At 41.8% G+C, this 72,089-nt stretch overlaps 1 protein-coding gene across 2 annotated transcripts; it reads right to left on the bottom strand.

Moving 5' to 3' along the window:
* Positions 1-45,177: 45,177 nt before the first annotated feature.
* hlx1 (H2.0-like homeo box 1 (Drosophila)) lies at positions 45,178-48,915 on the bottom strand. 2 transcript variants are annotated; one of them, XM_078405782.1, is made up of 4 exons: positions 48,345-48,915; positions 47,699-47,863; positions 46,873-47,060; positions 45,178-46,158 (listed from the first exon to the last, which is right to left on the bottom strand). In XM_078405782.1, exons 1-4 carry the CDS (start codon positions 48,808-48,810, stop codon positions 45,835-45,837), a joined length of 1,143 nt encoding a protein of 380 aa, XP_078261908.1. In that variant the 5' UTR covers positions 48,811-48,915; the 3' UTR covers positions 45,178-45,834. The 2 variants fall into 2 exon arrangements, with proteins under 2 accessions (XP_078261908.1, XP_078261909.1); XM_078405783.1 differs by having other exon boundaries at positions 46,873-47,057; positions 47,765-47,863.
* Between the last annotated feature and the right edge of the window lie 23,174 nt (positions 48,916-72,089).

Below are 72,089 nucleotides of genomic sequence, written 5' to 3'. Positions count from 1 at the left end.
AGTTTGGTCCGGATGTGGGGGGATAGGAGATTGGCAGCGGCAGAGCGGAGGGTGCAGGTGGGAGTGTGCCTGTGGAGGAGGTCGGTCAGGTAGGATGGGGCCAGGTTATGGAGGGCTTTGTAGGTTATGAGGAGGATTTTGTACTGGATTCTCTGGGGGATGGGGAGCCAGTGGAGTTTATAAAGTACGGGGGTGATATGGTCACGGATCGAGGTGTGTGTGAGTAGACGGGCAGCGGAGTTTTGAATGTATTGAAGTTTATTGATGATTTTTGAGGTTGCGCCATAGAGGAGGCTGTTGCAGTAGTCCAGACGGGAGGTGATGAAGGCGTGGATGAGGGTTTCTGCAGCTGTGGAGGAGAGGGATGGACGGAGACGGGCAATGTTTTTGAGGTGGAAGAAGGCTGTCTTTGTGATGTGTTTGATGTGTTTGTCGAAGGAAAGGGTTTGATCAAGGATGATTCCAAGGTTCCAGATGTGAGGTGAGGTGGATACTGGGAGACCATCAATGTTGAGGATGAAGTTTTGGGTGGATTTGGTGAGCGTTTTTGGACAGGAACTTCTTTAGTCAGAGGGTAGTTAATCGGTGGAATTCTTTGCCACAGAGAGCTGTGGAGGCCAAGTCAGTGGATATTTTTAAGGCACTTATAGTCAAATTCTTGATTAGAATGAGTGTCAGGGTTATGGGGAGAAGGCAGGAAAATGGGATTAGGAGGCAGAGATCAGCCATGATTGAATGGCGGAGTAGACTCGATGGGCCGAATGGCCTAATTCTACTATAACTTGTGAGCTTGTGAACTTGTGAACTTGTGAACTTCCTCTCCAAACATTCCCTGATTCTGCCACCATACGTCTACATCAGGGGTGATTTACAGTGATCAATAAACCTACCAACCAGCCGTACGCCATTGCGATGTAAAGGGAAATGGAGCACCCAGGGAAATCCATGTAGTCACAAGAAGAATGTGCAAATTCCACACAGACTGACAGAAAAGAACCAGAAAGGCCAGTTGTGCAGGAAGGAACTGCAGATTCTGGTTTATACTGAAGATAGACACAAAGTGCTGGAGAAACTCAGCGGGTCAGGCACCATCTCTGGAGAAAGGAAACGTGTGACGTTTCAGGTCGCAACAGTCTAGAGAAGGTGTCTCGACCCAAATCATCACCTGTACCTTTTTTCCAGAGAAGATGCCTGACCCGTTAAGTTGGTCTTGCATTTTGTGTCTATCTTTAGAAAAAGCCAGTTGTCATTCCTTAGCAGGACTCCCAAAAAATTATTTACTTACTTTTCAGAATATTTTAATATTATGTGAGGCTCTTTATGTTTTTTTTCTCAATGAAGTGATAAAGTCTTGCATATGGATAATTCTCTCTTCTTTCGTCTGTTTTAGTTCTCTCTCTCCCCGTAAACACTCTCACATGGTAGACAGGCCAAAACTATCAACTGTGTGAACCTACTAGAGTGCCCATATCATCAACTTCCCTTCCAAGAAAAGCCACAATGAAGGGGAAACCAGAGCCCTTGTTGAACAGGAAGAACAGTTTTGCTTTCTTCATGAAAACCTGAAAACCACCATGAGTAAAATTCACAATTATAATCTAGGTATTTACAATAGGTAAACGTTCCAATTTTGGCTGAAACAAGGTGATCTGGCTCATAGTCACAGTCACAGTCATGCAAGCTAAGTATGGTGCTAATGCAGTGGTAAAATCGTTGGAATGGTAACCTAGAAGTTTAGTAACCTAGAAGCCAACAGGAACCTGAATTCGAATCTACATCCAGCTATATAATTTCAAATCAGTTAATATTCTAGATTTTTTTTTTGGCAATGAAATCCATCTGATTCTATAACGTCCGGGAACAAAATTGTCCCTATTCGCTCTTCTACCTTCTGGGGAAAGATCCAGGAGTTTGAAAGTCTGGGCGTCCAGACCTAAGAACAGCTTCTTCCCCACTGGTATCTGACTCCTGAAATCAATAACCTCTTTCAAAACCACTTCCCGGAGGTGCTGCTTCATACTCTTAATTCCACCTCATTCTGTCATTCTGCTACTGTACTTTAATATTCTGTGGAATCAATTGGTTTTGCGCTACAATCTTGCCGCCACCCTGCTGTTTTACACTTGCTGTTGTGCTTATCATTACTGCATGTATATTGTTTATTCTGTGAGCTTCATGCGAACAAGGAATTTATTTGCATCATGGTGTACATGACAATAAGCTAATCTGTAAAATGTATCTGTGAACTGCTTTTCCATGACTGTTCCTCTGCTTGACAACTGTAGTATAATTCAACACCAGGTTAACAAATAAATAGTTTAAATTCTCACCTGCTTGGCAGGTCTAGAAAGCCAGACTGTATAGTATAACTCAGAATTCACAACATTAGCCACACATAAGTCTGAAGAAGGGTCTCGACCGAAAACACCTATCCATGTTTTCCAGAGATGCTGCCAACCTGCTGAGTTACTCCAGCACTTTTTGTACTTTGTTTGTATTAAACAGCATCAGCAGATCTTTGCTTTTACAAAGCAACTTAAGTGTGCACTTGCTGACCACATTATTTCACCCTGTTACGGACATTCCCTCTGCTACGCCCACTGTGTTCTCCCCATGTTCCCTGCCTCTCAGGCTAACTTGAGTTCTCTATTTTTTCATTTCTTCATCCTGAAACTGTAACTGTTTCTATTTCCAAATATACTGCTTGATTTACTGAATTTCCCAGCATTTTATGTTTTGATTTCAAATTCCCAGCATCTGTAGGGTTTTCCTAAATTGTCATATCACTATGCAGTTCCTTGAGTGTTTGGATATTGTGGGCCTTTATTCTCCTTAGATGTATCTTGCTTTAAAAAAACAAGCTTTATACTTCTATTGGACTATTGTGGACTTAAATATTGTATTCTTGCACCCCTTTTTGACTTTATTCTTGTTACATATTTATATCCCTTATCCCTCACGTTATCCATTTTAAGTCCAATGACTAAGCAAACTCATTCAAGATAATTTGTTGGGAAGATGACTGATCTATGTGGAACAAATATACATATGAGACAATGTGAAGCCAAAGGAAAGAATATAGGTGAAAGGGGACAGCGGAAGGCAAGAGGGGGAAATGGGTGCATATCCAGGTGGGATACAGGGAAGAATGGGGGAAAAGGTGGGGGGGGGGTGTTATTTGTGGGTTCTTTACCTAAAATTGGTGAATCCTCTGGCTTCACATTTCAAGCATCTTTGCCACTTATCTCCGTATCTCACTACCTTCGTCATTTTATCTCTAGCCTTTGTCCAATCATCTTCCAACCAAAACCCCCCTCACCTGTCTCTTGCCAGGCATTGTCTTACCCCCACCACTCTTTCCTCCCCTACCAAGTTAGTCTGAAGAAATGTCTTCATGTTTTAAGTGTTTAGTTTTGTTTAGTTACGAGATACAGCATGGAAACATGCCCTTCAGCCCACCAAGTCCACACCAACCATCAATATCCCGTTCACACTAGTTCTATGTTATCCCACTTTGTCATCCACTTCCTACACACCAGGGACAATTTTACAGAGGCCTATTAACCTGCAAACCCGCACGTCTTTGAGAAGTTGCCTTCCTCTTGCCTTCTGCTGTCCCCTTTCACCTATATTCTTTCCTTTGGCTTCACATTGTCTCATATGTATATTTGTTCCACTTAGATCAGTCATCTTCCCTACAAATTATCTTGAATCAGTTTGCTTAGCCATTGGACTTAAAATGGATAACATGAGGGATAAGGGATATAAATATGTGACAAGAATAAAGTCAAAAATTGGTGCAAGAATACCAATTCCACAATAGTCTACTGGGAGCACCCAGAGAGAGAACGTGCAAACTCCACACAGCTAGCACCTGAGTTCAGGATCGAACTCAGGTCTCTGGCGCTGTGAGGCAGCAGCTCTACCACTCTGCTACCCTCCCCTTGACAATGTTAGCACATTTTGCACAGAAAGTCAGATATCTGTGCTCTAATGCAATATGCATCCATAACATTTTCATCAGCCTCCCATGGCATTGCTCGTGATAAAATGCTGACTTTTAAGGACAGGAGTGTTACAGAGTGTTATCGAACATACAGATGTAACCCTTAAGGCTGAAAGGTGTAATTGCTCTGCTTTCTTGTAGAGTTCACATTGAGGCCAGCTAGCAGATAAGAACTGAGGCTTTGTTTGATTGGCAGGGCAATGAGGACGGTAGATGCATTGTGAAGCAATGTATTCCTGGAGAGAGGCAGCTGAAATATTTTTGCTTAGCAGGAATAACAGAGTGATCCAGATCAACAGAAAAAGAAATGCATACAAATTTAATCACCATAATATTTGTAGAAGTACGGCTTAGTATTCCTGCATGCACAATGAGTTGGAAGTTGTGCAATGTTTATAATATGACATAATTTACCAGGCTCTGCAAAGCTACTGAGGAATTGAAGCCAAGGTTCAGTAATCATTGAGACAGATGTGTGAAATGAATAACTTCATACGTAAGTAAAAGGTGGACCTTACATAACACTTTATGAAAAAGAGTTTCAGGATAATCTGATGGGACACAATAAGCATTTGTTTTTATGTATGTATTAGAGGTATGATTAAGGGTGCCTGGAACAGGTCTTTGCATACCTTTTCCATGAAGTTCTGTATCAACAATATGAATCTTTTCCCTTAATGTATTACAGATCTTTGGAATGCAACGCCAAATATCATTAAAATGAAACAGTGGTCTGAGTCAGACTGTCTGAGCTGACCCACCAATTATGACTCCATAAGAAAATGTTCACAAAGTTATGTCAATGGCTTATTTTCATTCAAGCTTCCTTAATGAAGATATTTGAATAAGTAAGATTGAATATCCTCAAGCAAAAAAAGTGGAATAAAAACAATTAGGCTTTATTGTAAAACAGTACAAATGCTAATGCAAGACTGACAATAGACAATAAACAATAGACAATAGACAATAGGTGCAGGAGTAGGCCATTCGGCCCTTCGAGCCAGCACCGCCATTCAATGTGATCATGGCTGACCATGACTGTTGGAATTAAGGCAATAATTTTGATTATGCTAAATCTATTTTTTAAAATAAATTCTTCTACTTCCTCCGGGATATGATTCCATAAATATATACAATCCCTGATGCCTCACACACATGAGTATAGTTGAGATAGTGTGCTGGAAATTCATCTTGTTTCTCACATCAATTAAGCTAAATAGTTCACAGAACCTTTCATGGATAATTCGAGCAATACCGTCCTATTCCCAGAATAAAGTTTTACCTGATTGGGTTCAGTGGTAAATGATACACTCAGGAATAGCCCACAGTCAGTCATATGCTTCTCATTTCACTTTTCCAAAATGGGTCACTCATCAGTGATTACTCCGGCTGATTTATCAAGCGACCATATACCAGTTTTGTAATGTAACAACGATTGGTTTGTGTGGCTCAATGTCAGACCAAGATCTTTTCATTACAATAGCCTGTATGAATGCACTTAAATGCGCTTGGACAGCTTACAACCCAACGGTATGAAAATTGGTTTCTTGAACGTCAAGCATCCATCGCTTTCCCTCTCTCTCCGTCCCTCACCCATCCTAGTTCTCCGACTAGTTCCACTGACCTCCTGATTAAATTTATTGATTTTATGCCTTGTTGTCACTTCCCCTCAGCTAACTATGTACCAATCTACATTTTGCTTGATCAGCGTCACCTTTGATTTGTGTTTTCACACCTTACCCTTCCATATCTCTATGTTACCCTCTCCCCTGACTCTCAGTCTGAAGAAGGGTCTCGACCCGAAACGTCACCCATTCCTTCTCTCCAGAGATGCTGCCTGACCTGCTGAATTACTCCAGCATTTTGTGTCTATGTACATTTAAAATAAGCTTGTGAACATATCTATTTCACACTCAGAAAACTTTAGCACCTAATTAAGGTACTACATAATGAATGTTTTTAATATCAACTTGTAAATTTAAACGGCACTCTTGATAGTTTTCATGAGCAGATCCAGGGGAGACATCACTGCAAATGTAGCAACTTATATGTTTGATTTACAATCTGTAATATTTTCAAAAGAGTGTGAAAGAAAGCAGTGAGTTTGCCAATAAACCTTCGGAGTATTATTTAGCGTATAATTCCCTGAATGTAAGATATTTATGAAAATTTGGTACTGATATGTATTGTGTCCTTATATTAAATGAAGCATGGCATCTTTTCTCAATATTTTTAACAATTGCCTTAATCATTTATCATCCAATTAGCTCCCAGCATTAACTCCCAATATTTTATAACAACCACACTTTACACAGGCCAACGTACACGTGCATTATGTAGAAACAAAGAACTGCCGATGCTGGTAAAAGAACACAAAAGAACACAAAGTGCTGGAGTAGACCCACTGAGTTACTCCACCACTTTGTGTCCTTCTACACATACATTGGTGTGCTTAGTTTTGGCGGCACGGTGGCGCAGCGGTAGAGTTGCTGCCTTACAGCGAATACAGCGCCGGAGACTCAGGTTCGATCCTGACTACGGGCGCCGTCTGTACGGAGTTTGTACGTTCTCCCCGTGATCTCGGTTTTCTCCGAGATCTTCGGTTTCCTCCCACACTCCAAAGACGTACAGGTATGTAGGTTAATTGACTGGGTAAATGTAAAAATTGTCCGTAGTGTGTGTAGGATAGTGTTAATGTGCGGGGATCGCTGGGTGGCGCGGACTCGGTGGGCCGAAGGGCCTGTTTCCGCACTGTATCTCTAAAAAATCTAAAATCATCCAGTGCAGTAGACTCTGCCTGAATTAAGTGTCAGGGAGGAATCAACAATGAAATAGAAGCAGTGGGGGGTAATTTTAACTAGACCCACCTGTGCCGGAGAAAAGGAATAGGTGACGTTTCGAATAAGGGTCTCCACCTGAAACTTCACCTATTCCTTTTCTCCAGAGATGCTGTCTGACCCACCGAGTTACTCTAGCTTTTTGTGTCTATCGTCCGTTTAAACCAGCATCTGCAGTTTCCCCTACACCACCTGTACCAGAGATAAACATAAAATGGTGGAGTAACTCAGTGGGCCAGGCAGCATTTCTGGAGAAAAAAAATAGGTGACGTTTCGGGTCGCATCAAGCTTTGAAGTGTTGTTAGGCACAAATTCTGTAAGACAAATATTGTAACAGATAGCACATTACAACAAAGCACTGTAAGCCTCAGTAACAATTGGCTATAAGATTAGCTTTTGATACCAAATGTAGCATTTGTTAGGATTCAATCCATGACGCTGGGGTGATTTGCTTTTGGATGCGGGAAGGATGTGGGAGGCAGAGAAGGGTTTGAAGATATGCAGGTTCACATATCTTCTATATGCCCTACAGAACTGTGCCTTCTGCTGGAGAGAAAACAAAGTAATCTTGGTCTCCGAACCCATAGAGAAAGCCATGGTCTGCTTCCTTTCCTTATGGCCAGAACGTGCTACAAATGTAATGAGCTATGAAAATAGAGAAAAGGAATAATTAATAACAAGCCAAATGTTAGCAGACATCGCACAAACAGGGAAAATGGTTTCCCTTTCTTCTTTAATCACATCTGTAGATAGTCACATGAGCCCCTCTGTGTAAAGTTCACTATAATTACAGGATATGTTAAATTTTCTTCACAGCCTCTGCTAATGGCTGTTATGTGACCATAACGCTCAGTGCAGCACCTCGCTCTGCTCTGCCACCAGCGGTAATGGAAACCAGATGTTGTTTGAGCTAATAAGGATCAATTGAGCACTCACTGGACTCTGGCAGAACAAATTGTTTACTTTGAGAAGACGTGTAGAACAACGATAAGGTTGTATGGGTGTGCTTGGATGCTCCCGACTATGAGATAAATGACCGCTATTCTTTAAACCTAAAACGAGGAAGCGGAGAAACAAAGGAAAACCAACCACAATGAGATACAGAAAGTGCTGGTTCTGAGTCTTCACCACCCATTTCACTACTTGAAGTTGAAGTCACACCCAAATTTCCAAAAGATCGCAATTGTTTGGATGTTATAACACTGCGGCCAAAATAGTTCCCTCAACTTTAGAATGTCCCATTGCTCAATTGCTAATTTCATGAAACACTTTTTTTGACAAAGAATGGAAGCAGGAGTTCTCAAAAGCATTACGAGTGTCAGTTTACTAACAGCTAGCTAAATATATTTTCCGTGCTTATTTCACTTTTTTTTTCAAAAGAAATAGACATACTGCCTGTAGAGGTGGAAAGAAATTATATCTCTGACACAAAATTAATTGTGTATTTGCCTTTAAAAAAACATTAAAACAATCCAAATCAAGCCAAGGTAAACGATTCTGTGGGGACAGTGCATCCATGCAAGTTAAAAGATAAACAGATCACGCATACCTTTAATGTTTTTATTAAAGTATACTGTCAGAGCAGTTGGTACGTAACTAACATAATGCCTATATTTAAGAAGGGAGACGAAACATCTTCAGGGAGCTGCAGATTTTATAAAAACAAAAACAAGGGCGGCACTGTGGCGCAGCGGTAAAGTTGCTGCCTTACAGCGAATGCAGCGCCGGAGACTCAGGTTCGATCCCGACTATGGGCGGCGTCTGTACGGAGTTTGTACGTTCTCCCCGTGACCTGCGTGGGTTTTCTCCGAGATCTTTGGTTTCCTCCCACACTCCAAAGACGTACAGGTATGTAGGTTAATTGACTGGGTAACTGTAAAAATTGTCCCTAGTGTGTGTAGGATAGTGTTAATGTGCGGGGATGCCTGGGCGGCGCGGACTCGGTGGGCCGAAGGGCCTGTTTCCGCGCTGTATCTCTAAAAAGATTGTTTTAAAAAAAATTCCAGCTGGGCTTATGTAAAAGTAAGACTGACTCCCATTGCTGTAATTTCACTTCCCCCTCGGTATTTTCCTCAGATTTCTGAGCAGGATCTGAAAGGTATCTGCTGTATCTAATGGGTTGATCATTTCTAAGGATAAAACAGTACTGTTGCAATGTTTAATTAGATTGAGATGCTTTAACAAGCAGGAACCATCAGTAACTGTGGATTTTTAAGAGGGCATGAAAACACCTACTTGAGTACAGTAGAATTCAGAACCAAAATTCTCAGTTTCTTCCTCTTAGGTCTCGCCATCATAAAGGGGAGAGACTGGCAGCTTTTTCTTGCCATTAACTCCGGACATGGTGTCCAATGCAGTCAAGTGCTACTTCTGCTCCTCAATGTGTAGCTTCTCAATACAGAAAGAAGGTGAGAGACTCTCCCACAGTTGCCACACTGCACTGAGAAGAAACAGTAGCTTTTTTAAACCTATACCGCACATTTGTAACTACCTTGCCCACATTGTGTTGAACATAATCTACAATTTACCAGAGCTCAAGCATCATTTTTTAACGAATGCACCATTATTCTGCTTCCTTGTATTTACACAGTTTTGTTAATTGCCTGCAGCTATTTCCGCTGCCTTTAAGAAATGCTTGCGCACATGTTTCATGCTTTGCATTGTGTGCGATTACAAATTAAAAACCTTCACACTATTTAATAACTGCTTAAAGGATAAAATTCACACCAGATTACAACAAAAGACGAGGCAACCTTTAACCCATATTGAGAGAAATGGTAAGATTCAGGTCAAGGTGCAGCCTGGACCTTTGAAGAGAGAGAAAGGACATTGCAAATGCTTTTCCTAATTAGTCACCTTGCCAAGAGAACAATATCTGGATGTAGATATGGGTCTGTACAGCGGTTTTTGACAAGCATACAAAGTTTCCCAGGAAGCAGAAGACACAGGGGATGGATCTCAGGAGAGAAGGAATGGGTGACGTCTTCAGACTTCAGACTGAAGAAGGGTCTCAACCCAAAACGTCACCCATTCCTTCTCTCCTGAGATGCTGCCTGACCTGCTGAGTTACTCCAGCATTTTGTGAATAAATGCCTTCGATTTGTACCAGCATCTGCAGTTATTTTCTTATACTACACAGAGGATGGAGATGGCTCTACAGTAGCATGCATCTTGTGTTGATTCAGTGTGTACAAGCCCTTTGAATGTCCTTATCATTGGGCGGGTGAAGGGTAAAAGTTACTCACGTGACTCCTCTGAATATTGGGGCCCATACTCTCACTGATTCAACTCTTCCAATGTTTGTTCATACGTATACGATATGTATACGATATATGCAATGGTCATTGCATTAATGCATCCTCCTTTTTGGCACCGCAAGACAAACCACAACAAGAAACAGAAACAGAGCAACACAGAGAATAGGTTCTCTACTTCCTGGCACCCCAGCCACTAATCAGCTTCTGCCACCATTCATGCCATTCCTTTTACGTGCCAATTAAAGAACAAAAATGTTCAGAATGTCCGTGAGATCTGATGTACAGGCCTTTTGAAGTCAGAAGGAACTGGAGTGGAAGGATAAAGTTACATGAAGACATAGGAACTGCGGATGCTGGAATCTTTAGCACGGAGTAACTTAACTGTAGATGGGTGGTGTTTCAGGTTGGGACCTTTCTTCAGACTGATTATCATATCATATCATATATATACAGCCGGAAACAGGCCTTTTCGGCCCTCCAAGTCCGTGCCGCCCAGTGATCCCCGTATATTAACACTATCCTACACCCACTAGGGACAATTTTTTTAAACATTTTACCCAGCCAATTAACCTACATACCTGTACGTCTTTGGAGTGTGGGAGGAAACCGAAGATCTCGGAGTAAACCCACGCAGGTCACGGGGAGAACGTACAAACTCCTTACAGTGCAGCACCCGTAGTCAGGATCGAACCTGAGTCTCCGGCGCTGCATTCGCTGTAAAGCAGCAACTCTACCGCTGCGCTACCGTGCCGCCCTTTGTAGTGGGGGGGGGGAGAAAACTGGAAAAGAGGTGGGCTAGAGCAAACCCTGGCAAATAACAGGTGAATATGGAGGGGAGGGGGGGAGGAGCAGTTGACTCGCAGGTGGGTGGAGTACATTGTAATGGTGAAGTAAAGTTACAGTTGCTAATGTTTCAGTGGTAAGGGAAGCATGCACTTTACTGAACCTCAGTGTCCAAATTTCAGGAGCTTGCACTTGGCCATTTAATCTAGGCTGCCACATCAGTACTATACCAAAGGAATGCTATGCCATCAGGAGTATCATCACCTGGAAGAGACGTTAAATTGTTCCTAAGTTTGTAAGTTCTAGGATCAAAATTAGCCCATTCAGCCCATCAAGTCTACTCCGCCATTCAATCATGGCCGATCTAACTTTCCCTCTCAACCCCATACTCCTGCCTTCACCCCTAAACACCTTTACACCTAATCAAGAATCTGTCAATTTCCGCCTTAAAAATATCCATTGACTTGGCCCCCACAGCTGTCTGTGATAATGAATTTCACAGATTCACCACCCTCTTACTAAAGAAATTCCTTCACATCTCCTTTCTAAAGGTACATCCTTTTATTCTGAGGCTATGGCCTCTGGTCCTAGACTCTCCCTCTAGTGGAAACATCCTCTCCACATTCACTCCATCCAGGCCTTTCACTATTCGGTAAGCTTCAATGAGGTCCCCCCTCATCCTTCTAAACTCCAGCGAGTACACGCTAATCAGATGCAAATTAAGATTCCATCAAAAGATCCCATGAAGAGCAGGGAATAGCTGTACTCTGAAAATGTCTATCGGTCAGCCACAATGTGCATCAGAACATTCAGTCATGTGAAAGGACCTTCTACTCCATGGTATAAATCTTTTGATTTACCCTAAATCTGGAAAACCAGATCAAAGGTTCACAGATTTTCAATATAAATTATATTTAGTACCACTCAACCTATCCTACACTGGATTAAAAGCATTGCACTAGAAATGTGACCCATTAAAAATGTTCCACATTAGATGAATCACCATTGTGAAATCCCTCTTATCACATGCTATTGTGCGCTTTCTGAGCCTCTAAATATTTTATATTCTAAGGGGAAGAACAGTAATTTGATTATTTTTAAATTCAATGAAAAATTGATTGATTACCATAAACCAATGGTTTTGTATGGACTTGTAATGGTTCTGAGTGTGGACTTTCCATCCTGATTAAAATTGTTATTTTTGTGAGAAAACCATTTTCATTAATATAATTATGTTAATATAACTACATTAAATTTTCTTCATTTAAATGTATTAAATAACTTCCATCAATTTTTTTGTTGTTGTGATATTCCACACAATTAAGTTGTCCCATTATGTAGGTTTGTCACTTATGTTGTGTTCAGTTACAGACAAATGGTATTGATCAGATATCTGAGAGAGGATGATAATTAAATATAATTAAGAAATTGTGGGCTTATCTTGCACTCAGACAAACTGCATCCGAAGAAAAAAAAACTCTACTCATTGCCCTTCAAGGGAGTTTACTTTCAATTTAAAACCATTTTAAAGAGTTTGTAATTTTATTCATGAAGGAAGTTTGTGGGCATTTCTTATGGTTGAATCAAAGCTAACAAACTAAACATTATTGCGAGATAATGTTGAGCACATTGACAAAGCCCTCATTTTTTTGTACCTGTCCACTCACTCAAAACAATTGGCCCTGTGTGTCTTTTAGCTTATCACACAGTGTCATTCAAAACTAAGGTTCTATTAGCAAAACAAAATTTATTATTGCTATTTATTTAATGTATAGTCTTCACTTCATTTTCTAGTCCTTGCTTATAAAAAGAGAACTGTTTCAGTAATACACTGTCATGAAAGGTAATAATATTGCCATGAAGTTTCAAGCACATCTGAATTATTCAGCAATGATTAATTACAGTTACTTATACTTGCTTGTTTTCTTTTTCTATTTAAAGAAATAATTATTTTTTGTGTAAAAAGTAATGTATTGGAAGGATATTTCACTGTCAACTCTAATCGGCTTGAAATGTATGAACTGTGTAACTTTACACATTAAAATAATTAAAGGCAACAACAAGATGCAAAGAAAGAAAATGTTTATATCTTCAAGTTTTTGGTGCTATAAAATCAGGAAGAGAACGGAATATATCAGTATTGTGCAAAAGAAAAAGTTCTGCCTTGGTCCATAAAAAAACAGCTGGGACCCACCCTACCTCCCCATTAAATGTAATGGGGAAATGCAAATGTCTAATGACTCCAGCTGCATATCTTCAAAGGGATCAACCAGGACTTGTAGGAATTCTGCAAGGAATCTCCTGTCTGGCGATGCATGGACTTTAGCATGTCTGCACTGTTGTCAACCCAGACCTAGGGCCCAATCATCTATTGTTTGTACTTTTCAATCACTTTTATTTGTCTTAGAGCACGAACAAGGCAAATAGGCATGACACTTTGTTTATTCAATAGCTTTCACTGCAAAGTATTTAAAAATCGTGGTAACCTCTTGTCAGTTGTTCCAATACACGATGATCAGTGGTGACACTATGTTGTAGGCTCTCCTCCACAAGTTAACGTGTTTATATACTGTCAGGGATGCCTGACAGATTTTAACCCTGTAAAACAAGCGGTGATAATGAAGCTCACATCAGATAAGTGACAATAATAAATGGCTGTGATTTGTTTTGTGCTGATGAGGCTTGTTGGTGGTCTAGCACCATAAGTCTGCCCAAAAAACGATAGGCATTTTACGACTTTCTTACTTCCTTTAAAAAGAAATGCGACTGCGATTGCTACTTTTGAAGCCAAAATGAGTGAACAAAAGCAACACTTCAAAAATGTTACACTTACACTAAAACAAACATTAAACTTTCTAATTGCTTTGACTAAATAACACCAATGACCGCACTTTAAATCTGATCCTTTGCCCTGGAACCACAGTGGGACAATATAGGGATATCAATGGAAGGCGTCTCTTTTCGATTACTTATTTCAATGAACATTAATTAATACTTAAAAGAAATTGTCAGCAAGGGAGCTCCACAAAGCAAATTAAATTTTCTGGAGCCATTTATATGTAACGGACACCTGATTTATAAGGATCACTGCACGTTTATTGCTCTTCACAGTGGAACGAGGATAATTTGCGATGAGCAATTCAACTGGCGGAATGGCCAAACCAGTAAACTGAGAATGTTTTTCAGAATCAGCACACTGACTTGCAGAACATATTTGTATTGCAGCAGACCCAATAGTTTGATTGATGAGGAGATTGCACCACAGGACACCTTAAAACATAATTTAAACATTGTCTAACGGTATAGAAACAAGCCCTTTGGCCCATTGAATCTATGCTGGCCTTCATTAAAATAATCCTACTATATTCTCCTCGTATTCCCATCAATTCCCCCCCTTCCCCCCCACCCCATCCCAGATTTTTCCATTCATATTAGGAACAATTTTCATTGGCCAATTAGCCTGCCACCCGTGTCTGCCAGATACTTATAAGGTCATAGGGTCATAAGGAATAGGGGTAGAGTTACGCCATTTGGCCCATCAAGTCTACTCTGCCATTCAATCATGGTTGATCTATCTCTCCCTCCTAACCCCATTCTCCTGCCTTCTCTCCATAATCTCTGACACCCGTACTAATCAAGAATCTATCTATCTCTGCCTTAAAAATATCCACTGACTTGGCCTCTACAGCCTTCTTGATTTAGATTTAGATTTAGAGATACAGCGCGGAAACAGGCCCTTCGGCCCATCAGGACCGCGCCGCCCAGCGATCCCCGCACATTAACACTATCCTACACACACTAGGGACAATTTATTTTTAACATTTGCCCAACCAATTAACCTACATACCTGTACGTCTTTGGAGTGTGGGAGGAAACCGAAGATCTCGGAGAAAACCCACGCAGGTCGCGGGGAGAACGTACAAACTCCGTACAGACGGCGCCCGTAGTCAGGATCGAACCCGAGTCTCCGGCGCTGCATTCGCTGTAAGGCAGCAACTCTACCGCTGTGCCACCGTGCCGCTACGAATTTTGCAGCAAAGAATTCCACAGATTCACCACCCAGACGCTGCCAGACCTGCTGAGTTACTTCATCACTTTGTGTTCTACACAAGCTACCAGAATCTGCAGTTCCTTGTGTCTAGCCTGCCTACCTGCAAATCTTTGGGATGTAGAAGGAAACTGGAATACCCAGAGGCAATGCAATGAGCCACAGGAAGAAATTTCAAATAAAATTTCACACCAGAAATCAGTTTGAATCCGGGTCACTGGAAATATGAGGCAGTACCTCTACCTAGTTGTACCACTGTGCTGCCCAAGTAGTTATATTTGGCAGTATAAAGATCTCACCACATCACTGCACATGCTTGTTAATGTGGCATACACCATTTCTTTCAAAACCAAGCAAACAAACCAAATTGTAAAATAAAGATTATACTTGAATGCTTATTATTCAAAGGTGCAATGGTGCTTTATTGTGACATATGCACTGCACAGTGAAATTCTTTTTCCATAGATGATACGTGCCCGAGTCGCCATATTTTGGCGCCCTTTACAAAAAGTCCAAAGTGTGGTCCACGCACTCGATGGACTGGAGCGGCTCATGACCCAGGATAACCCCCAGGCTGCTGCAAGGTCTCCTCCATCGCCATTGACCATCTCGGCCCGTGAACCAACGTCCCTCTCCTCGCCCGACCACATTGGTGTCCCGGGGATGTCTCCTACAGCTGACCTTGGAGATGCTGGAGGCAATATCTTGGTCCATCTCCTACCAGCCCACTCCTTGCGTTCGTCTTCACCAGCAGCTCCATCCACCCCCTCAACTCGCTGGTCTTCAGGGCCGAGCTCGGCAGCTTCCTCTGCAGACAGGCACAGACATTTGGTACAGACATTGTGGGCCAAAGGGCCAGTTCTAGAGCTACACCATTCTATGTAGAAACAGGAGACTGCAGATGCTAATTTACATAAAAAGATACAAAGTGCTGGAGTAACCAAACCAGTCAGGCAGCATCTCTGGAGAACATGGAGAGGTGACGTATTGGGTCGGGACATTTCCGATGTAGAATCCTGAAGTGTCTGAGGAAAGGTCCTGACCACAAACATCACAGATCTTTGTTGAAACATCAAACATCATAGATCAAGCAGCATCTCAAGCTCCAGAGATGCTGCTTGACCCGCTGAGTTATTCCAGCGCTTTGTGTCCTGTACTGTTCTGTGTTGTATGAATGAGGAGTTAGTAGATTTCCACACCCACCCTCAAACTACTGACATCCGCAAGTCCTAACACTCCCACTCTCAACTGCTACCTCCTACCGATAGCTACCCGACAATCCCACTCCCATTTTCATCTGAGTGTTCTCCAGAGAACTGGCACCTCATCCAACCACAATCGTTGAAGTGGCCTCAGTCCAATAATGCCAGGTGTTTCCTTAATCCAAAGGTTTTCTGATTTACATCAACACTAACAATGTATGTAGTTCACACGCTGCTATTTTGTCAGCAAGCTCTGACTACAGCATCAGGATTAAACTCACATGTAAAACTAACTACCTGGGTGTAGCATAGTTATGACAAAAGTTACCCAGTCCTTTGTTTCTGTTTTAAAACAAAGGATTGTTCAGATCAGGATCTCATGTCAAATTGCACAAGTCAAGTAAAATATAGAGGATGTACAAAGGTTATGAGATTAAAAAAAGAAACAAAGAAACAATAAGAAAATACCATTACATTTTTTAAGCTTTAAAATAAAATGTATTATCTGTGGGATGAATAATCCATTTTTTTCAGTTTTAGGTCGCTAACATTGAGTGACATGGCCAAAGTCATAAATCATATTATAAACAGGAGTCTTAACACATTGAAACACAAGAGACTGCAGATGCTGGAATCTCGAACAAAAAAAAATCAAACTGCTGGAGGAACTCCATGGGTCAGACAGCATCTTTGGAGGGAAATGGATTTCGATGGTAATCTTTTCAGTCCAACCGAGGTGAAAAATGTAGTGTGATCATGCATCCAACAATTTTCCATGGAGTGCAATTCATGGCATGACTCATCCTTGGCACAAATCCCTGGCATTTTCATGCTCTGTTGGTGTCAGGTGCAACGAACTGATTCAACAATTTCTGGGTCAATGCTTTTTTTTTAATGAAATTGGGGGAAATTACTTAATTGACATTATTTGGGAATGGTTAACTGCAAACACCAAGCAATTTGCAGTACCATTGAATTCTCTGCCTCAAAAGGCAGTGGAGGCCAATTCTCTGAGTGCATTCAAGAGAGAGCTAGATAGAGCTCTTAAGGATAGCAGAGTCAGGGGGTATGGGGAGAAGGCAGGAACGGGGTGCTGATTGAGAATGATCAGCCATGATCACATTGAATGGTGGTGCTGGCTCGAGGGGCCGAATGACCTACTCCTGCACCTATTGTCTATTGTCTATAACAGCGTAAAAAGGGACATTGTGTACATATAACGGGATCAGTGACTTAATTAGTCCAGTTATGATTTGAATTGATCAAACACCTGTAAAGGTATTTTAAACTTGGTTCATTGACCTTGAATTTCTTGGCCAACTTTCACTTTTGTTTTGATTTGGAGTTATATATTTTCGAATTCATTATATCTAGCCTAGATGACAGCATGGCACAAGAGGCGCAGAATGGGAAATTAGTTGATTCGGGTGTAATTTGCCTAACAAACATAATGGCAGCTGATACACATCAGCAAACGTGGAATGGTTATGACCATGATGTAACTTCGAGCACACCATTTGTGAATTGGGGACTAGCCAGGTGCTTTTTAATTGGAGTTCCATCATGTATCTTTAGGCATAATAATAATAATAATAATTCATTTATTTTATATAGCGCCTTATCGGGTGCTCAAAGCGCTTTACAAAAACAATCAACATAAAAACAAACAGACAAACTATCCTAACGGAAAAGCGGCGAAAAAACAACGCCAGCGTCCTCTCACGTCAGGGTCCGGCAGTAGACAACAAAAAGCACAGGACACACAGATACAATTTTTACACAAACAGCCATCACAGTGATTGCTCTAGGCACACCCTCACTGTGATGGAAGGCAAAGTCTTATCTCCTCCTCATTCTTCTCCCGTGGTGCCACGAGGTGATCGAGGCTCCCAACTTTTTGAAGCCCCCACCGGGCGATGGAAAGTCCCAGGGCCGAGCCGAGCAGGCCGATGAAGGTCCTGAGCCCCCACCGGGCGATGGAAAGTCCCAGGGCCGAGCCGAGCAGGCCGATGAAGGTCCTGAGCCCCCACCGGGCGATGGAAAGTGCTGCGGCCAGGCCACGCAGGGCAATGAAGGGCCTGCGAGCGGGTCGATCGTACCTCGCACTTCGGGGCGGTCGAAGCTGCTACGGCTGGAGCTCCCAAAAACCGGTCGCCAGCCAGGGACCTGCGAGCTCCCGATGTTGCGGTCTGCAGGGCCCACGGCCAAAGCCTCCGAGATGGTAAGTCCAGGCCCTGCGACCGGAGTCTTTGAGGTCGATCCCAGCTGGAGGCCGCCGACTCCACGATGTTAGGCCGTAGCGCGAACGGAGATACGACACGGTAAAGGTCGCATCTCCGTTGAGGAGGAGATTTGAAAAAAGGTTTCCCCCACCCCCCCCCCCCACCACCCCCCCACATACACAGAGTTAAAAATAAAACAAAACGTACATTTAACGACGACAATGACAAAAAACAAAAAAAGACAGAGAGACTGCCGGTGAGCCGCAGCTGCAGGTATGGTGCAATACTGCGTTCTTTGTATTTGTACCATGATTCTTTGCAGATAACAGTCATGTGATATGCCTGATCAATAACAAAGTCCCTTGCAAAACTCTTATTCCTTACCCTAAATCTATGTCCTCGAGTTTTATTCACTTCTGATAAGAAGAAACGATACCCCTCATAATGTTAGATTTTCAATTAAGTCCCCACTTAAATGCCCTCTGATCCAGAGTAAAGAGGCCTGGCCTCTCTGGTATGGCCTCATGACTAAAATGCTCCAGGCAAGGTCCAGTGAATATCCTCTACACCTTCTCCAGTGCTCTCACATCCTACCTATAGTGCAGTGACCAAAACCGCACATAGTACTCCAGCTGAGGTTCGACCAATGTTTTATAAAGTTGACAAATAAACTTGCTGCTCTTGTATTCAATGACCCAATTAATGATGCCCAGCATCCCAGAGATCTTTTCAAGTCCTTCAGCCCAAATTCCCCATGCCGACCAAGATACTCCATCTACACTCGTACCACCTACCCACATTTGGCCCATATCCCTCGAAACCTTTCCTATCCGTGTACCTGTCCAAATGTCTATTAAATGTTATTGTAGTACCCGCCTCAACTAACTCCTCGGGCAGTCGGTTCTATATACCCACCTGTGTGAAATCTTCAAGGATCTTTGGACTTGTACACCCAAATCCTCTGTTCCTCAGTATTCCCCAGGACCTTACCATTCGTGATGTATGTCTAGCCACATCAATACTTCCAAAATTCAGCTTCTCACATTATTCCGTATTAAACTCCACCTGCCATTCTTCAGCTCTTTTAACCAACACTTTTACATCACCTCAAAGTCTAAGACTACTGTCTCCAACTCCCCCAGCAATCTTAGTGCCATCGGCCAACTATATCCACATTCAAATCATTCACGTATATTGCAAGCAGCAAGGCTCCCAGCACTGACCACTGTGCAACAACATTAATCACAGGAATCCAATTATAAAATAATTCTTCTACCTTCTACCCTCCATTATTTTCCAATAACGGCCCTACTACCAACACAAGGCTCTCAGGTCTGTAATGACAGGCCTTATCCTGCTACTTTTTTGGAAAAGAGGGGGCAGAATTGCTGTCCTCCATCCATCTGGTAACATGTTGAGGCCAGATGCATAGGGCACACGACAAATGTTCTCACACCAACAAAGATAAAGATGCTGGGCAGAAAATGGAAGATAACTTTAATTCAAAGGCATTGCAAAACTGAAAATTGGAGGTTTGGGACAAGGAACCAAAAATAAGAGCCGAGTGACACAATTGTTTCATTAAGCAACTTTTGGCTTGCAGTCTGATTGATTGCATGTTTATATCGTGCCTTACACATAAACAGGGCCATTCCAGCATTTTCTGTATTTATTTCAGATTTCCGCCATCGGCAATCTTCTACTTTTTAAGAAGCTTTGTTGAGTTCGAATAGTGAAACGGACTGTCCGGATATTGATTCAATTGATACAAGATAAGTCTGAAAAAAAGTTACAATCATAACATTTAAAAGACAGTTAGACAGATGAATGAATAGAAAAGATTTTGAAAGACATGGACCAAGTGCAGGAAAGTGTGTCTAGCTCAGTTCGGCAATGTGATGTGCATGACCAAAGGGTCTGTTACCATGCTGTGTAGCTCCATGGCTCTGCTAGATTAGACTTCTTGTTAACTTCCTCGTCTGTTGAAAACACTCTCTGAGGATCATTGACTTGCCATAGTGTAGAGACTTGCGTGTTCTAATGATCCCAAGGGTGATGCTATTTAAATCTTATCCTTCTGCCAGGATTGCCCTAGAGCGGTAGGTTCGAAAGAGAGGCTCCAGACAAAGATTGATGCAAAACATGCTCAATGATAGAGCAGGTGGGGGGGGGGAGACTGTGGTCCTAATAGCTATGAAAGTAGAGGATGGCTGCAAAGAGGAAATGGCCATCATGCCACTGAACCTAGCTACCAACAACCAATATCATGTGGATCCGAATGTGTGCTGGAGTCCCCACACTGAATCTAACACACCCAGGCACCTTCTGCATCTGGACTGGTGTCAGACAAAGCCACATGATTGCCTTGTTTGTCCATCATCTTCCATCATCATCCACCTCAACCAAAGTGATCTACCATCAGCATCAGCATTCAGTATCAACTCTTTGGAAAACCTTTCAACATGTTTTTGCTTCTGGTTTAATGTGAACCTCATCGCCAAGGACATCTGTGATTCTCAGTGTGTGCACAGCCGCTGGGAGATGCCTCACTGCTCACCAGACCTGCAAGTGATTCTGCGTCTCTTCAGTGCTTCATCTAGGAGATCCTTGAACATTGTCGTTGAACATCATCCTGTATGAGAAACAGCTGGCTCTTGAACTACCCTGCACATCCTTGTTTCCCACTACCCCACCTCAGCACCAAACTACTACTATGACCTTTGTATAAAGTTGCACTCCATACTTTGACTTGCCCTTTTATGCACTGTTTGCCCTGGGGTATAGCCGATAGTTTGACATAAAATGCTGGAGTAACTCAGTGGGTCAGGCAGCGTCACTGGGAAAAAGAATAGATGACGTTTCAGGTCACTTGTTCCATTTCACCGGAGATGCTGCCTGATCCGCTGAGTTACTCCAGCATTTTGTGTCTATAAACCACCATCGGCAGTTCTTTCCTTCACATAACTGATAGTTTTGCGTATTAATGTTTATTGTCTATTTATTTGTGGTGTTGTTACATTAAAGTGTCTGCGGTATGGTGGCACAGTAATAGAGTTGCTGCCTCGCAGCACCAGAGACCCGGGTTCAATCCTGACTGCGGATGCTGTCTGTAAGGAGCTTATATGTTCACCTCCCACACTCCAAAGACGTGCAGGTTTGTAGGTCAATTGGCTTTGGTAAAATTGTAAATTGCACCTAGTATGTCAGATAATGCTAGTATCGCTGGTCGGCGCGGGCCTGGTAGGCCGAAGGGCCTATTTCCATACTGTATCACTAAACTCTAAAGTCTAAAATCTGTCAAGCTATAAGCAAGTAGGAATTTCATGGATGCAGTCTCAGTGCATGATAATAAAACACTCTTGACTCTTGGAATTGAGACTGATATTTATCAGGCTTGTTGATCCTTCAAACAATTTCTGGATACACAAATCCCTTGACAGTGGGGCTGTTGTTGCCCTGGAGAAGGCCCACCAACCCTGATGCACTCCAGCCTTAATTACAAAGGACAGCTGTTCTTCAAGCTGACGTATTTTTCTTTCATTCATTATTCGGTGTGCGAATTTGCAAGGAATGACCAGTTTTTATTGCACATCCTTATTGCCTCTGGCCTTTCAGCTGACAATTTAGATGCAATCACATAGCTGTGGCTCTGGGGTCACATGTAAGCCACACTGGGCATGGATGGCAGATATCTTCTCTTGAAGAACATGAGAACATCAGATGGGCTTTTACAACAATCTGGAAGTTCCATAGTTATTATTTACTTCCTTAGAAGGCTTAGAAGGTTCGGCATGTTCCCAACAACTCTCACAACCTTCTACAGATGGGCCGTAGGAAGCATTTAATGGGATGCACCACAGCGTGATGTGGGAACAGCTCCATCCAAGACCGCAAGGAATTGCAGAGAATTGTGGACGCAGCTCAGACTATCACACAACCTAACCTCCCTTCCATTGAGGGGGTCTGAAGAAGAGCCTCTACCTGAAACATCGCCTATTCCTTTTCTCCAGAGATGTTGTCTGACCCGCTGAGTTAATGCAGCTTTTTGTGTCTATCTCCCTTCCATTGACTCCATCTACACTTGCCTTGGCAAGGCCGCCAGCATAATCAAGGATGAGTCTCACCCAGGACATTCCCACTTCTCCCTCTCCCATCAGGCAAGAGGTACAGAAGTTTTAGAACAAATACCTCCAGTTTCTGGGAAAGTTTCTTCCCAGCTGCTATCAGGCAACTGAACCATCCTATCACCAACTAGAGAGCGGTCCTGACCTACCACCTACCTAATTGGAGACACTCCGACCATCTTGAATCGGATTTTAATGGGTTTTATCTTGCTGGTTTAAACCGAAGATAGACAAAATACTCCCCACCATGATCCCAGTGGGCTCCCTGCCTAGCTAGCCTGAAACAAAGTGCCTGATTGGTCAATTGGCGTCCGACTCAACGACAAACGTGCTTTGAATGGACAATTACTACTCGGAAAATTGACAAGATTTGGGGGTTTTTTTTCCATATTTTGTGCAGGTTTTGTTCTTGACGAGTTTCAGATATAATTTCTATAATATTTTTACACAATATGTTATAAATACAGGTAGATATGGGATGTGGGTCTCGACATGAAATGAAAAGGCACCTCGGCCCACAGTTTACTGTACCCTGTATCTGTACACTGTGGGAAGCTTGATTCTAATCATGTATAGTCTTTACGCTGACTGAACGACAAGTAAAGAAACAACTTTTCACTGCATCACAGTATATTTAATACTAAACCAAACTACTAATTACTTTTGCATTTAACTTCCATAAGTCATGTAGAGAGATTTGGACTCAGTCTCGGGATTGTTAATCAGGTCCTCTTAATTAATTATAGCTCACAGTTGCTTTAAAAAGTGGTGAGGGACATGGTGTAAGGTATCTTTGCCTGTGGAATAAACTGTTCCAATTGTTGGTTTGTACTGTGATCCTATTAAACAGCAGAGATATGTGAACTACCTACTTCTCATCATTAGAAGTTTCACAAACATTCAGTTTGCAGTACAGCTTGGAGATTCAGCGTGTAAATCCTAAATGTGTTTTTGGACAGATTTAAATTCTTTGGACATTTATTTGTTGTATTTTGGTGAATTCATGAAGACATGGCAATTGCAATTCCAATGGAGAAGTTAATCCCTCTTAACACAAAATGTAGTCGATCCATTGAGCCATTTTACCTTTTGTTGGTTTTACCGTCTTCCCAACAATGTTGAGGTATTGTTAATGGGTATGATGTTTAATAGTGTTCATGTCAGTTGATTGGAACTACTTTCATTTGTAAGAGTTTTCAATTCACATGTCAAACTTCATCATCAGCTTCAACAAAAAGGACTGGTCATCGTTTTTCCTGTGTGTGATTTGGCTTTTCAATTACATGATGTTCATTGTTTTCAATGTTCTTTAACAAAGCATCTAAATAAATGTCTGCATCGTGTTACTGCTACAGTCTCTTCTATGAGAATGAGAATGTCCTGCAATGAGATAAATGCTTTAATCCTTTTACACTTGCATTACTCGAATTTGCCCCTTGGGATTCGCTCGGCTGTATTTATGCATCTGCCTGTTGCTTTGTTCCCAGGAGTCAGCAGTTCAAGACTTTAATCAGAGATTTAGACCTTTGGCCAAAAATGACGTTCATTCCTTTCTGCTTAAGTTTCAAACTTACAGAATTAAAATCCTGAAGTTGCATACTTGTGATGAGCTTACACACTTCATGGATTTATCTTATCTGGAAACCTCTGCTTCTTAAACGTTGTCCTCTTCAATCCAACCCAGTCTCTTCCACCATCCCAGCCTTTACAGACCGGGGATAAGATAATATGGGCAAGGGAAGGAAGGCTTGCAGAGAGCATCATGCGCCTACCTTCTTAGCATGTGTGCCCTAAAAGTGAAAGGCTCCTAAGTTAAATGGCAAAATCATGCTCCGATGAAGCCTTTTTAAATAAGGTCGAATATATCCATGCCGCAAAAACTGCAGCGGACAATGCTGGAAGCCACCAATGAGCATGACACTGTCTCCACCTATATCCTTCCTTTGTCCCGCCCCCCTGACATCAGTCTGAAGAAGGGTCTCGACCCGAAACATCACCCATTCCTTCTCTCCTGAGATGCTGCCTGACCTGCTGAGTTACTCCACCATTTTGTGAATGACACTGACATATCTGCTTAAGCAGATTCCCAGCCCCGTGATTTCTTGTTATTTTTGTTTATTTCTGAAGTATTCCGATTAATTTATGGAGATTTTTTCCAAGTATAAAATCTGTTTACTGGTCAACATTCTTTAAAAAAAATTCAGAGCGCTCTTACTTGAGTAGGCTAAAATGTTAACAGCGTCAGAGCAAACATTGCCAATTTGGCACAAATCTCATGCTCAATGTCAATATTTTGCAGAACAAAGGGAACAGTGTGTAACATTTAGAGCTCCACAAAAATAATGTTAATACAGTGCTTCGGTTAGGCAATGAAGATGCTAATAATGTATAAAATCAACATACAATAGGCAGATTAGTGATTCGTAAGTTTACAATCATGCACATGAGCCTGGCTCAGATGGAATAACTTCCATTGAATCACTGTTTCTATCAGAAGTAGGTAGTTCACATATCTCTGCTGTTTAATAGGATCACAGTACAAACCTTTTTGATCCCCAATGGCCACTTGCCCTTTGATTTATTTCCTGTTCCTGGAAACGACCTTCTATATTCCCCAGTCTCTCGTTCCCTATGACTTTAGCCATTTTCTATCCTAATTTTTCTGCATCCCTTCAATACTAGGAATTATAGACGGGTGAGCCTCACGTCCGTGGTAGGGAAGCTATTGGAGAGGATTCTTCATAGGATTTACCCCTGTTTGGAAGAGAATAGGGTAACTGAGGACAGTCAGCATGGCGTTGTACATGGCAAGTAATGTCCGACTAACTTGATTGAGCTTTTTGAGGAGGTGATGAGGGTAATAGATAGGATGGTGGATTTGTCCAGGTGGGTTTCAATAAGGCATTGATAAATATATATATATATTTATATATAGTATAAGAAAATAACTGCAGATGCTGGTACAAATCGAAGGTATTTATTCACAAAGTGCTGGAGTAACTCAGCAGGTCGGGCAGCATCTCGAGAGAGAAGGAATGGGTGACGTTTCGGGTCGAGACCCTTCTTCAAACTGATGTCAGGGGGGGCGGGACAAAGGAAGGATGTAGGTGGAGACAGGAAGATAGAGGGAGATCTGGGAAGGAGGAGGGGAAGAGAGGGACAGAGGAACTATCTAAAGTTGGAGAAGTCAATGTTCATACCACTGGGCTGCAAACTGCCCAGGCGAAATATGAGGTGCTGTTTCTCCAATTTCCGGTGGGCCTCACTATGGCACTGGAGGAGGCCCATGACAGAAAGGTCAGACTGGGAATGGGAGGGGGAGTTGAAGTGCTCGGCCACCGGGAGATCAGTTTGGTTAATGCGGACCGAGCGCAGGTGTTCAGCGAAGCGCTCGCCGAGCCTGCGCTTGGTTTCGCCGATGTAAATAAGTTGGCATCTAGAGCAGCGGATGCAATAGATAAAGTTCCCATGGTAGGCTGATTCTGAGCATTGTAATGCACGGGATTAACATTGACTTGGTTGCATGGATTCAGAACTTGCTTACTGATAGAAGAAAGAGGGCTGTGCTGGAAGGTCAATATTCAGGCTGGAGTTCTGTGACCAGTGGAGTTCCGCAGGGATCTGTGCTGGGACCTCTGCTGTTTGCGATGTAGATAAATGACAGCCAAAAACGTAGACCAGTTGGTTAACACGTTTGCAGACTGTGGGGAAGGCTGTCAAAGCAGCGTATAGAGCAACAACAGAAATGAGCAGAAAAATGGCAGATGGAGTTTAATCCAAGCAAGTGTAGAACAAGGCAGGATAGAGTGTGAGCACTCAGTGCAACTGTACACTGCTGCAGGGTTCTGCAATGCCCAAAGGGTAAGTGCTCAAAGACTGAGGAGAAGGGATCTGTGATCATGGGATCAGCTGCCACAGGGATAGTAGTCAATGGAAGATTGTAGATCAGTGAAGAAGGTTTTCTCAATTATCTTTCACCGTAGGCTCTCTGGCTAATAAGGTGTGGATGGTAAGAAAATGTACTCTAACATGCTCCCATTGTGACCTAGCCCCCTTCAATGCTCTTTACAGAAAGAGGATCCCACCTTCTCAGGCTCCCAAATGTTCAACTAATGTACTCGCAAAAAAATAGGAGCAGAAGTAAGCCCTCTGTCCCTTCATTCAATATGATCATCGCTGATCCATACGGGCCTAAACTCTTCTTCTGTGCCAGTTCTCTAACAGCCTGTTCCCCGACCTTTCAAAAATGCATCTACCTCGACCAAAAAAAGTCTACAAGAAGGGATCATAATTAGTGCTTACCTTTGTTCTCTACCTAATACCTGCATCCACCAATTCAGATTCTTGTCGATCCAAGTGAAATCTAGGTTAAATTGAGCAGCATTCTAATTATAACTGCACTCTAATTAGATCTAAATCTGACAAGTATGTTTGGCCGAAAAAGGAATTAAACAATACCCATGGAAAATGGAACGTGATATGAGGCTAACATATTTTTTGTTTGTGCCTTTCCCTGTCCACCAGGTAAAAACAGGCCTCTACTGACCATTTATCTGTGAAACAAAACCATATCAAGGGACATCATGTTCTGAAAAGAAAGAGAGATTATTCGGTTGCAACAGTATTGATTGAGCGCATCTGGTTGTCAAAATGTAATGTTTGGATATGCAACAAAGTTCAGATTTGGAATTTAGCTACATTTTGTTTATTGCCTCCTGTCCTAATTGCACAGCTATAAGGGTCTATGTTAGTGGACATTGAGTGTGTGTATGTACTAAGCTACGAAGTAACATTTACCAAATTGAAATGGTGAATTTGAAAAGGGTAAAATTATCAAAACGCATAAAATACCATCTATAAAATGCTATATAACTTGCTAAAACCGCAGCGGCAATAGCAACAGGGCAGTGACTATCTACCTCCAGACTTTTTGCCAATCTTCTTGAAGAAAACCCTCTTCATAGAAACATAGATAGAAACATAGAAAATAGGTGCAGGAGGAGGCCATTCGGCCCTTCAAGCCAGCACCGCCATTCATTGTGATCATGGCTGATCGTCCACAATCAATAACCCATGCCTGCCTTCTCTCCATATCCCTTGATTCCACTAGTCCCTGGAGCTCTATCTAACTCTCTCTTAAATCCATCCAGTGATTTGGCTTCCACTGCCCTCTGTGGCAGAGAATTCCACAAATTCACAACTCTGGGTGAAAAAGTTTCTTCTCACCTCAGTTTTAAATGGCCTCCCCTTTATTCTAAGACTGTGGCCCTTAGTTCTGGACTCGCCCAACATTGGGAACATTTTTCCTGCATCTAGCTTGTCCAGTCCTTTTATAATTTTATATGTTTCTATAAGATCCCCTCTCATCCTTCTAAACTCCAGTGAATACAAGTGGCACATTAAACATTAGTGCAACATTACCGGTTATAATTAAAAACATACATCTGCTTGGCAACATTATGCTCTGTAATAACAAGTTAAAATGCCAGAACCTGTTGGTTGCAATAGATTGTACAACAGAACTGAGATAATTTAATGAGAAGACAAGTTGGTTTTTAAAAGCAAACAGTAAAGATATGGGAAATATCAGCTTGAAAAATGTATAACATTTGAATTGTATAAAATGGTGAATGCAAATCTAAAAGAAATGGGCATAATCCTGGCTAAACCCATTATGAAGTTCAGACATTTGTCCACAGGAGACTTTACACAATGGAACAAGGCCTGGGGAGGAAGAACAGCTAGTTTATAGTTGATGAAACTCCTGCAATTTACGTTTTTTTAATAAAAGTCCAGCTGGTGGCTTGTTGCCTGCACTTAGAAAAGCTAATTCCAACATTAATGGAATCCCATCTTCTGTTTCGATCGACAGAACAGCTGACAGATTTACCAGCTATGATTCTGTTGAATGCTTGATCAGAAAATGGTACCAAACTGAATGTTAAACGCACAGAACCAGAAGCAGATGACACATTTTCCCAAAGTCAAGAGTCAAGAGTGTTTTGTAGTCATATGTCCCAAACAGCAGCAGCACAATAGCACAACAGAATATGTAAACAGTACTCTGCAAACAATATAATAAACTAAAAAAATTCAGTAAATATATGGACACATACACACACACACACACACACACACACACACACACACACACACACACACACACACACACATATATATATATATATGTGTGTGTGTGTGTGTGTGTGTGCGTGCGTGGGTGCGTATGTGTCTATATATTTACTGAATTTTTTTAGTATTTTTCACGTACTGACAGTATCCTCAAGAATGATTGCCTGATGTTCATATGGGTGCATAAATATGGCCTGGGACCAAAATGTGTAGGAAAAAGAGAACCACAAAGGTACATGGAGCATTGCAGAGTGTGCACAGGTTTAATGGGATGATACTAGAAATGTCACGGTACACATCTCAGGAAAGGATGAACAGACTGAATCTCTTAAGAAAGAAGACTGAAGGGTGACTTGATAGATGTCTTTAAAGTCTGAAGTAAGTTGAAAGCTTGGACAGAGAAAATGGTTCCACCTTTGCAGAAGCACATACAAAGGGGCCATTTTATGAAATAAAACAATAGGAAATTCAGAAGAAATGTGTTTACCCAAAGAATGGCAAGAATATGAAAGTTGTTAACACAGGGAATAGAATAGAAGTATTTAACGAGATGGTAGACAAGTTTATGATGGAGAAGAAATAAAGGGTTACAGTAATAGATTGAGAAGGGGAAGGGCAGGAGGAGGCATGAATGGAGCATAGATGCCAGCATGGAAACGGCCTGTACCCGTGGTCTTTATCCTTTGTGATTCCATGTTCTGTTAGGGTCAGTGTCCCATGAAATGAAATGCCTCCATTCTCTGCCAATGATCATCAGCAATGATCTATCAGCCTCCTGATCTATCGATCCTTATGACAATCAGCAAGAGACTGCAGATGCTGGAATCTTGAGCAAATTCTGAAGAGAGATCCCAGCCCAGAATATTATCTGTTCATTTCCTCCACATACTGTATGCTGCCTGACCAGCTGTTCCTCCAGCACTTTGTTTTTTGCTGATGACAATGATGGTATAACTTACACTACCTGGCTGAAATGTCATTCCTGTTGCCACAGGAAAGCTCCCTGCTCGTCTATCCAAGGCATGATAATTGATTTGCAGACTGGAAGTGCGCAGCTACTGACAAGGCTTTGAACCTCTATCTGGTAGCACCACCACTCCATGGTTACTTATGTTTGTACAGGATCCAATTAAGAGGATGAAGGAGATGGTTTAACGGTTACTTAAAATCATAGAGTTATACAGCACAGAAACAGGCCCTTCAGCTCAACACATCCATGCTGACAAAGACATCTTTCTACGTTAGTCCCATCTGCCCCGTTTGACCCATTACCTGTAATCCTTTCCATTCCATGTGCCTGTCCAAAGCCTTTTCAATGTGTTATTGTACCTGCCTCAACAACTTCCTCTGGCAACTTGTTCCACATGCATCCCACCCCCTGTGTAAAAAACCTGCCACTTAAGTTCCTGTTAAATCTTTCCCCTCTCACCTTAAACCTACACCCTCCCGATTTTGATTCCCCAACCATGGGAAAATGGCTGTGTGCTCTCAACACATCTATGATCCTCCTGATTTTATACAGTTCTATAAGATCAACCCTCCATTCCCTACACTCCAAGGAATAAAGTCCCAGCCTGCCCAACCTTTCCCTATAACTCAGTCTGACGACATCTTCATAATTCACACCTGCACTCTGTACAGCTTAGGGGTATCTTTCCTACAGCAGTCTGAGCAAACCTGAACACCATACTCCAAGTGTGGCCTCATCAATGTCGTGTACTTTCAGCAACAGACTGGTCCCATCAAGATGCAGGGCAGAACGCCACAGAAGATCCATCTTCCCTGTGGCTATCAAACTGTACAACTCCTCCCCCTTCTGTCTTGGGGTAGACTGAGACTGACTACTCCCCCCCCCCCCCCCCCCAATCCCCAATATTTGCACATCCCCAATCCTTTCCACTCGTCACTTTAATTTCACGTTTCGTGTATTTTGTGTGTTTATGACTGTTGGCAGATCAATTTCCCTCCTAGGATAAATAAAGTGGTATCGTATCGCATTGTATCGTATCGTACAGCTGCAACATGCTTGGGCCATTGGTTTGGTTTAAAATAGAGCCTAAAGGGGCAGGCCTGGCACTTGTGACTAAAGTCCTTCACGTTGGCTCTAACCAATCATTAAATTATGAAACAGTAAACGGTGTGGATGGAACATTAACCTTGAGCAGTGCCTCACAAAATCCATGACACTGCCAACCTGCAATTAAACTCTGAGAACTTTCGTATGTGAGATTAATTATTAAAGGGAAACAACATATCATCTTTATCAGGCAAATGGAAGTTGAATACCTTGAATTCCAGAGCCTTTGATGAGGATAAACCTGATGGCTTGTGGTTATCCCATTGGTATTCAGACATCCAGAATATTTTATCCACTCAAATATTTGGACGGAATTTCTGATCTGGAAATTATTTTAATTTCTCTGAATAATATTGTAATAAATAATTCATATTTCCAAAAGTTATTCCATAGGTCTGAGTAGCGCTATTGTGACAATACCATGGCTACTGTACGCTTGACTGTGTTAACGTCTCTTCATTTGGTCCTAAAACATCTGTCGAAGAATCGCTGGGAAAATAATGTATACAGTCCAAACTCAATGCATAAAATTGTAATTCTTAGAAAATAACTTCAACTGATTATTGCAACCCAAGTCAATCCACAAAGCTGGACGTGACAGCTAGTTACAGCCAAATTATCCATAAGGTCCCAGATTCCACCACCACCCCCCCCCCCCCCAACCTCTTTAACCTCATTTAAGGCATTTTAACAACATATTTATTTGATTAAACTTTCGACCATCGCTCTCAAGAGTCGTGTTGTTTATTAATCGCGCATTTTGTGAAAACTGAGAGATAATTTTCAGCTCACTGTGTTATATAAATATGTCATTTTATCACAATAAAATGAACAGACGGATAATTAAAAACGATATCAGCCGCCATCAAAAGGTCTTTGCCTCAAAGGAAATGCTAAATGAGATTATTAAATGCACTGTTGGTTTAATTACCCTACAAGACGATGTCGAGAGTGTGTGCGTTTATTTCGCCATTGGACGAGGCACTTCATGCCGAATCTCTGATTTACTTTCCGTTCAGTTTCCACCCCCCATTAGTCAACAGTAACTCGACTAATTGTACTAAAATTCGGGTCCAATGTTCTACCCTCTTTTTAAAATAATGATAATAATGTTATTAAACTGAGTACGAGAACGGCGTTTTGTGTCTTAACATGCAGACCTCAACTACTAATAGCTGAATATTATGTAACTTGCGACCAAATGGTGAAATGTAACACTTTCATTCCACTCGGAACACAAGCACTTTCCAGTCTGTCAACAAACAGATCATGAACGCCACACCAGTCCCCGTTGTAACTATTCTAGGGTATTAGGTCACACAATATTCAGACTGTACTGTAACATTTGAGGGGGTTTTTTCAAAAAAAACTTTTCTGTTTATTGAATGAAGCATCTTCGACAGCATTATCCGGCACCCTGTGATATGATATGGCATTTGTTTTAATAACCGTGGCATGCTGCTCCGGATCTTAATGTACAGATCGCTGAATGTCATGCCATCCACATGCTCGGATGTGCTGTTTCTCGCTATCACGGCAACGAAATGCTTTGACAGGTTTGCCCAAATATAATCAAGCACGTGAAAGCATTCGCAGATGACAAGAATGTACCTTCGTAGTTTACGGATTGGAATTCCTACGCCAGTTTTCACTCTCTGGGAATATATATATATATATATATTTTTTTTTAATCGGCTGCACCCAACTCTCAAAATAAGGACACGCCACATTTGCTAATATTACACAAATCTGGTTTTGTGGCAAAAATCTTCATAATTTTCGTGCAATGTTTAAATGAGGCTGGCAGAGAGAACAAGGCGCCCATTTACAGTTTCGATTCGATTATTTTGTAATAGATTTAACAGTGGAAATAAAATGTCTCAATTGCATGATTTTTTCCCGAACAGTTTCCGAATGTGGTCATCTGTTTTAAAGTCGCCAGCTTTACTTCCTGATAGAATTTGCAGTCGATTTATCCTTTCTCGCTTGCTTTAAGCACGCCTGTTAAATAAAACGTGACAGTTATCACATTGTCCACTGTCAGAAAATGAGAAGCACAAAGAGCTGGCCATTTATTTTCTATTTTTCTTCATGTAGGTATTAGCCAAATTATAATTATGGCCGACTGTAAAACTTGCCAAAGTTGTTCTGGAGTAACTAACTATTCACCAGAATGAGTCTGAAGAAGGGCCTCGACCCTAAACGTCACCCAATCCTTCTCTCCAGAGATGCTGCCTGTCCCGCTGAGTTACTCCAGCATTTTGTGTCTACCTTCTGTTTAAGCCAGCATCTTCCTACCTACACATACCGACACAGTTACTTCCTACACATCAGAATCACAGTTGATTCAGGGCTAACAGTTGAAAATCACACAACGGGCAATTATAAGACAAGCACATATTCCAGTTGGGCCGTCGCAGCAGGTAATAGCCACTGTATCTATGATAATTGCCAATTTTATATTTTTTATTCCATTTGAACTTCGAAAAGACTGAATCAACGTCTTGAAAAATGCGAATATTACTTTATCAGGATGAGAAGCTCAACGCTGTACATTTCCTTTGGTATTTTAAAAAAAATCACATACTTCAAGACATCCCATTCAAAATGAAGAATATATGTCTCTATAAGCAGTTTACGGAATTAGTTTGGAGTAGTATTTCTACAATATATGTGCATAATAGAAGCAGAATTATGCCATTCGGCCCAACAAGTCTATTCCGCCATTCAATCATAGATGATCTGTCTTTCCCCCACTATCCCATTCTCCTGCCTACCCCCCATGACTCCCTACAACTGTGCTGTAAGTCTGTTGGTGTATTTATATGGAAGTTAACAACAGCATAAGAATTTAGCTAAGTGGTGTAAAAAAGTTCACTCTGTTTCATACACCGTTAAACCACGATTTCTTCAGAGGAACGTCGGATGCGAGCGAGTGGTGGTTTAATTTACAAAACTAAGGAAAGCTGGCACCTTCTCGGAATTATACCTGCAACTGCACGAAAGACGGAGCTTTTCTAATTTAATGAACTCAATTTACCCCAATCTCGTATGCAAAGCTAAACACGAGAGGGATTTATATTTTACGACAAAAAAATCAGTTACGTTCACAAGGATGATAATCCAAAGATTCAGCGCCTTCTGTATTTTGTTTTTGACGTTTCTGAAAGCGATGTGGAATAGCAACTAACCACCATTCACGGGGAAATATATATATATATGCAGAAATGAAACGTTTGCTCTGCAAAAGAAAAAAACTCTAAAATAACACAATCCACGTAGTAATTACAGGTATATATTACCTGATAATGACTTTAGTGCCCGAGAAAAGATTAACAATCATTTATTACAATGACAATTCATACTAAGAATACTTATCCAGCATCTCCTGGGAATACTTTGAAGACTTGGGCTCTGTTTCATTTCAGTGTCTGAGCATTTCAGATGGACTATTTTACACATCATTCTTTCGGTTTAATGATAGTTTTAAAGTGCATGTAAAATGATTCCAGGAAAGTAAATGTGACTGAATGACTACTCCACTGCAGAAGGCCGGGAAGCTAGTGTCTAGAATCTTGTTGTGGATTGCAATAGGCGTCTTGAGCGTAGACGGTAACGCAACCTAAATGCATGCAAGGTAGTAGTTGCGATTAAACAAGGGAAGTTGAATTATTATCATTTGATCTATGACTGATCATTGTAAAATAAGTAACCTGAATCTTGTGGGGTGCCACCGGTTGGTTGTCAGAGTGTGAATTCAATAGTCAAATGTAATTTTAATGCTTAGCCGGATTATACTTTTACAAAATAGTTGTAGTAAATAAATGAATAAAAGTCATGGAATCTTGGCACCTACATCAGCATCTTCCCGGCATGCAGTAACATAACACTTGTTCTTTTCTTTACTTGCTGGGTAGTTTGCAGTCCTGGTAAGTGACGGCTGCGGCGCTACAGAGTTAAGAGTGGTCTGTTTTGCCCGCCATGTAAAGAAAGGGTGCGTGGTTGTAGTCAACTGAAGTCTAACAAGGTAATCATATTTCGTAACGAGGCCACGGTTTAAATATAATAGCTGGCCAGCGAAAGCACTCCACTTTTTAAAAGCGTTTTAAACTTTTAGCATCAAGGCTATTAAAGATACATAGGAGGCCGTTCGCTAGCGTCAATGTATCTCAGAGATTAATTCAACTGATGAGAGAGCGGTTAATGCAATCCGTGAACATTTAGACAGCAATATAAGACAACGTATATAGGATATATATATCTATTTTTTTTTAAATCCTGCTTGCCCCTCTGGGAGATTGAGAACCGTCAACATTCTTGTACAAATGTTGAATGACCCCTAACATGATCAGTTGTAAAAAGTTTGTTTTCGTTGTGGTGAGGAAGTCGAAGTTAAAACAGCCCAAACGAGGAGCTACTTTCGGAAGATATAATGAATGGCTATTTTAAACATTAAAAAGAAATTGCCATCATCCCAAATGATGCCGATGTGTTTATTTAGAGGTCTGGCTGGTGGCAGCTTTAACCGCCGACTATTAGAAGATTGTAAAGTGAAATCCAAGCTGCGGCTACAAAGCGGAAAGCTGTATTTCTCGAGAGGATCCCCCACTTTCCGGAAAGCAGGAAAGACCATACTGTTCACGACAGAAGAGGGAAAACCTACCAGTCTTCGGGGGGGCCTCAATCAAATATATTATTTTCCCACAGCCTGGATCGGACAGCCTTTTATGGCCTCAGTCTCAATGTCGAATAAATCATATTTTAATTTACGTCCTGCAATTCGGATAGATTGAAATAACATGCACGGGGCCTTTAAATAATCATTTCACCTGGAGATCGGCAGACGTCTGGGTGAATTCTGCACCCCCATTCTCCCCGCCCATCCACTCCTCCGCCGCCCCCCATCCCCACCAACCCGCCACAGCACCCAACACACACATCGACATCAAAAGCCACGTTCCTCCTGTAACGGGCTGATACCAAACAGTTGCATTCATTTCCTTCCCCATCCATTAAAAACAAGAGTCAGGGAGATGTTTTATGGTCTCTGTGCTACAAAATAAAATGACGTGGCTGACAAACACTGATTGATTCAACAGACTTCTCTCTGTCCCTAATAAGTTAAATTCCAGATTGCTCTCTGTATCATCGGCTTATTTCAGCAACAGATGATTTACCGGCTGAAACTAACTTTGCAATTTGTCCTATCAAACGGTCAAATAGGCTAATTTGTCCCTAAATCCGAAACGCAGAGATTAATGTACCTTTAAATTAGATTAAACCATTCGTCTCTATCTAAAACATGTATTTGTATATTGTATGAGCGCGTTCCCCAGACGGGGGAGGGTGTGGGTCGGATGATGCACACTGTGTTAAAGCATTTATTAAAATCGAAATGTAGGTATTGCACGAAAGTGTAAACATAGAATCATAGAAACGTAGAAAAATAGGCGCAGGAGGAGGCCATTCGGCCCTTCGAGCCAGCACCGCCATTCAATATGATCATGGCTGATCATCTAAAAATCAGTACCCCGTTCCTGCTTTCTCCCCATATCCCTTGATTCCTTTAGCCCTAAGAGCTAAATCTAACCCTCTCGTGAAAAGCATTAAGACACAGTCCTAAATATATACCTAAAATTAAACGGAGTACAACTTTCGATAGTAATTGTTATCTGTTGAATCTAACATGCAAGTGGCAGGTCAGATTCATTTCACACATAACTCTACCAGTGGAGTGAAACAATATCCTTATAAATGTAATTCTTCAACTTGCCAATGCCGTCTACAGTGGATGTAAGTGTTGTCAATGTCCAGTATATTAATTTGCTTGTAGTAATGGATATTGTCATATTAATTTACAAAAAAGGGAACGTAGAACCATAGATCCATTTATTTGTTCGACTGCGCACTTTCAAGCGTTTGATACAAATGATAGTTCATCTTAGCAGGATATACAATGGTCAAATGCATTCAACTTCTCAAACATTAAATGTGATTTATTTAAAATTTTAGATTTGTGTGCTGCGTAGAATTTAATGGTATCATACATTTTAAGAATTCTGGTAGTTCAAATTAACAGTAGAAAAAGAGTTTCAAAATCAAGCTGCCTTTTGAAACGATATGAGTAATAGCAAGCGTGGTATAACTGACGACTTTTATTTTATTTTGGTGCAATCATTAAACTGATATTAAGTGCGCTCTCTGCTTTTTAAGCGAATATTAAATGGCTAGTCGATTCCCTGCAGGCTGTCTCTGCCACAAGTTAAAGGATCAGAATAAATACAGTCTGTGCTTGAATTATGATCCACACGGATGACTATTCAAGGATTCCCAAAACCGCGGTTTGTAAGATTGCTCATCCCTTTCTCATTTATTTCTCATCCCTTCAATTTCAGCAATGGAAAATACCAAGCGGGAAATCTCTATCCATTATCCAGAGTGAATATGTGTGCTAACAGGAGTATTTGTGAAACTACTTCCGCACTGCGCTTGTTTGCGTGAAACTTTAGACTGGCATGAACGCAGGCTTTTAATACGTTGGCGTTTTACCTTGTTATTATAACCATCCCAGCTGTTGAATGGTTTTGTTGAATATATATTTTGAAAACTGCTCAGTACAGTATTAGTTATATTAAAGCGATGGGGGTGATTCTCTTCCCCCCCCCCCCACATCTCCTGAATTGATTGTGGCCGGACATTGGTTTACTTTGTTGTGAAATATTCTTTGAGTGGTAAAAGTTATTTATCATAAGAAAGTTTCCACCCAGCCAAGAAAAATTCTCGATCGAACTGCTGTAATGCACAATGAAGCATTCGCGAACTGGGCGTTCGTTATGGAACCGATGCATCATTTGGACAGCATAACGATGTCACCTTGTTGGGTCATGGTTCTTTACAGGACCCATTTGGTAAATATCAGAGTCATATCCGTGTGATGAATTACAGCGCGAAACTCCCTAGCTCAACATCTTCTTTCACTGGCATTCTAATTTAATCCTTTTAGCCGTTTATATAAAGAATGTTAGCAGTTGAGATGTAATGCCTTTAAGTACTGTACTGCAAAGCTAGTGAAATTTATAGTTTGTGTATATATTCTGGCTCCAGATATCAGCAGTGTAATGGATGGCAGTATTTCATGAATCCAAGTATATCTTCCCGGCTGCTAGGAATCAAAAGTCATTCCATTTATGGTGCACTAATGTCTCTTAGTTAATCCACAAGACGGGCAATAAAATTTAGTAGTAAATGCGCTGTTTGATAACAAAGAATTTATATTGATTACAGAAACGATCTAAACTAAATAAACCACCTTTTTATTATTATATCTTCGGGAAAACTTTACAGCAATGATTAGGCCAGCAAAAGGGACAGTAAAAATCTGTGCAAATAAACTATGAACCTGTTTTAAAGCAAATGTAGATAGGATGTAAAGCAGAGCAGGCACAGATAGTTATGTTTTGTAGAATTAAATAGATTCATTATTGATACTGTGAACCAGACGATGCCAGAATACATTGTTCATTTTCCCACTGTGGCATATGCTCTGCTAAAATATTACTTTTAAAAACAATAATAAGTGCTTATGAACACTTAAATATAATGTGTATTTGGCAGGCAATTTTTTTTTGCGAAATCATCGCGAATCTACATTTTGGCACATTGGATTACCAAAGATTGCATCCGCCACGCAAACCTACCTCTGTCTTCTCCAGATATTATGTCTTTCCAACAACCCAGTTTTATTTGGAGGTTTGTTTGCAATGACAATTTTATTTTGGAAATTTAGGAGATTGAAATTTCTGCATTTTCGTGCGTTTAAATGAATAAATAGACGCGTCGTTAACATACACACATTAACATTAAGCTCCTTTACAAAATAAAGGAGAATTCCGCTGAAATTAAATGTTATCTGTAACTTTTAACACAGGAGAGAGAGATTAGGCCCGTTATCCCCCCCTTACTTGTCTGCCACTGCTGACTACAAATACATACGGGGGAAATCAATGAAAGGCAATGGCATAATATGTCAGTGCCGGAAAGCATGCAGATACCCCTGTAGGTTACTGAAGTTCGAAATACCTCGATAGGTGCAATATCTCAGAGAGCAATATACTTCGGAGCAGGCGGCGGCGAACCGAAACGACTATCAGAAATGTAATATGCTTTCTACACCTTTTGAATTCCAGATTGCCAGGTAAAACACCTGTTTTAATATGTGCTAGACCAAGTTGGGCCCAAACCTCTCCTGCATTGGTGCAGCACCATCTCCCCCCCCCCCCCCTCCCCACCACCCCCCCCCCCCCCCCAACCCCTCCTCCACAACCCCCCACCCACCCACCCACTCCCCTCCCCTTCCCTCCCCCTCCCTCCTCCCTCCCCCTCGCCCTCCCCCTCCCCTCCCCCTTCCCCTCCCCCTCCCCTCCCCCAACTCCATCTCCCTCGACCCCCTTATCCTCCCCCACCCTCCCTCCCCCCTCCCGAGCAGATAGATTTAAACTTTAAAATGTGAATAACTAAAAATATAACACCGATTTCAATGAAACTTCTTCCATTAGCACCAACGGGACGACGGTGAGTAAGGTGGGCCTAAAACTGTCGCGCTATCGTGTACCGTTTTGGCTGTGGTTTAGGAACAAACAAACAAACAAACAAACAAACGAGAGTTTTAGTATATAGATAAGAAGGAACTGCAGATGCTGGTTTAAACCGAAGATGGACACAAAAAAGCTGGAGTGAATCAATGGGTCAGGCAGCATCTCTGGAGAAACGGAATAGGTAACGTTTCGGGTCGGGACCCTTCTTCAGACTGAGGGTCAGGGAGAAGAAAACGAGAGATATGAAAAGGTACAAAGAAACAAATGAAAGATGTGCAAAATGACAAATCAAAGCCAGCAACACCGATCAAGGAAATGTGGAGCCCACAATGGTCCATTGTTGGCTTTCGGGAAGGTGATAACGTGATATAAATAGCCAAAATAAACAAGACGACAGTGAAACTAGTACGACGGCTCGAGTGGGGGAGGGACGGGGAGAGAGGGTTACTTGAAGTTAGAGAAATCAATATTCTTACGGCCCAAGCGGTATATGAGGTGCTGTTCCTCCAATTTGCGTTTGGCCTCACTCACTTCGACAGTGGAGGATGCCCGGGACAGAAAAGGGACAGAAGAAAAAAAATGACCCCTGTTTCTTTCCCCACAGATGCGGTCTGACCTGATGAGTATTTCAGGCATCTTCTGTTTTCATTTTAGATTTCCAGCATCTGCAGGTTTTTGTTTATTTTCAACTCTCTGAATCAGCGATCTAATAAGATATTCGCGTTTCCTAGAAGTATCCCCCCAATATTATTTTTGCATTACAATTAAGATATAGCTGTAATATTATGAAGTCTATTTCGAAATGATCAAGTGCCGAGCACATATCCAGATTTGCCTGTTCTTTATGAAATCAGAATAATTACAATGTTTAATACCCTGTGTGCATTTATGTACAAAGTGTTCCTACTGGAGTATCCGATTAAAATGAAATATTGTCAGAACTTTCCTGTTGCGTCCATAACCAGCGCATACTATCCAGCTTACTTACAGATGTTGCGATTTCTTTAAAAGAATGGGCAAAACCGTGCTCTAATTCCACCATTTGACCCATGAAATCCTAATTAGCAGACTTGAGTCAACGATGTGTATTCGGAATACCCAGGTGGCTGGACTCACTGTCATTCCACATGAGACCCTCCCACCCCCTTTCAACCGGACCTCACGGAAAGACTGCAGATCAATAATCAGCTTAATGGAGCTCATTAGGATGATAGCCAGCCACCAGCTTGTGAAATTCCCCAGCTCTTTTGCGCCCAGCGCTTGAAGAGATATTTAAGGAAGAGACCACTTTCCTCTGGGCCTGAGAGCTACGGGTTTGTTTGTGTCCGATGCGAGGGCGGGTGATACATCAATCAGACAAGAACCTTTCTCCAACAATGACAATTTGTTTATAGCACGATGCCAAGAAAAACGCAGCAAGGTAATTGTATGTTTATGGCTCGTTCTGAATACCTACGCATCATCTCAGAACGCTGCCAGGCACTCTGTGTGCCGTGATCTATGTCGGTACCACCAAAAGGTCAAAATGCCCCAGCTGCCTTAAAAACCACATCAGCCCATCAAGTAGTAATAATGTCCATTAGTTTACAATAAATTATTTGAGTGATCGAGTAAACTTATTCACAGTTACCATATATAATCTATTCTTCAACATTATTAGCTTGTTCACTTTAATTAAAGCATCGAAATCCATTCCTTGGATGTGATCCTACACTTGTAACCTTTACATTTGAATGTACGCCGTTTCAACAGCTGCCCTGTTGTATTTCTCACCCACTGAAGGAATTAATTAATGTACGAAGGACACAAAACGCTGGAGTAACTCAGCGGGACAGGCAGCACCTCTGGAGAGAAGGGATGAGTGACGTTTCGGGTTATCGCAACATTTTGTGTCTATCTTCGGTGTAAACCAGCATCTGCAGTTCCTACACAAATTAATTCATGTACCCATCTAATGCTGTTCCCGTAATAGTTCAGCTGGATTCTTGTTGCGTTTTATATTCATATTTACTATATAATATTTGGTGCGTTGTGTTATGTCAAAGCGTGTTATTTTGCTAATGCCCCTCAATTCTTCAGAATGAGACCAGTTCCTTTTGTCCATCCACCCATCCAGGGCGAGATGTATATACGAGGTTAGCTGCTCCACGTTTCATCTCTATAAGGCATTTAAAAAATTTATAAGGCATTTAAATGTCACCAATGATGGCCAATTTAAAAAAAATAAAGACAACTAATTGTACAGCGTGATAGAATATTGTATAAAGCAGAAACGATTGAACGTTGGACGCACACTATAGCTGCTATCTTTATATTAACTTGAAGGTGCCTTTATGAGGATCTCTGTTTCAGATCCAATCCGACACTCAACCCATTTTTGTGCTACTTTTATAGAAAAAACGTCCCCCGTTCTCTGGAAGGCCTCCGTAGTTTATGCCATATTCCATAAAAATCACAAAAGACTAGTGTTAGTTTAAAGATCGGTTTAAATTTGATTATTTTTCTCCCCTCCTCGCGGCTACTCATACTTAAATTAAGAAGCAAAATCTTGGTAACTGATTTGCCTTGCCAAAACATTTGCTGTGGGATTATTTGATATTAATAAACGGGTGTTTATTTTAAAAAGTGAATAAATGTTTAATGTAAACGGTCATTAGTTCTGATGAGCGTTGAACAGCAATAATAAGGTCGTTTATTTACTGAGAGAAGCAAACGTTGTCATTACAGATGTAACGATCTGTCTCGGTGGACGCCAGCTAGTCCAAAGGGGCAGTCTACTGTGGAAATAATTCCTTCTGTTACTGAGTTGATTTACCCAGTCCCTTTCGCTTCTGCTGCTAGATATCGCAGCTCCCAGATGCAAAACTTTTTTTTTTTTAAATCCCAATGCCTTGCAGGAATACATGTCACCACTCTGGCAACGGCCATGATAGCTGACCATCTCTAACTGAAGTCTTATTCTGAGCGGTTGAGTGATGCGGAGCTCATGACTGCAGTGGCTGGGGAGGGCAATGGATGCGCTAGAAAGGGCAAGCAAGCAGGGTGAGGGGGGGGGAGGGAGAAGTGGTACTTTCTCGTTTTATAAACATGTATTACAACTTCTATTGCGAAAGGAAACTCCGTGCGAAATGATGTTACTGTAACTAGAACGCAGAGACATAACAAGAGAGAAACACAATGACTAATACCTCCTCAGACCAAAATGAGTCACATCAACAAATCTGGACAAACCGAGCGGCTTTTCCAGACCAATAAAATAGAACCTTGTGTAGGTACGAAGGAACTGCAGATGCTGGTTTAAACCCGCAGGAACGGGGTACTGATTGTGGATGATCAGCCATGATCACAGTGAGTGGCGGTCCTGGCTCGAAGGGCCGAAGGGCCTACTCCTGCACCTATTGTCTATTGTCTATTATCTATTAAGATAGACACAAAAAGCTGGAGTAACTCAGCGCGACAGGCAGCATGTCTGGAGAGAAGGGGAATGAATGGGTGTCGTTTCGGACCAAAGCTTACATGCTTGTCGCAGTAACAACGAATGCATGCAAGAGTACCTGTTTTTTACTGTTTAATGTCGCTGAGAGCTCGCTTTATCCTTTTCCATGTACCAATTAGGCAAAGAATTCAAGAAAAGCATAACGCTGGCAGAAATTATTTCAACACTTGCGGTACTAACAAAAGTGGGTGAAATTCAGGAAGAGTAATTCTGAAAGTATTGTGTTGACGTTTGCTATGGTGAATTGGAAGTCATGCATATGTTCCAAGAATGCCTTGTTTCAATTTGCATTTAATATCGAGATCGTATGATTTATTTATTTTTGGAAAGCAATGCATATTTCAATGAGAGAGATAGTTTTAAAATTATGTTCGTGTAAGATAAGCTAACTTCGAGCCAGTTTTAAAACCAGTTCAAAATAAAAATTTAAAAAACACTAATTTTGCACTTTCCAATGCCTCAAAGCTCAGTGTAGTGAATGAACAGTCAGTAGTCGACACACAAAATGCTGGAGTAACTCAGCGGGGCCGGCACCATCTCTGGAGAGAAGGAATGTGTGACGTTTCGGGTCGAGACCCTTCTTCGGACCCGCTGAGTTACTTTAGCATTTTGTGTCCACCTTCGATTTAAACCAGCATCTGCAGTTCTTTCCTAAACAGTCAATAGTGCTGAGCTATGACTGAAAGATCATTACTCTACTTCTTACAACCTACATCCTCACTGGGTCACTCTATTAAGGTTACAGTAGTTTTTAATAAACAGTTGAGCCTAGCACCAGTCATCTGGAGCACGACTCACTCGATCCGTGTAACATACATTGCAACAATTTTCCTCGTTAAAATGAGAACGATCCGTTTAAGATATGTTTGTGGTTTGCTTCACTCTTTAGGGTTTTTTTATAAAAGTCGTAAATCGTACTCTTAGTATTTCGCTAACGTTGACAGATCTCAGTAGCAGACATGTGGTCCAGGAATCAAGAGAAGTCGCAGGATACAGCCTGACCCCAGAGAGGATTCAGGATATATATTATTTTCAGACTGCTAAAAAAAACTAAACTACAGGCACCAATATCACTTCTGTAAATTTAATTTGGAAAATTGCGAAAAGCCAAGAAAGTGGGATTTAAACGATTTACATTCACGTTTTTTTCCCTGTGTCGTCTGTCAACGGATTCTTCCAATGAACCCCAATGAATAAAGTTGGCGGCGTTCCAAAATGCCAATTAGTTTATCACATTCAGCGAAAATTGTCTTTCCAGAAGTGTTTTCTTTATTATTCGAATTATGGACGATGATAAATGCAATTAAGACATAACTGGCATCTGGCTTATGGGTTTATTTACTCCGAACCTGTGCTTTAACTCCTCGTTAAACTTATTTTCATTCGTTGTGAAGCAATCGGATGGTGAAAGGTTAATAAGAGAATGCTTAATAAAATGTAATTATTGCACTTAGTGGACCATCGTTAGAAATCGCAAACGATACGGTAGTCTTCACAAGGAAGAGGGGGAGCACACTAAACTATTACACCTCATTTCGTGTTATCACGAACTGTCGAAATAACTCGTTTTAAATCCAGTTAATTTCTGGATACTTATTCCACTCCCCACGACTCAGCGTGAATCTACTGGAGTTGCAGGCTATTGTCTTGAAATGTGAAACAACGAGCAGTTGGAATACTTTGAGTGTGGCGAGGTGAAGGATCCAAAGAGTCGGTGCGGAGATCGGACCCTTTGAACCCGATGGAGCCGTGCGGCAAACCAATGCATCCAGTCACCAGCGCCTACCTGGCACGGGCCAGTTAAATAAACAGCACTCTGGTGACAACCCTAACAAAGATGGGTTAAAGATAAGGCGCCTTCAGATCTCTCTTTTTTTTAAAGAGAAGGAAATGTTTGTTAAAATAGAGGGGGGGAATCCAATTGATTTAAAGTGTGTGTAAAAAAAAAAGGACACAAAGTGCCGGAGTAACTCAGCAAGTCCGGCAGCATCTCTGGAGAACATGGATAGGTGATGTTTTGGGTCGAGACCCTTCTACATTTTGACTTGGAGTGTACCTGTATGTAGTTATCAGTCGAAACTGCACCAACGGAAATGATGTGAGATTTCTTTAAACGGGGATAATTTAACAGTTAATCCAAATTGCTACTCAAGTGGATGTTAGTAAATAATTTAGAAAATACAAGTTAGCAAAGTAGAAATCCCAAGGCAAACTCTGCCACCTTTACTGTTTGTATGATAAATGGGGATAGAACAATCTACGTGCAAGTCACTTGTATAAAACCTAATACAAAAAGGAGAAAGCTAAACTGTCAACATAATTAAAGCGTTAGCAATTTTAAATTTATCTATAGCTAATGCAGATCCTTTAAAGCTAAATTATATTTTATAACACGGGAGATGTGATCCATAAAGAAAGGCAAAAAGATTATCCGGAGGAAGTCCGAGGTACGACTGTACATTGGGAAACCTTTAATAATAAATTTGGCGGTCAGGTAAAGGTATATTTGCAGTAAATTATAAGATGGTAAAAGGCCAACTAGTACAACGAAGCGTCCTTTAAATCAGTAAACCATTTTATTAGATGTATTTACGATCAGTGCAATATTTTGAATCAGCCGGCATTGAAAGAAAATATTGGACATCACTGGGTAAACAGACCTTGAAAAAGCAAATACTCGTTATTCTGAATGTTAATACATAGTGATAGCTCGAACGAGGTGGTGGGTGTTTATAAATCCTGGGCCTCTAAAAATCCAGCTATGAAAATCAATATCAAATGAAATTTGATGAAAATCAAATGCAAATCAATATCAAAACACTAAAACTTATAATACAAGAATATTCACTTTCCAAGGAGATCTTTTTTTTTAAAACAAGACATACGATTTCAAGTCTCAAAATAATATTTACATATTTGCAATTTACAAGTAGGAAGTTGAGTGCGATCTCTTTTCGACTTCCTTTCGCAATAATATAACTTATTATTTTCTTCTGAAATGTCCTTTACCTCGTGGGAATCCCTTTGGAGAGGGGGTGGTAAAATAATGTTCACATTTATAGCAAGATTTGCGTTGGAGACGCCGGGGCACTTGGTTCGGGCGTGAGGCTTTGCTGTGGTATTGCAGTACTTAAGGGACCGAGACCCGATCTAATGACGGTGGTCTTGAGTTCTGCTGCGTCGTTCACCTCGATGTCTTTCTCGTTCAGGTCAGTGGATTCAGAGTCACTTTTCTCACTGTCGCTCTGATTGTCCCTCACTCGCTGTTCTCCCTCCACAGAGGCTGGCTTCTCCACTGCTTCCTTCTCCTTATCCTTCTGTGCCTGAGCTTCCTTCGAGTGCCTCCACTTCATCCGCCGGTTTTGAAACCACACTTTCACCTAGCGAGAGAAGAAAGGGCAAAAAGTCAGCCACTTACAAAATAAATTTATTCACAAAATGCTGGAGTAACTCAGACTGAAGAAGGGTCTCGACCCGAAACGTCACCCATTCCTTCTCTCCTGAGATGCTGCCTGGCCTGCTGAGTTACTCCAACATTTTGTGAATAAATACCTGCGATTTGTACCAGCATCTGCAGTTATTTTCTTATACTTACAAAAGAAACACTTAATAAAAACACCGTTCTGTACATGGATTTTTTCCCCTTCCCGTCTGCTCAGCCCGTAGCACAAGACCGGTTTCAGCTTCAGATGAAGGCCCTCGCGTGTCCCCGGGTTACAAAACACTGCCTTCGTTTTTGCCTAAGTCACCACTTCCTCTATGCGAAGAGCTTTATAACTCCATAAAGCAGTGTGGTCACCCTTTAGCAATTTCAAGAGAGCTGCGTTGCACCTTTATTAATAGGAGATGGCACTGTCCACGCAAATAATCAAATGGTGGGCACTAACTTCAGGTCAACAGCCCGCATGAAAACACACCCCAAATTGGGTTCTTCACCTAACTGGTGTGCTCACGGCGATTTCCGCATTGTTTGTTTTTGAATTGCCTTCCTCCAATTTTATAATGCATTTTTGTAACAATTTTTAAAGTATTTTTCATACAGTCGCTGCTGATCGATTTATTGCATTGAATCAATACCTGCTTCAAACACTAACCTGCGCGTCTGTCAACCCCAGCATCGCCGCCAGTTGCTTCCGATCAGGCTTAGTCACATACTTCTGAATCTCAAATCTTTTCTCGAGACCCTTTCTCTGCAGATTGGAGAATACAGCTCTGGACCAAGACCGCTTCCTTTTGTACGTCTGCGGCATTGTGTCTTTCGTCAGAACAGCGTAAGGCCCTGCTAGTTAAAATGAAGCGTTGCATCAGAGTTAATGTTGCAAGTTCTGCCCTACTTCTGCAACAAACCAAAGCTATTTTTATCTTAGAAATATGATGCCTAATTTATTTGAAGTTTACCGATGGCTAATAATTAGAACGAGCAATGCCTTTTTGGCTATTTTCGGGAGTCAGGAACTTAAATGTGCAGTTGGACAGTCCGAACGAGCGCTGATTTTGGCAAACCGAACGAGCGCTGATTTTGGCAAACCGAACGAGCGCTGATTTTGAGCGCGTTTTACTCTGCTTGTCCTTATAGATAACTCATCGGTTGGGATCATCTTTAGAATATTATTGCATTGCACTACATGCGGGGTTGAAATGGCTGGAATCATTAGTTTATTGTTGTAATAAATCACAACATGGACGTTAAATAGGCCAGAAATAGGAGGTTAAAAGGCCTGTGGGTCCCATGAATTTATTGAGAGGTGACGTTAACCTTGTTATCCTCATATTTATTCAGTTAATTTCTTGAGATTAAATACAGATACAAAATGAGGAATACACACACGCCGTCTTCTAAAGTGAAGATATTTTAACCAGAGCGGCTGATGTAGATTTTATTTTGTCTGTGGCGAAAATTGACGAATTAAGGCTATTAACCTGGAAAAGAATCCTGATAATGTTGCTGGTGCGAGCTTCTGGAGTTCATAACAGAGGGAGGCTCACCAAGTCCAGTGTCCAGCGACGCAAAGAACTGGTTGGCAGAACTGTGCACGGAGAGGTGGAGTCCAGGCCGCCGACCTGGGCACATGAGAGAGGTGAGATCTGCAACGGTAAACGGGGAGCAGGTTATGTGGGCACGCTGCTGGCAGGTAGTGGTCGTCTTAAGTTCAGTCCTGTTCATTCATAATACAATGGCTACCTTAACTCTCGCTGTCCGAAACATCCACTTAGCAATTAATTAAGCTGAAACTTGTGATACGGAGACACCGACAATGGCAAGACGCACCACCGATGTGCATTTGACTGACTCCTGTAACTTGTTACATCCCAAGCAATCCGCCCACACGCTTTGCACACACGCAAAATGAATTGCATGAGCAGCGATTAAAAACTGATGGTGTGACTCTAAAGCGGTAAACAGTGCGAGATTTCCCATCAATTCCCCAACCAATTCATAGCGGACTTTACACTGTAAAATTAGAACGATTAGAATTGTTCTTTACACTGTGAAATGAGCGTGTCGCTTTGATGCAGCTTTGCTGTGGACGCAGAGAGAGAGAGTTTGTCCGTAGATTTGCCTTACCTCGTAAAGTGCTGCACTCCTTGATTTTAAAGTCAGTGTCGGCGGACAGGATGCGGTCGATGCCGAACTTAAGGTCCTTGCTGGAGGGTGCGGGAAGCTGATGCACCGAGCCGGCCGCCAGCTGGAGCCGGGGCGACGAAGCGCAGATGGCCGGCGCCCGATGGTAGGGGGAGGCCGGCGAAGGTCTCTGAGCGAAGCCGCCCAGATGCTCCAGGGCGACGGGCGTGGGGCGCAGAGGGGAGCCCGGCGGCTGTAAGCTGTGGTGTCCGCTCATGTGAGCCACGATGGCAGATGACCCTGCCAGAGACGGCGGGCCGGTCGGCATGTTCTCGCTGTCGCTCAGATGCAGAATGTCGGCGATGCAAAACGAAGGCTTCTTCACCGAATCCAACAGGCCATTCGAGCAGTAGGCAGACCAGAGGCTGAAATTACTGGCGTAGTACGGAGCTAGTCCTGCGGTGTACATGGTGCAAACGTCCCCCTCGCTTTGCTTTTATTTTTAACAACTAGGATGCAAAGATTCGATCTAAAATAGACTGCTTTTGGGGGAGGGGAAGGGAACTTGACTTTGCGAACTCGAAACTTTCCTAAAACTCATCTGCACATTTGGCAGAGTTCAAGTAGGGCTTGGGAAGAACTTGCCACTGTTCAACCGAGATTGGCTGCGAGCGCTCCCAGCGCACCCAATGGTACAGAGAGGCCCAGAGCTGCCTGCCCTGCCCCGCCCCGCCCCGCCCCTCGCACCGCAGCTGCAACTCAAGCCCCACTACTGTCAGCCTGCAAAGTCGTGATTCACTGCCAGCAGCATTAACTTCAAGTCTTTTTTTTGACTCACGCAATTGCAACAATGAGAGTCACGTCAGTAATTACATTTGGTCGCAGTTCCCAATGAATGATTTTCACACAGAGAGTGGTGAATCTGTGGAATTCTCTGCCACAGTAGGTAGTTGAGGCCAGTTCATTGGCTATATTTAAGAGGGAGTTAGATGTGGCCCTTGTGGCTAAAGGGATCAGGGGGTATGGAGAGAAGGCGGGTACGGGATACTGAGTGGGATGATCAGCCATGATCATATTGAATGGTGGTGCAGGCTCGAAGGGCCGAATGGCCTACTCCTGCACCTATTTTCTATGTTTCTATGTAAACATTGTGAGGCGAATTCTCCCAACAACACAACGAATCAAAGACAGACAGAAGCATTGATTTCAATATGAGTTTCATATTCATGTTTTCTTTTTGTTTCCACTTTATAACTTTTATAACTTTATAACTTTTAACTGCGTTGAATGATACTCAGCATGATTTAACAAGACCAAAAAAAAAATCAATGCGACGTTTCAAAATAATTTAACAGAATCTTAGGAGGTTAGAGGTTATTCCCTTTATCCTGTATCTGTATATACTGTGGACGGCTTAATTGAAATAATGTACAGTCTTTCCGCTGACTGGATAGCATGCAACGACAAACAAAAAAATCACCGTATCTCAATACATGTGACAATACACTAAACTAAACTAAACGAAACTAAATTAAACTGGAGAGAGTGAATAGTTAGTGTACTCGAAGTCGCCTCTCAACACAGAGTCTTTTGGAATAGAGAAAAACGAAAAAATATATATTTTTAAGTTGTGAACAAATTAGCCTGAAACGTGGCATTTTAAAAGTTTGGATACAATTAATTATTTAGGGATGTTCGATACCAGAAAGCTGTCTGATATGGCTCTTCCTGCTGTAAGAGCATATGTAGGTATTTTCCATATTTTAAATACGTCTGTGCCCCCCCCCCCCCCAAAAAGCCGCCTCCTAACCCCACTCACAATGCAGCTGATCTGCATTTAACCTTAACCTCCTGCAATTGACGTTGTAACAATAGTATATTATTGAAAAGTACGCAATTGGCCTGGACTTCTAACCTTAAACCCCTGCAATAGGTTTAATGACAATACCAATTACAAACGAGTTATTTTCATGGGTTTATATAACAATGGAAAGCACCTTGCTTTATGTATCCTCAGTACATTCTTAAGTATTTGTTTAAACGACAAATATATAGAGACTGTTTTCCCCTCGACCAGTCTTCACAGTGGAGGAAATGTCGAGCTCTATTAAGTTCACATCGTTGATAGCCATCCTGTTTTGATGTGCTTAAACGCGAAGTAAATGAGCGGATATGCCTGTTAGATTTTCTTAAAATAGAGCCCGTTTAGTATTTTAGGATACAGCAAAAATCATTATTTCTTCCGGAGAAAAACTTTATAATGACTGGTAGAACTTCCGTTTTCAATATTTGTGCAACTTTATCTCGTCTCGCAAGTTGTACTTGTGACGCAAATCCGCTCCGGTACATGAAAATGCCTCAGAAAAAAAAACACAGGGAAATAAACGTGACCGGTCCGATCTCAATCCTTTGAACAAAAAAAAATCCACTTTTGACCCCAGTTTTGGTCCCTGTTGACCCCAGATTGTGCATAGAATAACAGAATCCCAAATCTTAAAGAAATTGAACAAATATATATATATATATAATTATATATATATAAAGAAACTGAACAATTATATATATATAATTTCTTCCAATTATTTCTTACAATATATATATATGAAGAAATTTTAAAGAAAATCTTAAATCTTAAAGAAATTGAACAATTATATATATATAATATTATATATATATATATATATATATATATATATAATTGTTATTATTATCAGATTTTCTTTAAAATGTCTTTATATATATATTGTAAGAAATAAGTCAACATGGTGAAAGGGAAGTATTCAATTTTATCTTCACTTCAAAGTGTCTTTAAATTGCATTTCACTAAAAATGCCTCTTTTAGCGTAAACAGTTTATTGACCTGGAAATATCTGTTTGCAATGCATTGTCAAAGCGCAATTTGTTTCTTGTGCAGTGAAAACAGCGCAAAGTAACAGCAGGACAGATGGTGAAGTTTCTTCTTTCAGCTGTATTGGTCCAATTCTCGTGTCTTGTGCAGTGCAATCTATTTCACGCAATAAATAGCCACAGGATTTTACTTTCAAACACCCATTATCCTAAATGTTGGGACACAATTAGAAATGATAAATTGTTTATTTTATATAATCGTAATTCTAATTCATGGTTATAACTCTGGGTGGTTTTCGGCGAAGCAGTAAACACAATAAGTCATATTATTTGGGAATGATTAGTCCCGGAAGATTCTCTTTGGCCCAAGATACATTTAGAATATTCTAGTGACACTTTTTTTCCGGGACGCGTATAGCGCAATGAATCTCTGCGCTCGTTCACACAGACACAACAATACGGGGAAAATGATGGAGAAGCAACTCAGCGGGCACCGAGCTACACAGTTGTTTCAGGTGCGGCGGTGCTGTAAAAAGAAATATCTCAGTCATTTAGAGGCCGCTAAGACAGACATGGGACAATTCTATGCAAAAAGATGGCTGTTACAGATATATATTTTATTATGCGAAGTTGGAGGTAACAGCTACTTATTCTGATCGACATTCCTGCTTAAAATCGTTCATTTGACCTAACAGAAATCAAACTCAGTCAAATAGTGCCTAGCTACCCCACCCTCTGATCTTTCCCGTTCTATCTATCCACTTACAGACTACCTGCCCATTTATTATAAAAAAATAACTGCAGATGCTGGTACAAATCGAAGGTATTTATTCACAAAATGCTGGAGTAACTCAGCAGGTCAGGCAGCATCTCAGGAGAGAAGGAATGGGTGGCGTTTCGGGTCGAGACCCTTCTTCAGACTGATTTATTTATCAGACCTGCCCATTTATTTATCTTCCCATGATCATTTTCCTATTCACGACTCCACCAGTGTTGTTGGTTACATCGGTAGGTGTCGACCTGTTCTTCCAACTTCTTAATTTGGTCTTGCACAGTGATAACAATTTTAAGTCGAGGTTTGGAACCGTTCTTAAGTTGAAGCAAAGATAGGCACAAAATGCTGGAGTAACTCAGCGGGCCAGACAGCATCGCTGGAGAGAAGGGATGGGTGAAGTTTCGGGTCGAGACCCTTCCGTGCCCTAAACTTGCAGCAACACTGGAAATCTTTAAGAAATGTAAATTTAATTAAGTAAATCAATCAGCCAGTCAGAATTAACTTGGATTTAGTGTATAGTATTATCAATAATTCACAATCCATATAAGATAACTGCAGATGCTGGTACAAATCGAAGGTATTTATTCACAAAATGCTGGAGTAACTCAGCAGGTCAGGCAGCATCTCGGGAGAGAAGGAATGGGTGACGTTTCGGGTCGAGACCCGACCCTTCTTCACAATCCACTTGTTTATATTCAAGATATCCATGGAAAAATAATATTTGAACATTTACTGTCTTAATGGAGTAATTAATTTAGCGGTAGCCCGTCCGGCATGTACCCTGTGAAACAGAATGTAATGCAGCTGCAATCAGCGTTGTCTGCTGGAGTGAGAATGGGTTTTTGCTGGGGTTTTCTTTTTGCAAATGGCTGGATGTTTCCAGTCCTGTCAAGGTAAGGGGAGAAAGAGTGGGACTGATTTACAGCTGCACATTGCCACCTATAGGCAGCCTGGAGCCCCCGCAGGTGGAATCGCTCCAAAGTTGTGCGGGCTCCTTTCCCTCACTGGCTACATTTGGAACTCATTTTCTGACCAAACATAAAGGCGAATAAGGTAGATTTACAATTGTTTGACTTCAAGAACAAAAACCACATTTCCTCTTCAAGGCTGGGTAAACGTTTTGCAGTTGTGCAGCATGGTAATTTAACTGTCTCTTCCCGGTTACTAATGGAGCGGCCCTTGATAATCCATCTCCCAAAAATATGGTTAAACTATGTGCTTCGTAAATGCTAACCAATGTAATGTATCCCCCCCAAAGGAATTCGTAAATGCTTCTTACATTAATACACCATACTATCAGGTGCCAAATATTCAGCGGAATTACTTCCACGAAAAGGTCGGAGAGAACCATTCTTCTGGAGATGAGATTGAATGTGATTAATTATCTACGATGTTTTGCGGGGAAAATATACGGGGAAATCTCGGCTTCGGAAATACGTACAAGAATGTTCATTTTATTTCGAGGACTTTGAGATGGTTCGCGGTAAATTGGAATCCTCATGAGTTCTTCAAATCATTACTAACGAGTGGTAATCTGATCTTGTGCTTGTTGTCACCCGAGCGACCAAAGAAACTGAAAGGAAAAGGTGAAATGAACAGCAACCATTCTGGTGACAAGGAAGCGAGTCCCTGAGACGGGCAGCTGTTAAACTCAGCTCCATCTTCATGCAAAAGACCGAAAAATCTCGGAGGTCGACTCTTCGAAGGGAAATATTTGAAAGGTTTGGGTGCATCATTCCTTCGTGTTTCGGTTACAGTCTGCAGCCAAGCGGGGGGCGGGCAGGATAAGTAAGTGCCTTCATATATATATATATATATATATATCAAGGCACGTATCAGGGAGGGGCAAAAAAAAGCGCTTTATTTTGTTTTGCAACCGCATTAATGAAGTAAGAATAAAAATATAAATATATATATATAATGCGGTAACCGCATTAATGAAATAAGAATATATATATAGACAAAGCGCTTTTTTTGCCCCTCCCTGATACCACTGCGAACAGATCGCGTCATTCTCTTTCATAGACGGGTCTTGGGCCAATGACTTCCAATTGCGAATCTATGCAAGAGGAAAAACTTCCGCCCCCTCTTCCCATTTGGTAGGTAGCCTGGTCTTCAATCCAACGTGCATGCAATTTGAGATCATTTCAGAAACGATGGCTGTGGTGCTTTGAGATTCTTTGTGTGGAAATTTGCAAACGAGTCTTCTGTGCAATTAAAGTACGGCGAAAAACCACACACACCGCTGGAGGAACTCACCGGGTCAGGTAGCATCTGCGGAGGCCAAGGGACAGTAGGCGCTTCGGGTCCAAACGCAGCATCAGGATTGGTGTAGGGTCTCCAACTGAAGCATCAGCCAACTCTCTGCCTCCGCAGATGCTGCCTGGCCCACTGAGTTCCTCCCGCAGTTGGCGTTTCACCACAGATTCAAGCATCAGATTCAAGTCTCTTCTGTCTCTTCGCACCTTGCCACACACGAGCAGGGTTCATTGCGTCTTACGAGACCGCCTTATGCCTCAAGGCGCTGAGATATTTGGAGGCGCCTTGCATTGCATTCAAATTGACGACTTTCTTCGCTTGTGTAAGCAGGCAGCATGTGTTATTAGTTTAACAAAAGGCTGCGTATCGGAGTCTATCAGACACAACTGGAAGATTTCCCACCCCCTCTCTGTTTGCATGTACTTATATTCCCCTTTCACCCAGACATCCCGGTAAACGATGGGGTTGGGAATAGGTCAGGTATTCCCATATGCTTAAATCATTAGCATTCAGTCAAATAGATTTATACAGAAATCACCAATTATTTAACAGAAAAATTGTATATCCTCTGCTGCTGATTATTTTACATCGTAGAATCGTTTTTCCTATTTTGTGCTTCCCTCCACTTGTGTAGTGATGAAGTTCGCTCTTGATTTTAATGTTATTTGGCAAAACAACCAGGTGTAAAACATGCAGCACGCCACTAGTCTCGAGGCAGGATCACCGTCCACAGCGCCGACCTGCTCCCTTTGCCTCCACAGATGCTGCACGACCGCTGCTTCTTCAAGTCAAGTTTATTTGTCACATACACATACAGGATGTGCAGTGAAATGAAAGTCTTCCAGAGTTATGTTTTTTTAAATTCCAGAATCTTTTAATTTCCTTTGGCCTCAGTCCACCAAGCTAGTTCAAATTTATGTTATTTAATTTGTGGTTTGATTACAGTACTCTCCATTGTGCCTGAATAAAAGTAAAGGTTTGCCTAGCCAGCTAATTCATGCTGGGGTTTTTTTTCTGATATTCAGTCAGATATCAACACATGCATGCATCGGAATGAACTGCAGATGCTGGTTTACACCGAAGATAGACACAAAATGCTGGAGTAACTCAGCGGGACAGGCAGCATCTCTGGAGAGAAGGAATGGGTGACGTTTCGGGTCTGAAGTCTGAAGAAGGGCCTCGACCCAAAACGTCATCCATTCCTTCTCTCCAGAGATGCTGCCTGTCCCGCTGAGTTACTCCAGCATTTTGTTTCTATCGGCACATACATGTTCTTCTCATTAATTGCAATCCATATCTGATTGATCCAAATTTCTACAATTTGATGCAGATGGACAGTCCAAGAGGCCACAGTCCAATAGGGTGGAATGGAGAATTAAATTGGTTGGCAATGGAGAGCTCAGATTCGCCCAGCAAGTAGGTACTTGGTATAATTTTTCATCTAAGCAAAAAAATGCAACATTTAGCATGGACAAGTGAAAATTAGTTTAGTTTAGTTTATTGTCACGTGTACCATTGAAAAGCTTTTTTTGTTGTATGCTAGCCAGTCAGTGGAAAGACTATGCATGATTACCATCGAGCTGTCCACAGTGTAAAGATACAGGATAAAGGGAATAATGTTTAGTGCAAGATAAAGACCAGTAAAGTCTGATTAAAGATTGGTCTCCAGTGGTCTCCAATGAGTAGATGGTAGGTCAGGACCACTCTCTAATTGGTGATAGGGTGGTTCAGTTGCCTGGGAAGAATGGTGTAAGGAAAGGGAAAGGGGATGTGAAGAAGGATCCTGACGTGAAACATCTTCTGTCCATTCGCTCCACATGTGTTGCCTGACCCACTGAGATACCCAGCACTTTGTGCTTTCCTTTTGAAAAGATGCAAGTTACATTCTTTACTATCACCAGAACCAGGGGTCACAGCTTAAGGATAAGGGGGAAGTCTTTTAGGACCGAGATGAGAAAACATTTCTTCACACAGAGAGTGGTGAGTCTGTGGAATTCTCTGCCACAGAAGGTAGTTGAGGCCAGTTCATTGGCTATATTTAAGAGGGAGTTAGATGTGGCCCTTTTTGCTAAAGGGATCAGGGGGTATGGAGAGAAGGCAGGTACGGGCTACTGAGCTGGATGATCAGCCATGATCATATTGAATGGCGGTGCAGGCTCGAAGGGCCGAATGGCCTACTCCTGCACCTATTTTCTATGTTTCTATGTTTCTATCATGAAACAACCATGACAAAGCTCTGAGAGAGTTCAAAGTTTCCAAAAACTCACGATGTTCAACCAATGACGAGGGCATAGCCAAAGAATGCTGAACCCCTTGAGCTCAAAAAAACATGACATATTCCATCACACTTCCAAATTATGCAGTGAGGAACAAAGGTGATGAGCAGAAGGTGGTCCACAGAGCCACACAGTTAATATATGATGTTCTTGGATCCCAAGTCATGTGCGAGACTCAAGCTGTCTGGTGGCTTGGTGAGAAAGTGGGGGTTTTGGGGGAATTGAAATCTCTCTTGGCATGATCAATTATGACAGGAAATTATCTCTCAATGTACTTTCGTAACTTTTCCACAAATATCAAAATTGCATTTTACTCGCCTGACAATGTCAGCCTTGAAGGGAGGTATATCTGGGTGTTGCTATCGAACTGTGCAAGACAGTAAATGCGTTGGAAAAAAGGTTATCTGCTACACTTATTCAAATTAAGCAGTGATAGTTGGTACATACATTCAAATGCTAGACACAGAGTGCTGGAGTAACTCAGCGAGTCAGACAGCATCTCAGGAGAAAAAAGGGTCCGCGGAGATGCTGCTTGACTCCCTGAGTTACTCCAGCACATTGTGTCCACGTCGGGTATAAAGCAGCATCTGCAGTTCTTTGTTTCTTCATTCAAAGGCTAACAACATTGGATACAACTTCCTACAGTGTGATCTACATTCCCTATAGATTTTCAGGCCTTATAGCAGTCATGAAAATCCTGTAGCCAATTAACAAATAGTTAAAGTGGTTGAGCAGGGTATCAAGGAGAATAGTGGAAATATTTAAAGATGGGCTGAACAGTAGTAACAATGAACTGTAGATGCTGGTTACCTAAAGAAATACACAAAAAGCTGGAGTAACCCAGCAGGTCAGGCAGCATCTCTGGAGAACATGGATAGGTGAAAGTAGGGTGTCTGGAAAAAGTAGGGTCCTGATCCAAAACATCACCTATCCACGTTCTCCAGAGATGCTGCCTGATCCACTGAGTATCTCCAATATTTTCTGTCTTAAACTGAAGTCTTCCTTTTCAATAAAAATGATGTGAACTTAGAAATTACCAAAGTCATCATTACAAAAGATCCACTTATAAGTTCTGATTTAAAATGCTTCATTAATAGAAACATGGTTTGTTGATATTCCTCATTACCTCCTAGAAAACACCATTTTCAGCTGATTAGTTTGTTATCAAAACATAAACATGTGGTTTTATTTCCCATCAGTGATAATGTTTTATTAAAAGAATTTAGAAAAAATATCAATGCCAAATAGAAAAAGAAATGTAAAAGATCTTGGGCCAATTCTTAGGAAAATATTTAAGATTCAAACAAGTAATCCATTTCATGACAAGACAGTTAAGTTTTCTCAATACCTGTACAGCATTTAACTGTGCATGTTATCAAATAGCACCAGCAAAGATGTTCGTGTGAATCGCAGGGAACGCGGAATTCAATGTTTGAAGCCTAAAATTGCCTCTGCCAAAGTTTGTGGCTCAGGCATTTTCAGCCGTTCTACTGATTTTTCCTTCCATAATATAATCAAGGTTAATGGAGCCAATTTTCACAACATTCAGATCTGTTCACATCTCCAAATATCAAGGAGCTTATGCCAAGCAAAGCTGGCCAAGTAGCATATAGGCTATGTAAATCGAATGAACTAATCATTGGTCGTTGCCTAGATTAAAAATACCAAATCAGCTCCTTTTCACTTACTCAAACTTCTCAAATTCAGCGGTGCTACCAGCACCAAATCTTGTCAGTTTCTATATCTGGGAGATCACTAATGACAAGATATTTAACTGGACATGCCTACTACAACAGAGATTGGATACTCTTAACTACTAACTACACAATGTATTTTCTTAATCTGCAAGACACAGGCCAATACTGTGACAAAATATACATCAGGTGTTTGTAATGGTGTACAATAACATGGAAGAAATCCAACATTGTTCGTGACAGAGCAATCTCCTTGTCGAACACACTTGTTAATTCCCCTGTGAGTCACACACTATCCTGATTTGAAGATTAAGAGTCAAGGGTCAAGAATGTTTAATTGTCATATGTACCGACAAGAGAACAATTAAATTCTAATTTGCAATAGCATAACAGGCCTGTAAACAGAAAACACATATATAAAAACAAAAAAATCAATAAATCATTAAACCCAATACTACTGCTAAAAGTCCTAGTGCAACCAAAGAAAGTCCATCGTTCATAGTTTGTTAACGTTGTGCAGTGTAGAAGAGCCTAATGCTTGTTGGGAAGAAGCTATTCTTGATCCTGTTGGTCATGGTTTTCAAACTCTGAAATCTTCTTCCCAATGGTAGAGTTGGGAATTGTGGATCTCTGATGATGCTGTCTGCCTTTTGGAGGCAGCCCCTCTTATTGATCCCTTTGATGGTGAGGAGACCAGTGACCATAATGGACCAGACATTGTTACCACTCTTTGTAATCTCCTTTGTCCCTATGCGTTTACGTTGCCATGACAGTAATGTAACTGGTCATTCTGCTCTCTCCTGTACACCTGTAGAACTTCAGGAGAGTATTACAAAATGCTGAAGTAACTCAGCAGGTCAGGCAGCATCTAGGAGAGAGGGAACGGGTGATGTTTCAGGTTGAGACCCTTCTTCAGGAGAGTATTTGTTGACATATTGAATCTCAATCTTCTAAAGAAGCAGAGGCATTAATGGACTTTCTTTATAATTTTATCAATATGTTGGACTTTGAACAAATCTTCAGAGATTTTACACACCCTGGAACTTAAAGTTGTTGAATCTCTCCATCACCAATCCATCGATGAAGATAGTTTAGTTTAGTTTCGAGATACAGCGTGGAAACAGGCCCTTCGGCGCACCAAGTCCGCACCGACCAGCGATCCCCGCACATTAACGCTATCCTACACACACTAGGAACAATTTTTTACACATGCACCAAGCCAATTAACCCACATACCAGTACAACCTTGGAGTGTGGGGGGAAACCGAAGATCTTGGAGAAGACTCACACAATCACGGGGAGAATGTACAAACTCTGTACAGACAGCACCCGTAGTCGGGATCGAACCCAGGTCTCTGGCACTGCAAGCGCTGTAAGGCAGCAACTCTACCGCTGCGCCACCGTGCCTCCCGATAAATACCGATTTATTTATAGGTTCGTGGATCCTCCAATTTTCTCTTCTAAAGTCAACAATCAGATCCTTAGTCTTGCTGACCTTGGGAACTACATTGTTATTCTGGCACCATTCAATCAGATTTCTAATTTCCCTACTCTGATCCAGCTCTAGCATTATTTATCCAATCATACTTTCTCCTTTATCCTGGAATTCTACTTCAAAGACAGTTTGGGGGGAAAAAACATTCAGAACAATGGTATACAGGCTGTTCAGTATGGTTCTGATGTCGGGTGGCATGAACTAGTTTGGAAATAAAATAAAAGAGTGCAATAAAATCAAAAATTAATGAGAATAATAGAAACAGAGTCAATGGGTTAATCCCACTAAAACTATGAGCTTTCCTTACAGCTTTTGCCCCAAAGAGAAACATATCTTTCTGTTCATCTGTGAATGCAATTATAAATATGATTCATAGGTTGGCAAGAGGCTTCTTTGGCCAAGTCGGATATCCATTCTTGCTATCTTATGACACAAATGGTGCCTGACAGAGTTCAGGATTTTACAGAGCACAGTTGTTTTCCGATTTGCTTTTTCTCATCTACTGATGGCTTAGGATTTTTGTTTCAAAAAGAACAGGAAGAGCTGCTTAGTCATGAGCACTTGACCAAGAAAGCTGAGTTCAGCTGAAATTGGAATTCACTTGAAATCTGACTTTGTTCTTTGAAAAAGGGAAAATTGAGAAAGAATCAAGATTTTTCTGAACTTTCATCCAAGTAAACTGAGCAAGTGACATTACTCTGAGAAGGGTCTCGACCCGAAACGTCACCCATTCCTTCTCTCCTGAGATGCTGCCTGACCTGCTGAGTTACTCCAGCATTTTGTGAATAAATACCGTCGATTTGTACCAGCATCTGCAGTTATTTTCTTACATTACGTATGCTGAGATATTAATGGGGCATATTCAACAACTCGAATAAGACAAATTAGTGTAACATTAGGGGGATACAGAGAAATAATATTTTGAAAGAAAAATTGTTGTCAGCGAATAATATGCACTTTTTAAACTTTCTGCACTACCCCTTAGTTAACCTGACCACAAAAGTTGGCGAACACATAACAAAATATTGGCTAGTATTAAATATGTTCTTAATTATGAAACAAATCCTTTGCGAGTTTGAGGGCAAAACTCAGCTTTTCTACCTGTCTGTGCGAGCAATTACTGATTTAATTTTATTGGTATAAACAATGTATCTATGGGAATATCTGGTATCCAAGCCTAGCAGCTTCACCATTAAATCCATACCGCACAGACATCAGCATTCTCTGAACAAACCTTCGCATCACATATGTTTTTCACCATTCAAATAAGGTTAAAACTAATTCAAGATGCAGGGTAATCTTTTCAAGATGACAACTATGGTTGCCAAATAACCACAAGTTTCTACAGTTTGTAACATTTACATGCAACAATTCCGACAACCCCTACATTCGTACATCCCCAGAGCTTTCAAATTGAATCTCTGAGTGTTTGAAAATCTGAACTGTATCAGTTGAGTGTATAGTTTCGAGATAATAAATCAAGAAAACAGATGGACATTGGGTTAAATCTAATGATTTTCTCACTTAAATATTTTAAAAGTTTTGCTTTGTATTATTCTTTTTCAGCTGTTTTACCAGTTTTATGTAATTCCAATTAAGCAATTTGCTGGGGTGGATTTTAATACACTATGCCTGGTTTGAAATGAAACAGCAATAGATTTCAATGGAGGTTTAAGGGCCTGTCCCACTTAGGCGATTTTAAGGCGACTGCCGGCGACGAGGCTGTCGCCGATCGTTTGCCGGCGTGTCGCGGGCATGATCGTGAGGAGTCTTCAAAGAATCGTAGCGGATCTCGGCCCGTCGTGTGAAACGTTTTCCAAATAGAAATTTCTCGGTGACAGCTGGCTTTTCGCCAGGTATCGTAGCTTATTGCAGGCGCTGTCACATGCTGTCCCCAGGTTTGCTAGGTTATCGCGGATGCATTTAGAAGCACGCAATATTAAATTAAGTAAAGTCATTTGAAGATACCATAAAATACTTGTGTTTAACCAATTTATTTACTGTCAGGACATTTGACAGGTAGATTGGAGGCGACAGTTTGACGGTCAGGTAAGTGTGGGAATTTTGCGATGATTAAGAACATCAGCGAATACCTTTAAAGTAGGCTCCCAACCCAGATATGCAACCCAGAAACCAGATATGTATCTCCCATACATTTTCAAAGAATGCCCACACTCCGCATAAAAATCCATTTAACCACGTTTAAAATTAAATTTCTTAATACTGCTATTAGTAAACTGGAAGTCAATCCAGTTTATGCCTTGTTACCGTGAAGCTTGGTTTTCAAGTAACCCGGGCAAGATGTTATATTTCAAAACTCTCAAGTAATTACAGACTTGTCAGTGATTTCAGCGAAAATTAGGATGCCGGAGAAGCATTGATAAGCATGGGAATTTTGCGATGTTTCCGAAGACGGTGTAATCTCTTAGCCAGGGGCATTGGTGTGGTCATTGTCGTAGGGTAAAAGAAAATTTTGGCGATCTGCTACGACTTTTGACAGTCGCCGGCAGTCGCCCAAAAAAATCGCCTAAGTGGGACAGGCCCCACTTAGTGCCCTTTCCACAGTGCTGCCATTTTACCTGGAGCCAGTCTTAGTGTGCTCTGGCTAAGTCACACACAGGACCCTTGTTAATCTGTGTATATTGGTGTCCTATGATGTACATAAGACACAAATGCTGTTTGAACTGAATGGTGTCACCTGTCAGCATGTGGAAGAAACTTGAAAGTTTATTTTTATCATTTCCCAGGAACAAAGAAATGAGTAGGGCTGCATTAGAGTATTATCATCTACTCAGCAAGCTGAGTACCTCAAAATGGGGAGCAAATTCTAAAACCATTTGATCAACAGCTCTGGCACTCTGCTTCTCCACTGCTGAGTATGCCTGCGCAATATGGGAGCGCTCAGCTCATGCAAGGAAGATTGATCCTGTGCTAAACACAAGCTGTCGCTGCATCGGTGGATGCATGAAACCTACCAAGACCGACAACATCTACTTACTCTCTGGCATTGCACATCCTGGAATCAGAAGAGCTGTAGCCAGTCAAAAAGAACGCCTCAGACAATCAGAGGATGAAAGACACCCCCTACATGACCACCCTTTTGAAATCACGCAGAAGTTTCCTCTCTTCTGTCCATCCCCTGGACTGCAGTGCATCGTCCAGAAGGCTCAAACTCTGGGAAGAGAGAACAGAGAAATCTCCGGAAGACATTCACATGGCAATCGACCCCTCTGAGAAACTCCCACCAGGTTCCGCCCAACCGTGGATAACCTGGCGCAGTCTCAACAGACTGAGGACAGGCATGGGGAGGAACAAATCGAACATGCTGAAGTGGGGATAGACTGAAGATGCAGCAGACTGCGAGTGCGGACGGGGCCTCCAGACGATGGAACATCTCCTAAGCTGTGACGTGTTGCATGACACATGCACTGTAAAGGATCTTGCAGATGCCAATGACGTGGCACTAAACTTTGCTTGCTATTGGCAAACAGTTGTGTGATGACACGAAATAATAATAATCTACTCAGTTCCACAATACTCCATTTGGACCAATCTACTTTCCAGGGTAATCTGTTTCTGGAGTACTTGATAATATGCTGGCCCAGAACCAAGCAACTGCATCGGGATGCCTATTTTGATGCATATCTACCACCCACTGGAAGTGTAGGGTTGCAGGCCAATGCATCCTCACCGTAATTGCAACCTACTCTCCAGGAATGAGTAGGTTAACCTATGATGAGCATTTGTCAGCACTGGGCCTGTACTCGCTGGAGTTTAGAAGAATGAGGGGGGACCTCATTGAAGCATACAGAATAGTGAAAGGCTTAGATCGAGTGGATGTGGAGAGGATGTTTCCACTATTGGGATAGTCTAGGACTAGAGGTCATAGGCTCAGAATTAAAGGAGGTTCGTTTAGGAAGGAGATGAGAGACATTTCTTTAGTCAGAGGGTGGTGAATCTGTGGAATTATTTGCCACAGTAGGCTGTAGAGGCCAAGTCGGTGGATGTTTTTAAGGCAGAGATCGTTACTGTAGATTCGTATTAGTACAGGTTTCAGAGGTTATGGGAAGAAGGCAGGAGAATGGGGTTAGGAGCAAAGATACTAGAGGAGCAAGATGGACCACTCCATTGAAATCGCCTATACTGAAGTGTAGTACGCAAAGGAGCGTAACGTCCGCCATTTTAGTAGGCAAAACCCGCCGTTCGTTCTGCCTCTCGCAGTGTAATCAGTGTTTTGGGGGAACAGTATGTGTGATGGTACCATAACAATGCAAAATATATTTCTCTATCAATTCACAGATTTTCTTTTTCTTTTTAAATGTTTCTGCAAGTTTCTGCCTACTAAAATGGCGCCATGACGTACTACGGTTTTTAGGGTCGAGTGGTCTATTTTGCTCCTCTAGTATCTTTGGTTAGGAGGGAGAGATAGATCAGCCATGATAAAATGGCGGAGTAGACTTGATGGGCTGAATGGCCTAATTCTACTATCACTTATGACCTTATGACCTTCACTGACAGTTGAAAGCTGCTGTAAAAATGGTCAAGGTCACAATGCAACAGAATGCAACAGAATTTAAAATATAACTATGACTGATGGGGAGAAAACCACAGGAAAATAAACTAGACACAATATAGATCTATCTTATTATGGAGTGCAATATTTAAAAATGAGTACTGACATTGGGCATTTGGTAGTAAACATTACTTTCACTTCTGGAGCCTGTCTTTGATTCCAACCCAGACTAATGGAATTAAAGTCTCCTGAGCTGGACTCTGTAAAATCTTCAAGTAAAATAAGTTTGGACAGTCTCAATAGAGTTCCTGGTTGGCAGGAGTCCACCGGAGAAATCTGTAGTAAATTGACATATTTACTCAGGGAACTCGCATGCGAATAGAAGCACCACATTCAATGAAAGATCCAATGAGTTTGAGACAGTGAGACAAGATCTTATTCCTTCTCTGATCTATGGTTAAACATACCTTGCTGGTGTTAGATCACGACCTGAGTGGGAAGAGATTTTCTATGCCAGAATTGACATCCTAAACCCTCCTTCCATCCCACTCTCATATATTGAAAAAGGATATGCAAGAACAGTTTGCATTTGTTAACTGTTAATTTGCAAAGAAGGGAATTCCATGGAGCAAGGATGACTCGATAATGCTAAAGCTGGTAATTAAACCAAATTGTTAATAGGGAGGAAGAATCAACAGGCTTTTATATTTTATTGTGCATTTATATATTTTACATTAGTCCAGGAAACATTATATCAGTAGAACAAATTTCCAAATATCTGAATATCAGAAGGCATTTTTATAGCTCCATGCTTTTGGAGACAGAAACTAAAATATATATAACGCAAATCACTGGGAAGGAAATAGGATAATATTTAGTAATTACAAATAAACACTGCCACACTGAGCCAGGAAGAGACAATTCACATAAAAAGCTGGAATAATCAGCGGGTTTTCACCCGAAACGGCACCTATTTTCTTCAGATATGCTGCCTGTCCCATTGAGTTACTCCAGCTTTCTGTGTCTATCTTCAAAAAAAAACATGAGGACTTGCTGATGAAGAAGGCTCAGAATGTTTTATCGTAACACCAGCTTCAGTACAATTGTAAACAGTTAAAAGGATATAGGTTCCATTTTCAAAAGTCTGAATACAATATAATATAATCAGATTCTGAGGACAAGGGTCCTGACCTGAAACGTCATCTGTCCACTCCCTCCACAGATGCTGAGATCCTCCAGCCTTTTGATTTGTGCTCAAGATTTCAGCATCGGCAGTTTCTTGTGTCTGCAATATCAAACCGATCCTGCAGTACATTTAACCATTGCATGTTTAATCAAGTTAGGCCTAGAATCTGCACTAAAGCAGATCTTATTAATATAATATCACTTTAAAATTGCTGTGTCATATTTGCTGAAAAGGGAATTGTTGTTTCTTTCTCTCGTATACGCATTTGACATGTTTCTGGTGTCACACTTAATTCTATTGTTCCCATAGTAAAAGGAACGTGCACTGATACATCATTTCATACCTCGGTAAAACAGTTGTGAATAATCATATATTTTGCATGGGTGATAGTAGCAATCATTGTCCCTGAGGTTACAATAAGATTGATCTCTATCTCTATGTGGACTACCCCAGGAAAACATATGTAGAAGTTGGCACTATGGTTGATTACTTTCTGTTTAACATTTTGCCAGTTTTGACAGTTATTTACAATGGCAGTTGTAACTGCAGTTTATTATAGGAATCACATGAAATGCTATTAAAATACAGAAAAATTAAGATGAATGCCTTCCCCTGAGGTTTGTAGCCAATCTCTGCCTTAAGGGGCAGACAACATTAATAATAACTTTCTGTTTATTAAAAATGTACCCATTTATTCATTTCATAGATTTTGATTTAGATGCATTTGCATTAGCTTTGGCATGGTCGGCCATATAGTAACCATTGCATGATATTTTTTAAACGTGTAAGCTTTCTGTATACAACACAATGGGGCATGTGTGCTCGGATGGAACCAAAGAACAGATATCACGCTGCCCTGGCCTATGTGGAACTCCTAGAATAAGAAATAGAGGGCGTGCAGCGTAGGTTTACTAGGTTAATTCCTGGAATGGCGGGACTATCATATGTTGAAAGACTGGAGCGACTAGGCTTGTATACACTGGAATTTAGATGGATGAGAGGAGATCTTATCGAAACGTATAAGATTATTAGGGGGTTGGACACGTTAGAGGCAGGAAACATGTTCCCAATGTTGGGGGAGTCCAGAACAAGGGGCCACAGTTTAAAAATAAGGGGTAGGCCATTTAGAACAGAGATGAGGAAAAACTTTTTCAGTCAGAGAGTTGTGAATCTGTGGAATTCTCTGCCTCAGAAGGCAGTGGAGGCCAATTCTCTGAATGCATTCAAGAGAGAGCTGGATAGAGCTCTTAAGGATAACGGAGTCAGGGGGTATGGGGAGAAGGCAGGAACGGGGTACTGATTGAGAATGATCAGCCATGATCACATTGAATGGCGGTGCTGGCTCGAAGGGCCGAATTACCTGCTCCTGCACCTATTGTCTATTGTCTATTGAAATGAGGTACCAACTCCGACAGCTTTTCTGTGTCATGTTCGGGGTAGAGGAAGAGCAAAAAACATTTTTATTCCTCATCACCAAACAATATGCCAAAAATTCATCCTTAGCCAGTACTACTAAAAGCGCTCAATAAAAACAGCAATAGATTGTACTCTTGACTCTGAAAAGAAGGGGCTCGATCTGAAACGTCACCCATTCCTTCTCTACGGAGATGATGCCTGGCCCGCTGTTATTCCAGCTTTTTGTGTCTCTATTCTGAAAATCATACATTGAGTTCAATAACATTTAATTTCATTGACAAAGCCAATGGAAGCTCTGCTGCTATTCCATTGATGGGGATTAATTTCTATAGGAAGACGCACAAACAAAGGATTGAAGTTGACTTTGATGCACCAAACGGAACAATAACATTCTTATTTGCAGCGGCACATAGAAACATAGAAACATAGAAAATAGGTGCAGGAGTAGGCCATTCGGCTCTTCGAGCCTGCACCGCCATTCAATATGATCATGGCTGATCATCCAACTCAGTATCCCGTACCTGCCTTCTCTCCATACCCCCTGATCCCTTTAGCCACAAGGGCCACATCTAACTCCCTCTTAAATATAGCCAATGAACTGGCCTCAACTACCTTCTGTGGCAGAGAATTCCACAGATTCACCACTTTCTGTGTGAAAAAAAACGTTCTCATCTCGGTCCTAAAAGACTTCCCCCTTATCCTTAAACTGTGACCCCTTGTTCTGGACTTCCCCCAACATCGGGAACAATCTTCCTGCATCTAGCCTGTCCAACCCCTTAAGAATTTTGTAAGTTTCTATAAGATCCCCCCTCAATCTTCTAAATTCCAGCGAGCACCACAGGTATGTAAACATAGTACTCAGTAGATGCCATATTAAGCAACAAAAATAACTTAAATAAATTTAAAAAAACAAAATAATGTCAAAACATAAACAAAGCCCAAAGTCCCTAGCGCAATCAAGGTAGTTGGTCGTTCGGAGTTTAGTTGGAATGTCATTTAACAGAACATTCAACTTCTGGGTTGAAAATTGGTGCGATCGGAAATCAGAAGTTCTGTTAATTTATGCTAAAACATTGAAGAAGTAGACATTTGGGGAAAATATCGCAGACTACCAATATTGCCAGTCAAGAGACATACCAAAACTGTCAAATGTATTCCAAAATACTCCATCTAAGCTGGTGCGATCTGTCTGCATGTGGCCCATATCATTCTAAACCTTACCTGTCTATTTATGTTTCAAAGTGTCTTTTAAATATTGTTATTATACCTGCCTCAACTACCACCTCTGGCAGTTCATTCCATACACCTACCATCCTCTGAGTGAAAAAGTTGTCCCTCGGGTTCCTATCTTTCCCCACTCACCTTAACCCTATGACCTCTGGTTCTTGATTCTCCTACCCATGGTAAAAGACTGTGCATTCACCCTATCAATTCCACTCCTGATGTTATAGACTCTACAAGATTACATTAGCCTCCTGCGTTCCAAGGAATAAATTCTTCCCAACCTCTCCACATAAGCTCAGGCCCTTGAGTCATGGCAGCGTATTTGTAAATCGTCTCTGCACTCATTCCACCTTAGTGACACCCTTCCGATAGCAGGGTGACAAAACTGAAGAAGGGCCTCGACCCAAAACGTCACCTATTCCTTCTCTCCAGAGATGCTGCCTGTCCCGCTGAGTTACTCCTGCATTTTGTGTTTACCTTCGATTTAAACCAGCATCTGCAGTTCTTTCCTACACAATACTCCAAATGCACCCTCATCAATGCCTTGTGCAACTGTAACCTGAGTAATCTCCTGGACAAGTTTCGATCGCCTAGCTTGGGGTCGGAGAGGAATTTCCCGGATCTTTTTCCCAAATTGGCCTGGGTTTTTATCCGGTTTTTCGTCTCTCCCAGGAGATCACATGGTTCTTTTGGGTGGGAAGAAGGGCGATAGTGGGAAGGGGGTTGGGGTAGGATCAGCCATGATCGTATTGAATGGCGGAGCGGGCTCGAGGGGCCGGTTGGCCTACTCCTGCTCCTATTTTCTTGAGTTCTTGTGTTCTTTGTACACAACACCCCAACTAATGAAGAAAAGTTTACCTCTTGACCACCCTATCTACATGTGACGCCACTTTCAGGGAACTGTGTACCTGTACTCCTATATCCCTCTGCTCTACAACACTCCCCCATGGCCCTAACACCCACTGTGAAGGCCCTGCCCTGGTTTGCCTTCCCAAAATGCAACACCTCACACTTATCTGCATTAAATTCCATTAGCCATTTTTCAGCCCACTTGCCCACCTGGCCAAGATCTTGCTGCAATGTTTGATAACCATCTTCACTGTCTATGATACCACCTACTTGACTGTACGATACGATACGATACGATAGAACTTTATTTATCCCAGGAGGGAAATTGATCTGCCAACAGTCATCTGTATTATGCGGACAATCAAATGTCACATGTTTTAAATTATAGACATTTGCTATTGGACCGAAAGACCTGGAATTTGTGTTGGGTCTATTGAGGCTAATTGCACTTACCATATCGCATTATGCGTATGTGTACATGCGCAGTTAAAAGTGAACATTTAAAAAGTGCTCTTTTCTAGTGTTTCACAGCAAATATTAATGAGATGACAAGAAGTTCAGGTATTGATGAACTTTTCTTCTAATAAAGAAATCCGAAAAATGTTGCTTGATTTTACTGGGTGTAAATGAATTTTAAATGATTTACTAAATTGTAATCAATACTTAACCTTTCTGCCCCATAACACAAATATTTTCATATATTTTGGTTGTTATTCACACTTAATTATTTAAAGCTGAACTTTTAAAAATATTACTTTTACGTTTCCTCTTAAGGCCCTGTCCCAGTTTGGCGATTTTCTAGGCGACTACAGGCGACTAGGCTGTCGCCGCACGGTCAACGAGGTGTCGCCGGCATGGTGGTGAGTAGTCTCCAAAGAGTTGTAGCGTTTTACTGGCCGTCGATGGATTTGTGAAGGCATGAAATTTTTCGGCGACTGCTGGTTTGACGCCAATGGGCGTAGCTTGACGCCTCCTGACGTGGGCGCTGTCGGAGGTTGTTGCCAGGTGGGAGATAGGAGATCAAAGATAGGAGTTTCGCCATCAACATAGGCAGTTATTCCTCTGCTCCAGCTAGCCTCTCCTGCGGAGTTCCACAAGGCTCCACCCTAGGCCCCATTCTCTTCTCTCTATACATGCTCCCCCTTGTCCAAATCATTCAAAGGCACGGCATTTCTTTCCACTGCTATGCCGATGACACTCAGCTTTACCTCCCCCTGAAACCCAACAACCAGTCAAATTTAAACAGCCTCTTACACTGCCTTGAGGACATAAAATGTTGGATGGCACAGAACTTCCTCCAATTAAATGAGAGCAAGTCTGAGGTCATCCTATTCGGCCCCCCCCCCCCCCCCCCCCCCCGACTCCATCAAATCGATAACAGGCAGTCTTGGAAGTCTATCCTGCCTAGTCAAACCGCATGTCAAAAACCTCGGCATGATATTTGACTCTGCATTAAAATTTGATAAGCAAGTCAACGCTGTGGTAAAAGCCAGCTTCTTCCAACTTCGAACCATAGCTAAAATCAAACCTTTCCTCCAATTCGACGACACAGAAAAAATCATTCACGCTTTCATTTCCTCCCGCCTAGACTACTGCAACTCCCTATACACTGGGATCAGCCAATCTTCCCTGTCCCGCCTGCAACTGGTCCAAAACGCCGCAGCGAGACTCCTGACGGGTACCCGTAAAAGGGACCACATCACTCCGATTCTGGCCTCTCTCCACTGGCTCCCTGTACGGTACAGAATCAACTTCAAGCTCCTCCTATTCACGTATAAAGCCCTAAATGGACACTCCCCCCCCTACATCAAAAATCTTCTAACCCCCCTCTCTAACTCCAGGTCCCTCAGGTCGGCCGACTTGGGGCTACTCACTATCCCGCGGTCTAGGCTTAAGCTCAGGGGTGACCGCGCTTTTGCGGTTGCAGCTCCTAGACTGTGGAACAGCATCCCTCTCCCCATCAGAACTGCCCCCTCCATCGACTCCTTTAAGTCCAGGCTCAAAACCTATTTCTACTCCCTAGCGTTTGAGGCTCATTGAGGAGGCGCTGTGAACTGTTTGCGTGCTACTGTATGTTTCATTTTTTTTCCCATTGGAACCTAATCAGATGTACAGCACTTTGGTCAACGTGGGTTGTTTTTAAATGTGCTATACAAATAAAATTGACTTGACTTGACTTGACCTTTTTACGCACGGTTTGAGACGGGTAACACCACCAGCTCGCCGTCTAAAAACAGCACCGAAGGGGCGCTGGCTAGCGAGGCTGGAGGGGGATCCACCGCCGGGGATGTGCACACATTCTCGGTGTCCTTGCATGAGGTGAGGTGGGCTCTGACGCGTGTGAACACGAGGAAAGCTGGAGGCCCAGATGGTATATCTGGGCGAGTACTAAAGTCTTGTGCTACTCAACTTGCTCCAGTGCTCACCACAATATTCAACCTCTCCTTGGCAAAGTCCGTGGTCCCTGCATGCTTCAAAAGATCCATCATTGTACCGGTGCCAAAGAATGCCTCTCCAGCGTGTTTAAATGACTACCGACCGGTGGCCCTCACCTCGGTTGTCATGAAATGCTTGGAGAGGCTAGTCAAGAAGCACATCTGCGCCCTCCTTCCTCGCAACATGGACCCACTACAGTTCGCATACCGTCCGAACAGGTCCACGGATGATGCGGTCTCCCAGGTTCTACACACCGCTCTCTCTCATCTGGACAGCCAGGGGGGCTATGTGAGGATGCTGTTCATTGACTTTAGTTCAGCATTCAACACAATAGTCCCCAGCAGACTGGTTGAGAAGCTGCTGGAACTGGGGCTTAGCACCCCTCTGTGTGCCTGGGTCCTGGACTTTCTCACTGCCAGGCCCCAAGTGGTCAGGATGGGGGAACACACATCTAGCTCCCTCACCCTGAACATAGGATCCCCCCAGGGCTGCGTCCTTAGCCCCCTACTGTACTCCCTGTACACACATGACTGTAGGGCCAGGTTCAGCTCAAACTCCATCATCAAGTTTGCTGATGACACTGTGGTGGTGGGCCGGATCTCCAACAACGATGAGAAGGCCTACCGGGAGGAGGTGGCTGATCTGGCACTCTGGTGTCAGGACAATAGCCTCCTCTTGAATGTCACTAAAACAAAGGAGCTGATTGTGGACTTCAGAAGGGCTAAACATCCAAGGACGTACACGCCACTGGAGATAAATGGGTCTATTGTGGATAGGG

This window comes from Rhinoraja longicauda, chromosome 9 (genome assembly GCF_053455715.1).
Source record: "Rhinoraja longicauda isolate Sanriku21f chromosome 9, sRhiLon1.1, whole genome shotgun sequence".
NCBI classification, from domain to species: Eukaryota; Metazoa; Chordata; class Chondrichthyes; order Rajiformes; family Arhynchobatidae; genus Rhinoraja; species Rhinoraja longicauda.
This window is presented reverse-complemented; position numbering and strand designations above follow the sequence as displayed.

Excerpts from the sequence above, each read along its gene's own strand:
- hlx1 (XM_078405782.1), bottom strand. The coding sequence starts at position 48,810 with ATGTACACCGCAGGACTAGCTCCGTACTACGCCAGTAATTTCAGCCTC. Across the intron at positions 47,061-47,698 it reads TTATCAGGATTCTTTTCCAG|CAGGGCCTTACGCTGTTCTG; the intron begins GTTAATAGCCTT and ends CATTTTAACTAG. Across the intron at positions 46,159-46,872 it reads TGGGGTTGACAGACGCGCAG|GTGAAAGTGTGGTTTCAAAA; the intron begins GTTAGTGTTTGA and ends TTCTCTCGCTAG.